The sequence below is a fragment of the Silene latifolia genome, chromosome X (genome assembly GCF_048544455.1).
Source record: "Silene latifolia isolate original U9 population chromosome X, ASM4854445v1, whole genome shotgun sequence".
NCBI classification, from domain to species: Eukaryota; Viridiplantae; Streptophyta; class Magnoliopsida; order Caryophyllales; family Caryophyllaceae; genus Silene; species Silene latifolia.
This window is the reverse complement of record NC_133537.1, coordinates 45624395-45690055: the sequence shown is the minus strand read 5'-3', so window position 1 is coordinate 45690055 and position 65661 is coordinate 45624395. Positions and strand designations below refer to the sequence as shown.

Sequence of the window (65661 nt, the reverse complement as noted above, 5' to 3'; positions counted from 1 at the left end):
GACGAAGCTCTTTCATATTGTTACGCTCATCTCTCCCCTGAGGAGTTGATTGGCGTTCCTAAGAATCGTCATAGTGACTGGATGACCGGAAAAGGTATTAGGGGCCAGGTTGAAAAAATTGTGACACGTGAAATGTTGCATTTAGCACACACGTATGTGCTAAACAACGAAGATGAGGTGCAACCTTATATTCAACAACACAAAGATGAGCTCAAATACGATCACCCAAACAAGACCGAGAAGTGGATTGCGAACGAGCATACGAAGACGTTTGCAGAGTGGTTTAGGAATATTGTCTTAGAGTGTACTGATCAAACTGGTGATGACATCTCTCCTAGGTTACTACGTCTTAGTTTAGGTCCAATTGTCAGGGTCACCTTTTACAACAGTTTTGCCATTAATGGATATACGTTTTACACCCGCGAGCAAGATGAGTTGAGCACAATACAAAATAGTGGTGTGAGTTCTGAATTTGAGGCAATGCACTTTGCTACTTCAAAAGATAAAAAGCCTATTTGGGGAAAATGCCTTTATTATGGTGTTATTCAAGAAATATTGGTACTAGATTACATTGATTTCACAATGCCTTTGTTTCGATGTAACTGGGTTGATAACAACATCCATTGTGTCCGAAAGGATAAGATGGGATTTACATTGGTCAATCTGGGTAAGGTTGGCAATAATAAGGATGATCCTTTCATAATGGCATCCCAAGCTAAACAAGTGTTCTATGTCACCGATCCTAAGGATAAGAAGTGGTCTGTTGTACTGTCTATAAGGAGTAGAAGGAGTAGTCCATCCGATAATGGTGATAATGATCAGGATGTCGTTTTTGAGGGAATGGATCAGTCTACCACTGTATCTTATTTTGACGATGTTGACACTGATCATGAGGACACTGAAAGCATCTATATGCGTGATGACCATGGTGAAGGTATTTGGGTTAACGAAGAAACTATGACATCCAAGAAACGTCCTCGATCCTGAGATAGTTCATCAGGACACAGTGATATGGACGACCAACATTTTGAGTCATTTTCAGACCAATAATTTGATGGTTTAATTTATTGGTAAATCAATAATGGTCATTGTTAAATAAAAATTCCCAAATTTGCATGGCATGGTAAATCCTGTAGCTTAGATATGCGGTATGCATGCATCTTTGGTGTTGTCTTATTTTCTTGATCTTATTATTAGATGTGGATCTTTGGTGTTGAAATTGTTGACTAATGTTGCGATATGGTGCTTCTGTTTATTACGATATGTATTGTTCTGAGTTTGGACCGTAATGGAATTACTGATAATTTTTTAAAAAAAAGGTTCAACAATAACAACGGTTATATTTAAATTACCCGTTGTTAATACTTTCAACAACAGGTGTAGTACCTCTACCCGTTGTCAATGATTTTTTTGACATATTTCATTTTGGCGCAAATTTGGTGAAAATATATTACAACGGGTATATTTTAACCGTTGTAATAAAGTTTTGACAACGGTTGACTTTTATTGACCCGTTGTTATTAACATATAACAACGGTTTTACTTTTAGAACCCGTTGTCAATAGTTTGTCTTAATAAAAAACTAATTTATAAACACATACAGCATACCATACACAAACACACACAACACCAGTTCAACCGTTGGTATCCTGAGTTTATTCTTCTCTCTTCCTCGCTTTTTACATTCTCGTCGCCGGCCGTCGCCCAGATTCCGTTGCCTTTCCTTATCATCCTGCTCGTTCTCTTTATCATCATCAACATCAGGTATGTTCAATTTAATTTTGTGTTTCGTCATTAGGGTTTTAAGATGATCATCTTTTTTCTTTTTCATGCAACTGTTTGTTTTTCGTCTTCTTTGTCATCTTTATCATCCCGCATCATCTATTTCACTCCTCTTATTAGGGTTTAGGATTTTAGAAGCTCAATCTGTTGTTTTAAATTTTCATTCCTATTAGGGTTTAGGGTTTTAGATAATACTCTGCATGTACGTACGTTGTTAAGTTGTTCATTTCCTGTATCATTCATATTTGGGTTTTAGGATTATCACGGGTGAAAAACGGAAAAGAAGTCAAAAGAACAAAAAGCCTGGGGATAATAAGCCTGGTGAGAGGGGTGCTACGAAGTGCCAGAGATGCCTTGCAGCTATAGCCGCTAAAGAACCGATGGAAATAACATGGAGTGAGAAGGGTTTCCCTACTGGTCCAAATGCGGGTTTTTTATCCAGTTGGATTGGTACTTGCACAAGACAGTTTGTGCCTATCCATTTAGATGATTTTAGAAATTTGAATCCAAAATTGGCGGAGTTATACTTGGCTCGTGTAAAGGAAGCCTTTATTATACCGGATAAAAGCCATGATAAGTATTTTATGCATAAGGCAGCGGATGTCCACAGGCAGTGGAGGTGTGACGTTGCTAGGGATTGGTTGTATGTGGACAAGGCAACGGGGGAGATGCATAAGAGCCCACCGGAGACAATAAGTGTCCCACCATCGATCGGGAACAATGGGATCTTTTCAAAGAGATGAGAACTACTGAGAAGTTTCGGGTTAAATATCCTCGCCTTTTAACGATTTACCTATCATTTTTTAATTAATGAGTCCTTTATATAATCTTTTTATTATCTCATCTACTTGCGCTTTTATATAATTATTTGAAGGCCGTTAGCAGAAGAAATCGTGCTAACATTTCATGCAAGAAGGGGAAATGGTATGGTTCTCGAGGCGATTCTGAGAAAGATAGAAGAGAACCTCGTAAGTAGCATGAATTATTCCCCTGTGAGACTTTATTTTTTTAATCACACTTGGACTTGCATTGATACACATTTACATGTATAAATGTTACCATGTTAATGTGTAGGTGGCAAAGGGAGTGACCAACTTGGATCGGCATGTAACTTATAAAGAAGGGCACACGCCTAAAGGATCCCGGTCGCGTGACAAATATGATGAGGAAGTGTTAGCCAACATAGTAAGCATTATTTTATTAAGACGAGTTCATTACTAACTTTATTATTTTAGTCACAAATATAATTTGAAGTTTATTTAATATATTATAGGACAACGTATTGAAAGAGGTAGAAGAAGGGAAATTCAATCCCAGTGGTCGTAATGACGTTCTTGCTAGAGCGATCGGCCGACCCGAACATCCAGGTCGTTTGAGGGGCGTCCCGTTACAGGTTGGAGTAACGAAATATAATGGGACAACTGCCCCGATAAAGAAGAAAAGGAAGACTAAGTCTGAGAAGGCTGACATGGTACCATTTATTCTATTATTTTCATTTAAGTTCAATTCACATGTTATTGTCGGGATAAAAATTGCTGACACATTACATTCTTGGCACGCAGCTTCAGTTAATGGCATCCGTACTACTAAACCTGAATGCTGGAGGCAAGCTTTCCGAAGAAGAAGTGAAGATGATGGAGGATGTCATTTCTAAAGGGGGTAATAATAAGGTACAATAGATTGGTCAAGAGGCCGCTACTACCTTGGCAATACATGAGAAGGAAGTATCGGTCAACGAGATTCAGAAAGATCAGGTACCTAATGCTTCTGAACAGGGTCGGCTATAAGGGTGTTCAACCCGTTCAACCGAACAGGGCCCCCAAATTTAGGGGCCCCATAATCTGAAATTCTGTCTATTGATAGTATGTATAGTATACAGCGCGAGATAATTTCACAAGTTCATGGTTGGCGCAGTGGTAGGATGCTTGGCTTCTATCTCAAAGATCCCGCGTTCGAGCCTCTGTATTAGCAGTTTTAAGTTTTATTTATTTTTTAACACAAATCTTCGAACCCCTGACCATTCACCATAAATGTGAGGATAGAACCATCTCACCAACATTCATTCTTGTATTTATTTTTGTGTATTAGTGTTATTATGTATGAAACCTAAGGATTTCTTGTCTTGTTAAAAAATTGCGTTTATAACCGGGTTTTAATAACTTTTTACAAGTTTATGTCATATTTAATGTAATAAAAATATTTTTAGGGGCCTACTTTTTAAACTTTGCACAGGGCCCCTAAAATGTCGGAGACGGCCCTGCTTCTGAAGTTGTAACAACTAAAGCCGATCAGGTACCTAATGCTTCTGAAGTTGTAACAACTAAAGCCGATCAGGTACCAAATTAATACTTCCTTATTTTTCTTTTTTCTTTTTGGGTAAGATCAGGGGGTGTGTTCACTGCCAGCTCTAATGCTATAACTTCTGACATGGTGCCATTGGTTAATTTTATTAGGTAAATAATGGGCCTGAAAAGGAGATGCAACTTGAGAAGACGGTGATGGAAAATAAAAGATACATCCCCTTCAAGTCGGTTCCCTGTTTTGATAAGGTATGCATGAAGTGTTTAATTAGTTAAATTTATATGAATTCTATTAAATTTTGGGATATAATAATGTATGTGTATTCTTCAGGGCCGTAAACAAGAGACCGATTATTCTTGTGACCCTAAATTCGAAAATCCATATGTGCGTGTTGGCCGGGTCTCGTAGAAATGCACACTAAATCGGCGTGAAACCGTAGTGGTTGTTCATGGCAAAAAACTTTTGCCGAATCATAGAAAAGTAAAGATAACTATAGTCTTTCCAGACCATGAAAACTTTCAACTGCCTGTCCCAGTTCGTGACGACATTACCATTCTGGGAGATGCGGTTGGAAGTTTCATCCATTGGCCTGATTCTCACATCTTCTTGGCTCGGCCGTCTCCGCCTCAGCCGAAAGCAGTTGGGGTTAGAAGAAATACCATTATATATATGTTAAATTTTTAATTGTTGAATGTTTTTATATGTTAAATTTATATGTTATTTTTTTTTATAGGGAACAAAAAAGCCGACTTTGGCGGATAAGCCTAAGTCCACAGACATGCCAACTACCTCGTCGAGACAACAACTTGATGAGGTATTTAATTAACTTCTCCATTTTTTTAAAAACCTCGCTCTCTTTATTTATATTTTGTCTGTATTTATAAAAAGCATGGTAATTTTGTGTAGGGGATAAAAAAGACTGATAAGCCTAAGTCCCCAGTCATACCTGCTACTACTACCTCATCATTGAAAGAGCAGGTTGACGAGGTATTTAATTAAGTACGCTTTTATTTTTATTACTCCAACTAGGATATGTTACCTTTGGATTTTTTATTATTTTAATTATCTACTACATGTGTAGGCTGGTGGTAGTAGCACAAAATCAAAGACTCATTCTTTCCCGGACCTGAAAGAAGTTAGGAGTTTAAACTCCACACAATATATTGGGAAGGATTACATGCAAAAAGTAAGAACGGTGACGATGAGGAAACTGCATGAGGAGGATGGCCATCGCATAGCCACCGAGCAATTGATAGTTATTCCGCTCGAGGAGGATATTCTAGGGGTTGAGTGCGAAGCACTTCTATCATGGGATATGCTAGACATTTGGGCTGGCCTAGACCAGATTGATGTCCAACACCTATTTGTTTGGATAAAGTAAGTTTCTTAATAAATAATTTCATATTCTAATATTCTGACTACTAGATAGTGTTTTAAATACCGGAATTAATACCGTAATAATGTAGGATATTAAAATTGAGAGTGATCCGCGAGAATAGGATTCCAGGTGATCAATACGGATTCCTGTGCCCCTTTGTTTTATCTTTATTTATTACGTAATTCTCGTTCGAAGATCGGGTTGATTATATTGCTCAGCAATTGGCGACAACCAAGAAGCTGGTTTTTGCCGCTTATAATGAAAAAGGGTAATAAACAAATTAATATTACGTTTTCCCCTACAATTGCATTTTCATAACTAATATATATATGTACTTGTTAATAATGATTATGTCTCTTGATGTAGGACTCATTGGGTGCTAGCAGCCATCATGCCGACAAGGAAGAAAGTTTTCTGGTTGGACTCTTTACATAATCAACCAAGCGAGACTTTTATGCACTTGATTAATAAGTAAGTTTATAATACTGATTTATTTATAATAACATTAAGTTTCAATTTTTATTTATAGCAAAAAGCTCATTTTTGCCCTAAAAAAATGAGTGTCTGCCTCCTTTTGTTTTTTTTAAAAATAAGGGCCTTTGGGAAGAGAAGAGCTAACGAGCAGGATCAACCCACGAAAGATTCTGATGATGGCCCTAATTTTATTACGATAACAGGGGTACGTGCTCAAATACAATACATTAAGTGCAAAAATCTGTGTTTAATACTAATACAATACCTAAAGTTCAAGATTCTGATGTGAGCCTTCTCTCGTCTATTTGTTTTTATGTAATAATAGGCCCCTCGCCAGCCAGATAGCATACAATGTGGATACTACGTTTGTCGGTTCATGTTGGAGATTATTAGGCGAAGATATATCATTATTCCAGAAAAGGTTAGTAATTTAATAATGTGTTTATTACTTTTTTTAAATTAGAGCTAATGTTGTCTTACTTGTTGCTATATATACCATGATGTTGCTATGCGAAATTGATGTTGTTACAATAATGTCTTCTCTTTGTTTTTTCCGCAAAGATGTAATCAACCCGTCACAACAGATTGAGAAGTACTCAAGTATAGATATAGACGAGGTAAGGGACATGTTGGGCAAATACGTCTTAGAAAATAGAAATGCATGATACTCGAGTTTAGATCACTTATTAGTAAATTTTTTGTTGAAGTTAGGGAATGATTAGTTCATGTAAATTCAACTCCTTGTAAGTATATATATATATGATGTTCTTTGCTTTGTTGTGGTTGAATTGAATCTATTGAGTTCGATGAACCCAGTGTGATTTATCTTTGTCTTTGGTATATGGTCTTTCTTGATATATGCGAGGTTTTTTTGAATGGCATGAAACAAATTTAATTTTTCAAAACATTAGGAGTTCGTAATAAAAACGGTTACTAAAAAAAACCGTTGTGAAGACCTTTCACAACGGTTAATAAAAAAAACACCGTTGTGAATGACTTTCACAAATACCGCGCATAATATTCAACAACAGGTTTTAAACGAAGAACCGTTGTTAAAAGTCTTCACAATTTTGGAGGTAAAGTTACAACAACGGGTTTTAAACTAAGAACCGTTGTTACTAACAATTTCAACAACGGGTATGTAGCATAAACCCGTTGTTAAAAGACTTCACAATTTTGGAGGGAAAGTTACAACAACGGTTATACATATGACAACCGTTGTTATATTATTCCCTCCAAATTTTTGAAACACTTTCCACAACGGAGAACATCCAACAACAACGGCTTTTAACCGTTGTAAATACCTTCTACAACAGCCGCTTTAACAACGTCCGCTTTTTGTTTTTACAACGGTTTTTACCCGTTGTTATAGCCTGCATCTGTAGTAGTGTAAATAAACTCTTTTTTTGGCAGTTTGTGTTGTCCGAAATTTTGGAGGCTTTTATGGTTATTTTCTGAGTTGGAAGCTCCTAAAATAATATAAATTAGTCTTATTAATTAATATTATAGATAGGTTTCCTACTATAACTGAAAAATTTAGATTGAAATTATGGAAGGAAGAATAACAACTTCTTAGAAGTTGTAATTCACGGTTTTGGCAACGAATTAGGAGTAGTATTTGATTGATATTTTTAACTGGATAAGGCTTAGTAGGTAGGCTTGAGTTTCTATTTTGGATAGGTGTTGGTTCGAGCTCGAGCTTCGAGGCCCAGGGTAGGTCGATCCGACCGTAAGTGAGCAAAGGTCGAGGCTCGGGCTTGATTTGGATAGTTGTGTCGATGGGAGGTATAAGGTGGGCTAAAAATGGTAGGTTGGGTTGCGAGCAAGGATATTTGAATACTAGACTCTCTGTAGATGAAAATGGGTTAGAAATCTTTCTTGAAAATCGGATCAAAATGAGCTCAAAACGAGCTCCAAATCGAGCTGCTTCGAGCTAGAGATCGTAACGAAACTCGAGTTTTTATAATCGAGATTTAAAATGCAATTTAAAATGATTTTTCAAATCAAAATAAACTAAATGACGAAAAATAATATTTATTTGATTTTCAATAAAAACAAATAAATATGGGTAAATAAATTCAAATTAAGGTAAAATAAAATGAATTCATTTAAAATGTGAAAACTAATTTAAATTTCATTTAAATTAATTAAATTCCCTGTCGATAACGCCCATTCTACAACGAAAATGAGCACGGAATAATGACTAAGTCGAACAGTTGTGTACATGTTGTCCTATCATTATCGAGTGTTGATCGGGATTTCTATAGATGCCAATATCGACAGATACGGGTATCTACAGGTAGCCTATGAGCCGGATACTCCGTCTACACTTTGTGTTGGTCTTACACTTGTGAGTCGTGTCAATATGAGTTGATTGACTTGGTTATTCTATCTTCTTGATTGCATATTTATTAATGCATTATGCCTATCGCATCATGATTATCAATTATATCCCCTTGTTCTTTATTGTTCAAATATATTGTATGATCAATATATTTAATTAAGTGCTTGTTTACTTGTATTCCGACATATTATGGATGGGAGAACCTTGAATTACTCCCTACGGACTGTGGCGTTCATGTTTACATGAATGACAGGTGGTGAAGATGCTTACGTGGGGAAGACGTGTGGGCTAGAGAGAATTAAACCCTTGGACCTTAGTTTGCTAGTTTAGAAACCCCTTATCTGTTTATTTGTGGGATATCTTTTTCCCGCTTTCTAGACTTGGATTGTAATAACCAAAGTTTGCCTATTGTTGTATTTGTTTCATTTCATTAGTGGCTCCCGCTTGTTAATATTTAACTATTAATAAAAGTTTTTAAAATATCATAAATTTCCACTTTAATTTATTAGTTATATTTTTCGCGTTATCGCGGGGTGTCACAACCACTATCACTATCTTTCTGCTACGTTTTACATTTAAGAAGTCATAAATCACATTCACCTCCATGAAACACCAATTTACTCCAGATAATATATATGGATCTTCGTCTCCCTTATCGAAGACAATTTATTTCTCCTTCAACAAAGATCAAAAGTTAACTTGTGCACTTTAGAGAGAGAAACTTCCCCAAAAAAAAAAAAGAAAAAACCCTAAAACAACCTTTTTTTGCTTCGCCGCCGCCTCCCTTCCTCCCACCACCACTCCCTGATCTACATCTCGGTAGCCGGAGATTCGGCCGTTTAGTGGCCAATCTCCGGCGGCTCAGATCTCGTCACCAAAAGTTTCAATTTTCGTCCGTTTAAACCCATCCTTTGTTTGGGATTCCGGTCCATCCTTCATCGTTGCTTGGTTTTTGTTGTCAATTTGTCCTTTGTTTTGATGTCCGTCTCTCCAGAAACCTATATGTTGGTCTCGATCGATCGTTACATGCCTTGCATGCGGTTGAAGGTGTTCCCCATATTCCCCCCACCTTCTCTGGTAAGTTGCACAATGAAAACTTGATTTTCTTTTAAAAAAATTTCAAAACTTTTATGGACGATAGTTGGGGTCCGACATGGTTTTCCCCCTCCCCCTCGCCCCTTCCCCCACCTGTCGTGTCATTGACTATGGTGCATGAATGGCTTTCTAATCGGTTTTCATTGTGTTTCTTCCCTGCATGCATTTCCGAATTTCGGTGATCGTGTATCAGTATGGGTCAGTGAGTTTTATCAAATTTTTGTTGTCTTGTGTTGTTGGTTTATTTAGGTGTAATCAGTTTGGTGTTAAGGATGGAAAATCGGATTCCTCAGTGTCTGTTTTGTGGTTTTAATGGTATGATTTTTGGTATTTTTGGTGGTTGAGATTTGCTTGAGATTGTTTGCTTGGGAGTTGGTTATGGCGATGGTTGGGTAGGTTGTGGTGATTTTCACCTCTCAATGCTGCTTGTTTTCACTTTCTCATCCTTGTTACTCTTGTTTTCAACCTATAATGGGAGACTTTGTTTTAGTTATTTAGTATGTTCTCTTTGTTTAAAAATAAATTCCAGTCGCGGATTAAACCCATGTTGGTGGTTAAGGGTGTCCTGTCCTTTAATCTTTGGTATGTTGCTTCAATTGGGGTACCGATTTTGGTTTATCTGCGTTATGGTCAAGGTGATTGTAGTTTTGGGTTGTGTTGGGTTTTTCCTAGATTGGATCTCTAGGATTCTTTTGATTAAGGGATTGGATGATGGGTGCTTCTCTTTCGTGCATATCATCTGGTTGGCCTTCTTGATGTGTCAGTCCATTGATTACCTTGTTCAATCTACAAGATGTAGGGGATCTTTCTCCATCGGAGGCAGTCTTTGTCGACTTGTTTTCCACAAAAAATTTCTAGGTTTTTTAAGCGTAAGTGCATCTGGTTCTCGTTGCTTGGGAGTTCAATTGTTTCGATATTCTCTGGAAGTTACTATCCTTGTTGATGCCGCGGATGATTCTCGTGCCCAGTCTACTGTTCTCTACCAACACGTCGCTGAAATCCGAAGAAGTGATCTCCTTTGTAGTAGTTTATATCCAAGTATTTGTAACTCGTTTTATGTTGTAGTTTATAGGTATGGTATAGTAAGTCATACCACTAGAATGTAAAACTATTATCTTTCCACTTGTCAAAAAAAAAAAAAAAAAAAACAAAGATCAAAAGTTTAAGAAGCAATCTTCCCTCTTATCTCTCTCCCTTTCCCTTCCTAGTCTTTTTCTCATCCCCTCCCCTACCTCCATTCCAAATACTCAAACAAAGTGTTTGGGTACTATGTTTGTAAAGTGAATAAGTTTGAATAATAAATATATAAACGAACTTTGCTATTTATTTCATTTTGCATATATAAATCTTAGTACCTCCATCTCATTTTTATTATCACTTTTTTCTTCAAATTTTATTATCTCATAATTATTATCTCCTTTCTAGATCTAGTAAGGAAAAACTTTAGTCAACCAACTCGTCGCAATCAACCGCATTCCTACTCGAAACATCCTTTACCCCAATACTTAATACGTTCGATTCACACATACAATGGTCTAAAATGCAAAGCTTTCATCTCTCTCTTGAAAAGTCCATCTAACTAACAGAAAACTATTTGCTACTTTCTGAACTTCATCATTTTCACATCCCGTAAAGATTAAGTTGAACATGACAAAAAAATGCAGAAACTTAGGTTTTGTTTGATAACGACAGATTGAACATTTTTTTTTTAGCATTTCGAGAGTTTTTACACTATTTAAATAACAAATGTGCTATTTTGAGTGTTCATCATCGACATATTGAAATAGTAGATTGTGGTGTAATTTCCTGTTTTACATTATGACCTTTAATTAGTATATTATAAGAAAATAAAAATTGAGTTTTTTTTATTTCTGAGAAAATTAAAGATCAAACTTTATCTTTATCATATATATAATTAATATTCTTCACTTAAAATATATAAATTTAAGCAAGTTCAAATAAGTTAGCTAAAAGTTATAAATCACAAATTGTACGAAGTAGTATAATCATTTTTTTTATTAATATGAAATAAATGTCATAAACTTCATAAGAATATTAATGCGGTAAAGAACTATAGAAGATTTGGCAAGTATGTGACCTCCTTTTAGGTTTAAATTTTTTTATTTATTTTTATATTTTTGCCTAAAGGTGGTTAAAGCATCGTATTATGCATGACGAATATGTCTTACCCTTCCCCCAATTCGTATCTCTCTCTAAATTATAGTGATGATGTGCTCAATTTACACACAAAAGAAAAAATATATAGCATTAACAATAATTAGTTTGATCCATATAATTGAATAGTACCATTTTTTATGCATGTAAATTTGTCAGAAAAAAAGCTTGAGAGAGACGGTCTTCACTATGTTAGGGAAAGACTACTCTTACCGTTTTATTTGGTTTTTATGACTACAATGTCCATAACTCGTGATATCATCGCATACAATTTATACCGTATGTGTGAATTTATCCCACCACTATATTAATTCTGTCTTAAGCCGAATTGGTTAAGTACTCAGTCTGACTCAATTATCAAATCATGAGATAAAATCTGATATGTGCCTGACCATTAACTCAATTACCCAAATCATTTGACCTTAACAATTAAACCAAATTAATTCTTTCTTCTGTACATAAGTGTAATTTTGGAGACATGCATAATTGTGACTTAATTCATACACGCATGATTAGATAAGAGATGTGTATGTTAATTTCTTTCCAATTAATTACTCAACCCACGTAAACATGCATGTGAATCAAAAACACAAGTCAATGATATTCAAGCTTTAAGCGGTGCGCAAAAAAAAAACACCCGAAATCGAAGACTCCCACAAGGCACAATCCCATAGGCCATATCAATTAACATAGCGTACCGTAGCACGAAACACCCAAACTGATTATCAAATCAGATCTAATTAATTTAATATAAAGGTGGCTTTGATACCACTTGTTAGATTTAATCCGACTAAAGGCCATAACTTCATACTAAATTACTCAGTAATATTAGATACGGAAGCGTACTTGATTACATGACGAAAGGTTGAGATGAACCGCCTGAAGGGACGGTCTTCGGGATTAGGTCTTCTAGTAGACACACATACCACATGGATCTCTCTACTGACGGGAATGGATCTCTCTACTGACGGGATACGGGGAGATTAGGTTATTGTGTGCTACCAGGGGCCATAACTCCTCAGGTGACTTATATATAACCTCTTAATCTAATGCGTCCCTCATGCATTAGCAAACCTAATGGATATATACACTTAAATAATAGACTGACCCATGCTTTTTAAGATGTAAATAGTCCCGTATTTAATACACCGTAGTGGATCACTTTATATTTGGGCTTAACTTAATAGATAGCACATAATACAATTAATACCGAATTAATAATTTGTCCACATATATTATTGTATTAGGCCCATATTTCTTACAATCTCCCACTTGGGCCAAATACATTCATATATGTGTGACACCTGATAATTGTATTTACAATATAACCTTATGAGATCAAAGCTATCAAACATCCAACCGTCTTAAGCAATTAGGTTCATCAATCATACCAACATAGGATCAAAGCGGCCTTTGCTCCAGTTTGTCGTCGTAGCAGGATCCTCAATGGTCACATATGTCAGTATAACCAACGACATGAATCGAACATGGGAGTGCTGTAACATCTCCATCTACCAAGGAGCCTTAACAAGACCTTCCCTAGCAGATAAGGGCGTTACAATATCGGTTGCCCAAGGACAGTAATAATCAAATGTCGATAAAAGAACGGTTATATTAAATTACAAGTGATTTAAACAAAACAAAGGTACAACTCGTGACTACTACCAACTATGTAAAACTATCTTTGCCATGACTCGTGGTAGACTCGCCCCTCTAAGCACCCAGCTATGATCCATACATCAACCTGTTAAGACTGACTGCTCACCATAGTGGATCACAGCAGACACAACACAAGAAGACAACACAACAATACCACACAAGATCAGTAACTGAGGTAACAAGTACAAAAGCAGACACAACGAACACAGTAATACACATACGCCACCTCCTCCAACCAACCACACCTCGCTGACTACCCGAAGGTCCAGTCCTGCCAGTGGGGACCGCAGCCGTTCCCACCTAAGCCCCGCTCATCTAATCCGAGCGATAACCCATGTTCCTTAATGTGCACATCCCCTCTGTGGCGGGTTCCACAGAGGGCGAATCAAGGGCGTGAAGTCACTCCCGCAAGTGACTCCACTCAGCCGAGGACGCACCTCGCGAACCGCGGACAAATAATCACAATCAATCACGGTTAGCAACAACTAATCCACACCACCAATAACGACGCTAAACCAACTATAAAACAACAATAGACACTCTAAACCACCAATAGTACTGAGTAGAAAAACCTACCTTTAGCAAACCGCAACGATTCCGCGCACGACCATAAGACAACAAGCAGCCACCATAACCACCTATTACAACCAGGACAACCATCTATTACAACTACCATAACCATAACTGAAATCAAGGGAGACGATGATGATGATGACAACATATATATGCAAAGCAACCCGGCGTCAAGACCGCTACCCGACTCAAGCATCCTTTCCCTAGGGTGTAACCACTCTCAAAGGCCTCAAGGAGATGAACCATGGTGAAGGAGGAGTGAAATGAAGGCATCTAAGTTTAGGAATAAAGATGGAGAAATGATTTGGGTTTCACAATTTTACGATTTATAATTCCCCGCTGAACTCACGTTACTCGATCGAGTAACCCACTTACGCGATCGAGTGGCGTCCACTCGATCGAGTGACTAAGCTACTCGATCGAGTATCCTCCGCTAGATCGAGTATCACGAACTCTAACGCTCACAATGTCACAATGTTTAACTCACAAGGTTTCTGAAGGTCTAGATAGGTGTCTCAGGTCACTCAACGTCGGTCAACGGGACTCTAAAAGGACGGGTATTACAAGTGCAGCATGAAAATAGCATTCAAATATGATCCTTATATGAATATTTTCAACTGGTCCACCTTAGTGAGATCAACCAAAATTACACAGAGTGAAACCGTAAACCGAAAACCTTACTTCTGCAGAACTTAATAACTGTATTATTTAATGTGTCAAACATGACAAACTCCCACTTAAACTGAATTTCCTTAAAACCGAAACACCCATTTGAGCAATTAGCTCAAGAAAGATCGTGGGTGGTAATTCCTTAGTAAGCGGGTCCGCAAAATGGAGTTTGTATCAACATGTATAATTGACACCTTTTCACTTTGAAGTGTTTCTTAAACAGTATATCACTTGTAATGTTATTAGAAACTATAATAACTGTCACATTTGTCACAAAATACTTAAGTGGTCTTTCAATATCATACTGAATTTGCAGCCCATGACAAATGTTAATAACCAACTAGGAGTCGAAATGCCAAATGATCTCAACCTCAATCGACCTCCTATAAATAATGTTTTGAATATAAATGACAAACAATATATTTGGCTGCCTTAGTGGATCCAAGAGCCTAATCTGTATTACCTTAATATCTGTCATACTGTAGAATGTACGCAATATCTTCGTCCCCGAAGTTCAACTCATCCTCTCCCTCGACTCAAGGCTAGAACTAGGCTCGAAAGATAAAGTGCTAGACACTAAAATAGAGACAAACCCCAAATAAGTAAAGATCTAGGAAGTTGGTCGTGTGACTCCAACATATTCCTTCCTAAATATCTATGACATTGACATTGCATTCTTGCCAATTACCACATCATGAGTATTTGATACAAATTTGTGGATTTCGTGATGATATTTGGCATTATCGTGTGACGACTAGCAAGAATAAGTTCAGAAATTTGCATGAATAGAACTAGGGTAGTTGCCATTTCATCCATGAACCTATGAATGTTGTAATGTACTCATTTTAGTTTTGTATTTATAAATGTACCTCGATAATTATTATGATGTACACTAACTCTAAATAAGAATATAATTCAAGTTTTTGTATAAAACGCAAGGAGTTTCTCTATTATGCAATTAAAACAAGCGTTGTGCCCTTACATACCACGATTGAGTTTATGGTGAGACCATACAAATCAAGGTAATTATATTCAAACTAAAAATAAATGTCATATATACCAGACTCAAGTTGGTGACCCCAATCATTTCTTAATTCTTGATTGAAAATCGCATTTAGAAACTAGTTTTGACTAGACTTACAAACCATTTGATTGGGAATCTTCTGGTGTGTGCGAATCTTGTATTCAAAAAAAGTTAATTCATGACTTTTTCTGGAAAAGGATTATGAATAGAGCAAGATATTCGCCCTATTTACACTCTAAGTGTATGGTCGAATACAATTTCAATCACAAAAGATTATTACTTCTTCATCTCTTTTACCAACGAATTAGGTAGATACTTGATATCCACTTAATGAGGTAAGAAGAGAAATTCTTTGAATAAGTTCAATGAATGTTTAAAAAGTATCAAAACCTACAGATTATAAACCAAAGTTATAGTACTTTGTTAAAATGGGGAACAATAAAGTGATGACTTTTATCTACACCAAAAACAGTGTGATATGGTATCGCACGTTCACTTTCATTACGATATGATTGAATCTTTACATTGTAGTTGGAGGTAGTTTCTGTTATAAAATTTGTCTGACATTTAAAATTTCCACTAATATAAAACATGGTTAAAGCAATTATCTACTTTTCATATGAGATATGGTTTGGCATGGTACCTAGATTGTAGCTTGTTTCGATAGTAAACATGTGCTCTCTCTTCCTACATGATCACGAGAACAAAGGGTTTGTGGCTCGTGATGTTGTCTATTAAAGAGAAGAGGATTATTTCTTAAAGACAGAGTGGGAGAAAATGTTCAAGAGCCACAAACTGAGAATAAGACGTAGGAAGATGTTCCTTCTTGGTCAAAATCAGTAATTATTGATTCGAAACCTAAGTGGACAGGACTCATGTTATTTTTGAAAGTAACAAACCTGTAACTTATAAAGATGCTTTATCTAGTTTCAACTCCGTAAAAGTTCGAACTGAACATAAACATTAAGATGTTTTCATAACTTGGTTGATTGGTGGTAAGAGGTTTACACGAATCGCAACGCTTTTATAAATTCGGATTTAATAATATTATTTGACTGTTGGATTTTAAAATCATCTTGCATGAGTTTTGTAGATCGCAACTATCCTAAGGTAGGATACAAACTTAAGAAGAAATCTTAAGTGAAAGGCAAGGAGTTGAATGGTATATATCAGTCATGTAATAAACTTTTTTCGATTTGTCGAGTAGTTTTGTTTATACATGAAGTTTAGTGGGAGTAGGGTGGTATTACTAGTCTTATATGTAAGGGACATATTGATCATTATGAATGATGGAAGACTTAGGAGAAGAATAATACATCTCTAAGGTATCCAGACCTATAAAGATAGCTCTAAAAGGATATTAGCGTAAATGAATATTCTTATGTTGATAAGAGTCTAGACAAGTTCAAGGTGTTGAACATGTAGAAATTTAATCCACTTGCTTCTCCTGCGGGATTAATTCATTACGCTAAGATGTATCATCATTCTTAAACTTCGTGTACTTGGAGTATGACGAGAAGTTATAAATCGAATCCATAAGAGAAGTTTCTATATAGCCATATAGTTCATTGGTTATTACTCATGAAGCACTAAAGAGATGAAGCTAAAGTGATTAGCAATGATATGAATTTATGTGCAAGGTGTTACACGGTAACCATATTCTAATCACACAAAGATGGTTAGAGAACCATCTTGGCTATATTATTTAAGGAGGATATCTGCTAGAAATTCCCTAGGCAGTAGAACAATGAGATATACACAACGGAAATTGAGTACACTTGGAATAATGGGATATGCAAGAAGGAAGGGATCATATAAGGATTCGGTTTTCTGAATTGGAGGAACTATGGTAGTTCGTTCCAATAACCGAAGGTCCTATCCCTACACACTGTGAGGACAGTGGGAGTTATTCAAAGGAAAGAGAGCCTATGTCTAGATTGGATCTAGACACGTACTCAAAGAAGTTCTTATAATACAAGATTATACACAAGAATGGGAAATAGTATATAATAAGGTTAGGGAAAGTGCAATGTGTTGCTAAAACTTGCTAACCAAGGCCTTTTCATAGGCTAAGCATGATAAGTTATGCCATTTCAATTGAGTTGAGATGTATATACAATATTAAGTATGGATTATAGATTATGTAGTAATTGATATGGTAACAATTTTACATATGTGATAATGCATTCATCGTTTGAGTTTTATTAAAAACTCTTTAATCACTTTGTTATATCCAAATAGGTTGTAAGGTTAACGTTGAACCCTATTAAAGTGAACTGGATTAACATAGTATTGGCCAATAATTGCTTATATAAGGTGACGACTCGAAGTGACTAGAGTGTGATGCGATTGATGGCAAGTTCAAGGGCCATAAAGTCATAAGAGATGACTAGATGATCACATAAGCAGACTGTATGGGACACTGTGTCGGGAAGTGACCGCTTATAGAGTTCTGGTAATTCATATACAACCTGGTCATGGTAAGAGCTACTATATTATTCTTATGAGTCGATTCTTTGACTAAAGACTGATCGCCCAAGTTGGCACAGTTTCTGATTGGCTTTTATTTATGCTCTACGACTGTCGTAACTGAAGTCAAATGGGTATCTTTTGGGTCATGATGAACTGTGGCTATACGAAGGGAATAGTGCGATAGGAATTGTCCATCCCCTTGTAAGGGTTATCTAAAATCTCAGGGCCAGTCGATGAGTAGTGAACTGAAAATGCGTGGCCACGCTCGGAAGGTATCTACGGTAGATAATTCCGGTCAAATAGTTACTCTCCAGATCGAGGAAACCACTCAAGATATGATCAAATGCAAGTATGACATGCAAGATACCTTGCATTGAGTGAGAGATGATGTAATACGACAAGAGAATTGGTGACGCACACTTGTCTCGGACAAGTGGGAGATTGTTGGAGTAAGTGTCCTCAATAATAGTACGATCACATGATTAAATCTCATAATAAGAATACGTAAGGGATGATTAAATTATATAGTCAACTGATCAACATTAATCAGTAATGATTGGCTAACTGGAGTTTGACATTACTGTCGTTTGACGGTGATGGTAAGTTGATCCCTTAAGGTCACACCTATAGGACAATTCCCTTAACTGATAAGTTAATTAATTGTATGTCGATACAGATTAATTAATCCCTAAATAGAACAAATTTTATCAATGAGTGAGAGTTATATATCTTATTGTAATTTGATTAAATAAGATTCAATTTAGTAATTAATATGTTATATTACTAAAATTGATTAATGTTTATGAAACATTTGAGATAAGAGTAATTAGTTAATCATAATTGCAAAATGTTATAGATTATATTATCTAGACTTAATGTGACCCATTTTATATACATGTAATTGTGAATTACTTGTTAATTTGTTAAATGTAATTTATTTAATATATAATGATATTTAATTAGTTAAATATGCATTTATATTACTAATGACATGTTACATGTCACATGTCACAACATATTATAAATGAAAAATTACAAAGTTAAAATGGAGTCCATTTTATATGGGAAAATCGGTTTTATGGTATTAAAGGGGTTTTGTGGTTGTTGTTTTTAATGTAAAATAAACACCATGATTACCTATGCCTACTAGGACCTACCCTAATTGTTTTGGGTAAGACAGCAAGCATTTGCATGCCCCCTTTTGTGATGATGAAACCGGCACCTCCCATATAGATGTGGGATAGTTCTCATTTTTATTATGCTCTCTTCTTTTGCTTATCTCTCATATTTCCCTCTTCCCTCTCACATAAAAATTAGTTTTATGAAGGAAATTTGTTCAAAAATCTAAGAAATAAATATATATTACTATAGTAGTAATAATATTAGTATTAGATTTAATATTTATGGTTAACTAATTTTATTACCTAGTTACTAATATGATTAGTGTTATGGGAATGTCTTTGGTGCATCACTAAGGAGGCATTCTACACTTGAATGTTTGAAGGTTTTTGGAGGATCATCCTAAAACATTATTAGCTCAAGAACAAGTGAAGGTGGGAGACCTTAGTTGTGCCCAAAAAATTCGAACCATATACAATGTAAGAAATGTGATTTTCTTCTTTATTTTGTTCATTTAATCTTGCATGCAACTAGATCCACATAAATATAAATTATGGGTAATTTATAAAATGATTAGATAAATTTAATAGAGGTATATGAACCCAACAATTGGCATCAAGTGCTTTGGTGTTGCATGCATATCATTTTATGATTTTTTATGAGTTATTTGATAACAAAATAAAAACTAAAATTTGTGATTTATAAGGATAAAGCCACGAATTTTTTTGCATGTAATATATTCTGGTTTTAAAATATTTTTAGGTCATATTGATGATTTATGGATGATTATTGCTTATTTTAATGATTTTTAGTTAAATAATTACACTTTATTGAGTAATATGAACTTTTGTTTACTAAAAATAGTTAAACTTCACCTCTGGCCATGAAATTTTAGTATGACCTCACATGCATATTTTTCATATTATATGTAAAATTTCGAATCATTGTGATTAGTTTTGCATGTTTTATGATTTTTATGTGATAAAAATGCAATAAATGGAGGTTAAATGACTAAAAATAGTTAAACTTCGAAATAGGCCATGAAATTTTAATATGATGTCACATGCATATTTTACAGATTATATTTAAAATTTGAGATAAATGTGATTTATTATGCATGATTTATAATTTTAATGGTTAAAGTGATATAAATAGTGACTATTTTTAGCAAAAATAGCTAAAGTAAAATTTTTGGCATGAAATTTTTTCCTAATATTGTATATATGATATGGAATTCAGATCTAAAGTTGCATAATTAATTTTCATTGATTTGATATGTTTATTGATTTTTATGTGCTAAAGTCGAAAAAGTGCAACTTTATTAGTCATAAAAATTAATTCGAAATTTTTGGTTAAAATTTTGCCATTTCCAGGTTCTGAAAATTATTTAAGAATGCTAAAAATTTTGATTTTGATATTTCATAATTTTTATGTTTAATTTCGAATTAAATGATAAAAGTTATGTTTTAGACGATTTATTAATGAAGTAAATTATAAATATTTTGTGGGAAAATTTTATTGAGCTTTTAGAATCTTGATAATATTCCAGTATATACAAAAATATGATTTCGAATTTTTTCAAATTTTCATGATTTATTGGGAATTATTTCATAATTGTTATGATTAAAAGAAGTTTAAATAAGCAATAATATAAAACCAAGTTGAATTATTGTCAAATATTTAGTGAAAACTAATTTTTGAGTCCTAAGAAGGTTAGTATAATTAACTTGGGCTTAAATTTGATTTAAGTATTGATTTGTCATTTTAATAAGTCATTATCACGCATTTCCATAGAACCGGATTATATACGATATAAGGTTTAAGTAGGGCGATTTGGCACATTAATTTGGCATGTTAATCACATATAATAATGCTGCATTTTTATTGATGAATGTCATATTTTATTTATGTAATTTTGAATTATGTAATTTATCTTAGTATGGCCTTAGTTTTAATCGGTATTACCCGTAATGTAAGGGACTACCGATTCGGTTGTAATTTTAATGTGATCTCGTATCACTTTTATTTTTACTAGATTTTATTTTACAAATGTATAATTAAAATTGCAATGTATTTTATTATTATTTGTAATTCCGGAGTTCCTTCAAGACGGTGCCAATCTGAAAGGCGTTCCGATCAAGACGGAGTCCTTGGGAAGCGTGCCACTTGAAGTTCAAGGGACCAATGGAGTTGGTTTCCGAATTTTTAAATAGAATATTAGATTTTCTATTTTAGGAAGGCCATACTAGGAAATTTATTTATTGCTTTGCATTTTTCTTTTATATGTTGCATGCATTGCCAAATCGCCATAAACAACACATGCATATCATATCGAGTATTCGACCGTGTCAATTATAATTATCGTTAGTTCGAAAATTTAGTTCACTTAAATTTTATAGATAATAAATTGACTCGACCTTTCACGTTATTAAGATTGAGACATAGCCTTACCAAATAGTAGGAACCCATGAATCCTAATTTATTAGGGGTACAATATGGTATTGAAATATTATACTGGGGTGCTTTCTTTTAATGTTGGGTAAGTGGGGTAATAAAATGTCATTACATTTCGATTGTCCCAATAGGTTCGGGCTAAAGATGAACTTAATGTAATTTTATCGATCAAGAGTTCTAAGTGTAGAATCGGTTAAACGAGTTAACCCACCAAATTGTATTAGTAAAGGTTGTAGAGGGACCGTTGTCCCACAATCGAGCTAGTGTGGATTTGGATCTCGGAATCATTTATATAATTGGGTGGAGGTCATTATATAAATGTTAAAACATGCTAAAATGTTTTCATATATAACGATGAATGTTTGTTTTTCCCACTATTTCGTTGTTTTAATGTTGTTCTATTTCATTACTCCTCATCATATACGATATCATTTCGATTATAACACGAGTCTCCACTAACCCACTATTGCTATTGACAAATAGAATCGTTTTTTAAATCCTCAAAAGAACCATATCATAGGTTGTGGACTAGCTCCATAGGAATCGTTCTATTCCATAGAACTCGATAGGAATCGTCCTATACAAATATAAGATTAACATCTTAAATTCCTTACATACCTATATATAATTTCTTATGAAGAAGTATGATTAGAAGTGATGATTAGTCAAAATATGTTTTGATACTATCTTCTATGCATCCACGGTTCAAAAGTCTTATTGCTCAACCTAAACACTTGTCATCAAGCACTTAAGTTGTTAACAACATGACAATGTTAAATTGGTAAATTAATTTGTTATAAATTTTGATTAACCAAATACCACAATAGAGTTAATCCTTGTGACGGATTAACTAGGAATTTAAATGAAGATAAGTCTTCATCAAGTAGAAATTCTTGAAGTCAGTGGGAGCAATAAGAAGTAAAGTACCTATCTTAATTGTTAAGGATAGAACTAGGCTCGAAAGAGAAAGTGTTACACTAAAATAGAGACAAACCCCAAATAAGTAAATATCTAGGAAGTTAGTCGTGTGACTCCAACATATTCCTTCCTGAATATCTATGACATTGACATTGCATTCTTGCCAATTACCACATCATGAGTATTTGATACAAATTTGTGGATTTCGTGATGATATTTGGCATTATCGTGTGATGACTAGCAAGAATAAGTTCAGATATTTGCATGAATAGAACTAGGGCAATTGCCATTTCATCCATGAACATATGAATGTTGTAATGTACTCATTTTAGTTTTATATTTAGAAATGTACCTGAATAATTGTTATGATGTACACTAACTCTAAATAAAAATATAATTCAAGTTTTTGTATAAAACGCAAGGGGTTTCTCTATTATGCAATTAAAACAAGCGGTGTGCCCTTACATACCACGATTGAGTTTATGGTGAGACCATACAAATCAAGGTAATTATATTCAAACTAAAAATAAATGTCATATATACCAGACTCAAGTTGGTGACCCCAATCATTTCTCAATTCTTGATTGAAAATCGCATTTAGAAACTAGTTTTGACTAGACTCACAAACCATTTGATTGGGAATCCTCTGGTGTGTGCGAATCTTGTATTCAAAGCAAATTAATTCATGACTTTTTCTGGAAAAGGATTATGAATAGAGCAAGATATTCGCCCTAATTACACTCTAAAGTGTATGGTCGAATACAATTTCAATCAGAGAAGATTATTACTTCTTCATCTCTTTTACCAACGAATTAGGTAGATACTTGATATCCACTTAATGAGGTAAGAAGAGAAATTCTTTGAATAAGTTCAATAAATGTTTAAAAAGTATCAAAACCTACAGATTATAAACCAAAGTATTAGTACTTTGTTAAAATGGGGAACACTAAAGTGATGACTTTTATCTACGCCAAAAACAGTGTGATATGGTATCGCACGTTCACTTTCATTACGATATGATTGAATCTTTACATTGTAGTTGGAGGTAGTTTCTGTTATAAAATTTGTCTGGCATTTAAAATTTCCACTAATATAAAACATGGTTAGAGCAATCATCTACTTTTCATATGAGATATGATTAGGCATAGTACCTAGATTATAGCTTGTTTCGATAGTAAACATGTGCTCTCTCTTCCTACATGATCACGAGAACAAAGGGTTTATGGCTCGTGATGATGTCTATTAAAGAAAAGATGATTATTTCTTAAAGACAGAGTGAGAGAAAATGTTCAAGAGCCACAAACTGAGAATAAGACGTAGGAAGATGTTCCTTCTTGGCCGAAATCAGTAATTATTGATTCGAAACCTAAGTGGACAGGACTCATGTTATTTTTGAAAGTAACAAACCTGTAACTTATAAATATGCTTTATCTAGTTTCAACTTCGCAAAAGTTCGAACTGAAGATAAACATTAAGATGTTTTCATAACTTGGTTGATTGGTGGTAAGAGGTTTACACCAATTGCAACGTTTTGTTAAATTCGTATTTAATAATATTATTTGACTGTTGGATTTTAAAATCATCTTGCATGAGTTTTGTAAATCGCAACTATCCTAAGGTAGGATACGAACTTAAGAAGAAATCTTAAGTGAAAGTCAAGGAGTTGAATGGTATGTTTCAGTCATGTAATAAATTTTTCTCGATTTGTCGAGTAATTTTGTTTATACATGAAGTTTAGTGGGAGTAGGGTGGTATTACTAGTCTTATATGTAAGGGACATATTGATCAATATGAATGATGGAAGACTTAGAGAAGAATAATACATCTCTAAAGTATCCAGACCTATAAAGATAGTTCTAAGAGGATATTAGCGTTAAATGAATATTATTATGTTGATAAGAGTCTAGACAAATTAAAACGTGTTGAACATGTAGAAATTTAATCCACTTGCTTCCGCTGCAGGATTAATTCATTACGCTAAGATGTATCATCATTCTTAAACTTCGTATACTTGGAGTATGACGAGAAGTTATAAATCGAATCCTTGAGAGAAGTCTCTATATAGCCATATAGTTCATTGGTTAGTACTCATGAAGCGCTAAAGAGATGAAGCTAAAGTGATTAGCAATGATATGGATTTATGTGCAAGGTGTTACATGGTAACCATATTCTAATCACACAAAGATGGTTAGAGAACCATCTTGGCTATATTATTTAAGGAGGATATCTGCTAGAAACGCCCTAGGCAGTGGAACAATGAGATATACACAACGGAAATTGAGTACACTTGCAATAATGGGATATGCAAGAAGAAAGGGATCATATAAGGATTCGGTTTTATGAATTGGAGGAACTATGGTAATTCGTTCCAATAACCGAAGGTCCTATCCCTACACACTGTGAGGACAGTGGGAATTATTCAAAGGCAAGAGAGCCTATTTCCAGATTGGATCTAGACACGCACTCAAAGAAGTTCTTATAATACAAGATTATACACAAAAATGGGAAATAATATATAGTAAGGTTAGGGAAAGTGTAAAGTGTTGCTAAAACTTGCTAGCCAAGGCCTTTTCATAGGCTAAGCATGATAAGTCATGCCATTTCAATTGAGTTGAGATGTATAGTTATATACAATATTAAGTATGGATTATAGATTATGTAGTAATTGATATGGTATCAATTTTACATATGTGATAATGCATTCATCGTTTGAGTTTTATTAAAAAATGTTTTATCACTTTGTTATATGCAAATAGGTTGTAAGGACAACGTTGAACCCTATAAAAGTGAACTGGATTAATATAGTATTGGCCCCTAGTTGCTTATATGAGGTGACGTCTCGAAGTGACTAGAGTGTGATGCGATTGATGGCAATTTCAAGGGCCATAAAGTCTTAAGGGATGATTAGTCGATCACATAGGGAGACTGTATGGGAAACCATGTCAGGCAGCGACCGCTTATAGAGTTCTGGTAATTCATATACAGCTTGGTCGTGGTCAGAGCTACTATAATATTCTTAAGAGTCGATTCTTTGACTAAGGACTGTTCGCCCAAGTTGGTACAGTTTCTGATTGGCTTTGATTTATGCTCTACGACTGTCGTAACTGAAGTCAAATGGGTATCTTTTGGGTCATGATGATTTGTGTCTATACGAAGGGAATAATGCGATAGAAATTGTCCATCCCCTTGTCAGGTTTATCTAAAATCTGAGGGCCACTCGAGGAGTAGTGAACTGAAAATGCGTGCCCACGCTCGGAAGGTATCTATGGTAGAAAATTCCGGTCAAACAGTTACTCTCCAGATCGAGGAAACCACTCAAGATATGATCAAATGCAAGTACGACCTGCAAGACACCTTGCATTGAGTGGGAGATGATGTAATAGGACAAGAGAATTGGTGACGCACACTTGTCTCGGACAAGTGGGAGATTGTTGGAGTAAGTGTCCTCAACAATAGTGCGATCACATGATTAAATCTCATAATAAGAATACGCAAGGGATGATTCAATTATATAGTCAACTAATCAATATTATTCGGTAATGATTGGCTAATTGGAGTTTGACACTACTGTCGTTTGAGGGTGGTGGTCAGTTGATCCCTTAAGGTCACACCTATAGGACAAATCTCTTAACTGATAAGTTAATTAATTGTATGTCGATACAGATTAATTAATCCTTAAATAGAATAAATTTATCAATGAGTGAGAGTTATATATCTTACTGTAATTTGATTAAATAAGATTCAATTTAGTAATTAATATGTTATATTAATAAAATTGATTAATGTTTATGAAACATTTGAGATAAGAGTAATTAGTTAATCATAATTTCAAAATGTTGTAGATTATATTATCTAGACTTAATGTGACCCATTTTATATACATTTAATTGTGAATTACTTTTAATTTGTTAAATGTAATTTATTTAATATATAATTATATTTAATTAGTTAAATATGCATTTATATTACTAATGACATGTTACATGTCACATGTCACAACATATTACAAATGACAAATTACAAAGTTAAAATGGAGTCCATTTTATATGGGAAAACCGGTTTTATGGTATTAAAGGGGTTTTGTGGTTATTGTTTTTAAATGTAAAATAAACACCATGATTACCTAAACCTACTAGGACCTACCCTAATTGTTTTGGGTAAGACAAAAAGCATTTGCATGCCCCCTTTTGTGATGATGAAACCGGCACCTCCCATATAGATGTGGGATAGTTCTCATTTTTATTATGCTCTCTTCTTTTGCTTATATCTCATATTTCCTTCTTCTCTCTCACATAAAAATTAGTTTTATGAAGGAAATTTGTTCAAAAATCTAAGAAATAAATATATATTACTATAGTAATACTAATATTAGAATTAGATTTAATATTTAAGGTTAACTAATTTTATTACCTAGTTACTAATATGATTAGTGTTATGGGAATGTCTTGGGTGCATCACTAAGGAGGCATTCTACACTGGAATACTTGAAGGTTCTTGGATGATCATCCTAAAACATTATTAGCTTAAGAACAAGTGAAGGTGGAAGACCTTACTTGTGCCCCAAAAATTCAAACCATATACAATGTAAGAAATGTGATTTTCTTCTTTATTTTGTTCATTTAATCTTGCATGCAACTAGATCCACATAAATATAAATTATGGGTAATTTATAAAATGATTAGCTGAGTCTAATAGGGGTATATAAACCCAACATTTAATGTGTCACACCGAAGAGAAATTGTAGTTTCATAATTCTTCTTTATATCCATTGAACTTTAATGTAAGTTTACTTGAAAGAGATTCCAATCTAAACTATATAAAGTTATCAAAAATGATAGGTTCACCATCTATATAAAAGTATAATAGAGGAACCACTATACATTAGGTTGGACACGTGTCGCTCTCACGTTAAAAAATTTCCCGCTCAAGACTTAAAATCCTAAAATTATACTACGTATTTTACTTGAGCAATACGTATAGAAAAAATATCTTCTTAAAATATTTCTCTACCATGTTTATATTGCATTTCAAAACTTACCCAACTTACCATTGTATCTTTTATTTGGCGATATCTTTCCGTATAAAAATTTATTGCTCATCTCTACTCACATGGAGATTTAGGCAGTGTTGTACCCCAAACGCTTATTATTAAGCTTTTAATTTGTCAATTTATATAATCTTTTATTCTAACTGCTTACCCAACTTTCATCCAATTGCAGGGTAAACACTAACAGTTTTCAGATTATATGAATTAACGAATCTCATTTACAGGTAGCTTTCTAACTATTGACTAATTCGTAATTTCAGAGTTGCATTTTTTTCTTTTTATTTTGTTTATTCCCTACATTATTAACTTCAAATTTGCAGGGTAGCAATAAGCAATTCGAGATACAGTTTTCATATTATTTTTTGTATATTTTGGTGGCCCTTAGACTAAAATTTTACTGGCGTGATAATTTTAAATATTGCATGTACGACGCTTCTCCTTAAATTATGCTTGATGTTTTTAAAGATGGGAGCATGACAACATATTATTACGAAGTATTTTAAAATATGGGTTAAGGTAGTTAAATAAAATGGGAGGAGTGTCACTATGACTTTGAGAATCACAAATTATAAAATAACAAGGTATCATACTTTGAAATCGTCTCATTGTGAAAAAAATCACTAATATTGTTATTTATAAATGCTACAAGAGAACTAAAGTCGTCCTACAACTCTCACAAAATAATTAATTGTCAGTCAAATATTGTGGTTGGTTTGGTCATTTTTGTTCACTCTCAACAATTTTGTTGTTCTAGAAGTTATCAACCATTATACTTCGTATTTGTTGTAATTGAGATTTTACGGAGTAATCGGATTTTTCATAGTTGGTGAATCTATTATGTTCTATTTGTTGTAATTTCCAAGGTACTCTCCGTCTTGATTATTTGTTTAGTTTTGGCATACTAAGGAAAGAGAAAAGAGGATGGATCCAATTATTAGATGACTGATAAGTAGTATTTTGGTAGCATTTTACCACTCATTTATACCTTATTCCGACTCGATTTTGTGTGCCTAATTGATTAAAAACCTCATTTAATTACTAATTTATAATAATTAGTCGTATTAGTTGTATTTAATAATTAGTCGTATTTATATATAATATTAGTATTATTATTATTTCATTGCTTTTATGTGTAGGTGAGACGGAATATCAAGGAGGAACGAGGAGTGAGACGGGTCAATACGAGATCTTGTATTAAACAAATGTAGCAATGTCAAAGGTCGACAAATCCTCATTGACTTGCTTTCATCATCAACCACCAGCATCAATTCAGTTCGCACTCCTGCTGCTCCATCTTCTTCAATCATTCACCTCACCATTGTAACCCAGCCGCATCATCAACCCACAAACCCGACTTCAACCAAATTCCCACCATTAACACCGCCATTTATTTCACCGTCCTCGTCTATCCACGCACACCAGCAGCAACATCCCACCATACGCGACATCCCCTTGTTCGCACCTCCATCTCCTCTGGCCTCCTCTGCCTTCAACACCGACAACCCATATCAGCATGCCCGAATCCGCTCAACTCGGAATCGAGCAGCTGCACGTTCACACATCATCCACCATAGACTCGCCCATCTCCTTCGTTCACCAGTCCTCTAACAGTTCGATTCGATTCCGACATCGAAACCGTCAACAACCAGCAACAACTGGTCTCACCGCAGACAGCCACTATCAAACTCGACATCCGTCGAGCACCTTCCCTGTTCGCACCGCCCTTCCATTCTCGAGTGCAATTCAGCCGCCATCGGATTGCTACATCTCCTTCAATCGTCACAGCTCTATTAGTCTGATACTTCTATTTGTTTTGATTTGGCTGAAGATTTGAAGACCAATTTTAGAAGGCCAAATGACGAATCAGCCCTTGATATCCACTCATATTGTTTTGTTTAAGTGGGGGCAATTCGGTCTTTTAACGTTTTGCATTGTGAGAGTATAAAACACATTTTTGTAACCACAGTGGGGAGAACCCTTATTTTTTGAGCCGCACCAAATAGCGAAACAGTAGGAGTAGTTATGGATAGAAAAACCCATCTTATTTTCCTCTCAATTTTTCTTCTCTTACATTAATTTAGGATTTAATTTAGTCAATTAATTTATGCTCAAGATAATCATTTATTATTCACTTTGAAGATCTACTTTCACTTGCCCATTTAATTCAAGTTGGTATATCTCTCTTGTTCCCTCTTTTTTATTATGTTCTTATTTTTATTTATTGTCTTCATAGATCTAGTATTTAATTTAATTAAAGTTTCAATCTTTGTTAGTTTAATTCACATTTAATGTTAGTAAGTAGTTTAGTTAGTATTAATTTAACCATGTTAGAGTAGAATAATTAGTTAGGGGGAAGGGATTAGTGTATTAAATTGAGATTTCATTTAATGGGTAGTCATTATTATCATTAATCGTTAAGTAATTTGTGTTAATTTGTCACTTAATTGGTACTTTATTGTGTTATGTAACCCTAATGACGATTAGTGTTATTTGACCTTGTTATCGAGTCAATGTGGGAGACCCGGGACTTGATTAGGCGCATTTAGGATGAGACCGTTTCTTATTATTGTCACGAGAGTGAGTAATAGGGTGGCTGGGTACTTAGTGACTCGAGAGAGTATTAAGACCTCATTTTAGCACTTATACTTTGTCGATTAATGAATCTGTAAACCCCATTGAGAACTCTATTAGATACATGAACCCCCTTAATCCCCCTAACTCCCTTAATTAGTCATTTTATATCTACTTTCATTGTTTACTTGTTAGTTGGTCATTCATTTTTGTTTTACTTACTTTTAGAATATTTCCAACATCAAACTCATCGACCGACTAGACTAAAACGAAGACCGAGACTTATAATCAATTCTAACCTCACCATCTCTTGGGACCGACCTCCTTTCCCTACTACATTTCATTAGTTTGGTATTGAGCTTTTATAAATATTGTTTGATTGGTGGGACCGCGACATCCTGCTATCAAAATGGCGCCGTTGCCGGGGATGGTGCTTTGTTAGATATAAGTCTAAGTTTAGTTTTAGGATTAGTCACTTTTACTGTTTTTTGAAAAAAATTGAAAAACACAAAAAAAAAATGATATTTGATTATCCACAATTTCCGTATGAACCATTTCATGTTTTTTGGGAAAGACTTGAGCAACATGTCTACATGTTTAATTTGGATGTTCAAGAGTGGGAGTTTTTCCACATGATCTATAATGGCGTTATTGATGAAGTGAGAGTTGACATTGAGCAACATTGTAATGGGACGTTTACTTGCATGACTTATGATGAGAGGTGGGGGCTTCTTACTTACTTGGATAGAAACTCCGAGTCAAGAATGGTTAACCATGATGCCCCTCCTTATCACTTTTCCCCACTTCCTATGAATATGCATGGTGTAAATGATTTCTATTCCACTTGTGCGACATGTGGAGGAGTAGGACATACTTCTCAAGTTTGTACTTCATATGCCTACTCCCCTCTCCCGATGAATACATGTAATATGCAATCTTTTTCATCAAGTTGTGAACCATGTGGTGATTTTGGAGAAAATTATAATGTATGCTCCTCTTATGTTCCCCAAATCCACATTGATGATTATATGGTGAATGATGTTAATGATGTGCATGTCTTTGACTCTTCTTGTGAACCACCTCGCACCTTTTCAAGAGAACTTCCGCATCCCCCATTCCAACCCACACCCTACTTTCCAATTGATGATTCACCAAACTATGTTTGTGAGTTAGAGAGCGTGAAATTTGATGATGGTGATGTGAGGTTGAATGAACCAAGTAGTCTTCTTAGTGAGAACTTTGCGTACCTTGGTTTATGTGAATTTGAGGGTGTTTCTTTCGATGTGGACCATGAGGTGGTGAAGAGGGAGTTGCTTATGAGAGAGGATGTTACTAGAGTTGAGATTGGTTATGATGAGATTGTGGATACCTTGGATAGCCTTGATGAGGGAGGGGATATTTCTCTTGATGTTGATGAGCCCCTTTTTGAGAGATTTGAGGATACCTCTTGTGGTGAGGATGAACTCCTTGTAGCCACCCATGACCTAGACCTAATTTCTCTTACACCCTTATTAGAGGTTATGTTTGATGAGGAGGAGAGTATGACCACCGATTGTGAAGGGGATTGTGAGGTGAACCTACTTGGTGAACCCGTTTTTGAGAGATTTGAGGTACCTTTTTGCGGTGAGGATGTGTCCTTTATACCCACCGATGACCTTGACCTCATTTCTTATGCCCCCTTGCTTGAGGTTATGACTTTTGATGTGGAGTATGATGCTCCTTTACTTGATAAAGCTTGGATGGGTAAGTCGTTTGAAACCCCCCTCCTTGATATCTTTGATGATTGTGATATCTCCCCTCCCTTTTTCGAAAAACTTGTGTTTAAAATGGATGAGTGGAAGGGAGAAGCGGGGGACAAGGAGACTAATCATGTCTCTTATGTTGTTGATTGTCCCTTGCTTGTTGGTTTTGATCATTCTCCTCCAATGAAGGAGGAAATTTTTTATGTAATCGATTTTGAAAATGTCGAGGAGAATGATCACAACCTTGGTGATTGGAGGATGCTCAAAGATGTGAGCTTCATTGACTTGGACAAGGAGTTAAGTGACCTTGCCCATAGGTTGTGGGATCCCGGTTAGTTTTGGGACCAAGCTTAGATTTAGCGGTTTCCTTAAAACCGCGCTTCTTGGGAGGCAACCCAAGCTTTTTTTGCACATATTTATTTTTATTTTTATTTCTTTGAAAATATTTAAAAAATCCAAAAAAATGTTATTTGATTTTAATCCCCCTTCTTACACTTGGTCCATTGAGGACAATGTACATTTTAAGTGTGGGGAGAGGATTTATTCCTTAAAATCCAAAAAAATTGAAAATTTTCAAAAATTACAAAAACATGCTTTCATTTATTTGCCTTTCCTTATATAAACGAATAAGTGTGGGGAGGAAACTCCCCCAACATGTCTTGTATATATCGTTGTTTGTGTAATAAAATGTATAGGTACATTTGGAATATCGGAGGCGTATGCTAAGGAGTTAGAAGACGCTTGGTATAATCGCTCCTATCTCTTCTCCTTTCTCCCTCTCTTTTCTCTTATTTATAATTGAGGAGGTTGGGCTTTGTATGTTGAGGAGGATGTTCCAATTTTGGAACTTGGTGATGTGTGCCTATGTGTTGTTAGGATTAGTTGCATTAGTCTTTTTGGCATATAGTTGTGGGAAATAATCTGTATACTTCCCTCTAACATGAAGGATTATAACGACATAATAAAGATGATCTATGGTCATAAAATAAAATACATAAGCATAAGTAAAAAGATTTAGAATTAACCTCGGGTCCTTGCAAAATTGGCCTAAGAACAATATCAAAATTGATATTCACCTATTAGTTGCACCCAAGACGATCTAAGATATACCCTTTGATTATGCTAGAAATCAATCTAAAATTTTCTCAGAAAATTTTATTGTCTTTGTGGTTTTTGTGATGAGAAAGAGGAGGCTAGGTCAGAAAAAGAATTAGGTTAGAAATAATTCTCCACCTTTCTTTTTATATAGACCGAAATCCGAAATCAATTAGGAAAGATTTATATCTCCTAATTTCGGCTAACATTGACCGAAATAAGGAATAGAATTTCCTTATTTTTGGTCTTTCCAAAAATATATAAAGTGTGTTAAATTGTCATCTAGTGAGGATCGAACCCATGACCTCTTGGCTTGTGTACCCTCACTATTACCACTATGACACATTCAACTTGTTGATATTAAATACATCTGATTATATTTAACTACGAATTAACAGATTAATTCTTTCAAACAAACCTTATATATATATTTAATTAAATACAACTTATTATATTTAATTTACGAATTGACAGTTAATTCGTCTCAACTTAATATTATTTAATTTTCATTAAATAATTATCTCATCAACACATTGACTAACTTTTTAGTCATTTTGGGCATCAATGTAATTATATTTCTATAACCACATTTCTCAAATACGTCCTATAGGTGGGACCTTTAGGGACCAGTTGATCACCGCCATCTGTATGATAATAACGTCAAACTTTCTAGCAAGCCAACCGTTATTAGGTAAACGTTAATCAACTGATAAAATATACGAAGTATACCCTTGTGAACCTGTAAGAGATTTACAAATGTTATCACACGAATTTGTGGAGGACACCAGCTCCAACAATAGTTTGATAGTTGCACTTGCATTATAACATGTATATACTAGTTGCATCATTGCATATAGTTGTATTTAGGTAAAATGTTTTGAAAAGTGCCTAATTGGGAACTTTGACAAGAGCAATTAGGCCATTACAAATATTTTTTCAACTTAAGACTTTGCCTACTAGAATGGATGTAAAACACCCTAGATAGTGTCATACTAGTATCTTTCGACCCATGACCCAAAGCCTAGTCAAGGGTTTGCATGTGAGTCACCTATCCAACCCCGTGGTGCGATATGGACTTGGTTAACTTGTCTAGGTGACCTTGATTGACTTTTTGGTATGACAACCCAAAAATACTTTCTATCAATAAGTTTGAAGTGCTCATTTCAAAGATTTTGTTATGTGGAAACGTTTTATTGCCAAGGAAACCTCAAATGTTTTGAAATGTAGAAATGTTGAGAATTTTAGTCGTTTTGATGGAGGCGTACCACTTCGATGTGCTTTGGAGAGGGATCCATTGAATTGGGCCCCCACACAGTTGTGAATTCAACCGCCCAAAGACAGAGTGATTATCACCCCGAAAAGCTACTGTCTAGAGGTTAACCGACTGCCTAATAAGTGATTGGCGAAAGCAAAGGACATTAGCACGGAAGGGACAAACCCCATCTCTAATTTTGAAATGTGAAAGTCAAGTGCGGTCAAATTTTGAATGCTAGTCATATCCACCCTTGTTTACAATGATTTGAGCACTTTATTCCCAAAAAACTTTTTGTTAAGCCACTTTGTCGAGCTTGGGACGATCCATGACCTTTACTTTTGTAGAGAACTCGAGACTTGTCATGTCATATGCTACTAGCATCATGGGGATCATCATTCCACGCCATCCGATCGCTCTTGACGAAAGTATTTGGAAATTGAGGACGAAAGTAGTCTAGTTTAACACCATTTGGAGGTGATTTAGTGCCATCCTCTTAGCCTTAGTGATTTGTTGAACTAGTATTTGTGACGGAGTATATGCTCTTAAATTTGTTCCCATTTAGTTGACTCCGCCACTTGATGAGGAAGTGGCTATTACTTTTGTTGATGCATCTTGTTATTTGTTATGTGCTTCATGTCAAGATGTGTCTAATTTTCCGCAAGCCCCCACTTGCCTTGCATCGGAATGCATACCTCATTGTATTTCAATGTGAGTTGAAGGGACGGAGAAGGCCCGTTAATTGCCTCTCATCGGATATTATTAGTTTAGCTAGTTCTTTATATTATGGGTCATGATCTAGTTTAAATGAGCTTACTCGAGGACGAGTAAGGTTTAAGTGTGGGGAGATATGATAAGTAGTATTTTGGTAGCATTTTACCCCTCATTTATACCTTATTCCGACTCGATTTTGTGTGCCTAATTGATTAAAAAGCTCATTTAATTACTAATTTATAATAATTAGTCGTATTAGTTGTATTTAATAATTAGTCATATTTATATATAATATTAGTATTATTATTACTTCATTGCTTTTATGTGTAGGTGAGACGGAATATCAAGGAGGAACGAGGAGTGAGACGGGTCAATACGAGATCTTGTATTAAACAAATGTAGCAATGTCAAAGGTCGACAAATCCTCATTGACTTGCTTTCATCATCAACCACTAGCATCAATTCAGTTCGCACTCCTGCTGCTCCATCTTCTTCAATCATTCACCTCACCATTGTAACCCAGCCGCATCATCAACCCACAAACCCGACTTCAACCAAATTCCCACCATTAACACCGCCATTTATTTCAAAGTCCTCGTCTATCCACGCACACCAGCAGCAACATCCCACCATACACGACATCCCCTTGTTCGCACCTCCATCTCCTCTGGCCTCCTCTGCCTTCAACACCGACAACCCATATCAGCATGCCCGAATCCGCTCAACTCGGAATCGAGCAGCTGCACGTTCACACATCATCCACCATAGACTCGCCCATCTCCTTCGTTCACCAGTCCTCTAACAGTTCGATTTGATTCCGACATCGAAACCGTCAACAACCAGCAACAACTCGTCTCACCGCAGACAGCCACTATCAAACTCGACATCCGTCGAGCACCTTCCCTGTTCGCACCGCCCTTCCATTCTCGAGTGCAATTCAGCCGCCATCGGATTGCTACATCTCCTTCAATCGTCACAGCTCTATTAGTCTGATACTTATATTTGTTTTGATTTGGCTGAAGATTTGAAGACCAATTTTAGAAGGCCAAATGACGAATCAGCCCTTGATATCCACTCATATTGTTTTGTTTAAGTGGGGGCAATTCGGTCTTTTAACGTTTTGCATTGTGAGAGTATAAAACACATTTTTGTAACCACAGTGGGGAGAACCCTTATTTTTTGAGCCGCACCAAATAGCAAAACAGTAGGAGTAGTTATGGATAGAAAAACCCATCTTATTTTCCTCTCAATTTTTCTTCTCTTACATTAATTTAGGATTTAAATTAGTCAATTAATTTATGCTCAAGATAATCATTTATTATTCACTTTGAAGATCTACTTTCACTTGCCCATTTAATTCAAGTTGGTATATCTCTCTTGTTCCCTCTTTTTTATTATGTTCTTATTTTTATTTATTGTCTTCATAGATCTAGTATTTAATTTAATTAAAGTTTCAATCTTTGTTAGTTTAATTCACATTTAATGTTAGTAAGTAGTTTAGTTAGTATTAATTTAACCATGTTAGAGTAGAATAATTAGTTAGGGGGAAGGGATTAGTGTATTAAATTGGGATTTCATTTAATGGGTAGTCATTATTATCATTAATCGTTAAGTAATTTGTGTTAATTTGTCACTTAATTGGTACTTTATTGTGTTATGTAATCCTAATGACGATTAGTGTTATTTGACCTTGTTATCGAGTCAATGTGGGAGACCCGGGACTTGATTAGGCGCATTTAGGATGAGACCGTTTCTTATTATTGTCACGAGAGTGAGTAATATGGTGGTTGGGTACTTAGTGACTCGAGAGAGTATTAAGACCTCATTTCAGCACTTATACTTTGTCGATTAATGAATCTGTAAACCCCATTGAGAACTCTATTAGATACATGAACCCCTTTAATCCCCCTAACTCCCTTAATTAGTCATTTTATATCTACTTTCATTGTTTACTTGTTAGTTGGTCATTCATTTATGTTTTACTTACTTTTAGAATATTTCCAACATCAAACTCATCGACCGACTAGACTAAAACGAAGACCGAGACTTATAATCAATTCTAACCTCACCATCTCTTGAGACCGACCTCCTTACCCTAATACATTTCATTAGTTTGGTATTGAGCTTTTATAAATATTGTTTGATTGGTGGGACCGCGTCATCCTGCTATCAAAATGGCGTCGTTGCCGGGGATGGTGCTTTGTTAGATATAAGTCTAAGTTTAGTTTTAGGATTAGTCACTTTGACAGTTTTTTTATCCAATTATTAGATGACATAAATTGACCAAATTGGGTGTGGCGGATCGATCAAATTGCCAATTAGAGCCATTCTTAAAATAGAAAGCTATACTATTGACTGAGACTCCCCAAAATGTATTAGATAAACAAATAATCGGACGGAGGAAATAAAATGGTTACTTTATACAATGTCATACGGGCATAATTAACTACTTTGGAAAAGTGTTTGTACATATATCCTGATTTTTGTGCAATTTTTCATGGGTTTAAATCAATGAGTTAGCTAGGTAGCACCAAAACAGTGAAACATATACATATACAAACATATAACAAACATGATATCCCGGGAAATGTAAGTTTTGGGACACGTATGTTAAATTTTTTAAAAAAATATGTTTTATAGGGTTTGTAATCTTTGGCTATATTCTGTGGCGCATGGTGTTTGTTATATACTGATATAGTGATATGTGATATTATTGAAATTCAAAATTTTCTTATGAGGGTTTATTCATTTAATTTATTGATATGTGATATATAAAAATGAAAATGAATTTAGATATGCCGGTGCATTTTGTACGGGTACTAAGCTAGTTATTTGAATTAGGAAAACACAAAATTAATTATTTCTCAATAGACAAAAAACCAAATTTGTCCATACGAAAAATAACCCTTTCCACCTAAAGGCGGTACCGGAAGTATTTTCCACATACAAATAAAAGAATATGTGATTAATGATAACTAAATTAGTTGACTGTCTCAAACTCAGATGATGACTTGCCCCAAATAGATGAATCTTTCATCATCACATGGCTTGTCACATCTTAGTTATACTAGCATCAATATCCTTATGTGGGTGAAAAAAACAGATACACCCATCAAACATGATTGGATATCAAAAAACTTAACCTTACACAAACAGAATGAGAAACTTAACTTTACTGACACCTCAATCGTTAAAAAATGTTTCTAAATTTTCCTTATGTGTCAAAACTCTTAACAAACTAACACGTTTGCTAGGAGTATGTTTAAGTTGAATTTGCAAAAAGCTTATGATACTATAGAGTGGAGATTTGTAGAGCAGATGTTGAGTGCTTTGAATTTCCCTGAGAAGTTTAAGGGTTTGATAATAAGCTGTGTAACAACTACTTCTTTTACCTTGAACTTAAATGGTATACAGTTTGGGTATTTCAGTGGGAAACAGGCTCTGAGACAAGGTGACCCTATGTCACCTCTTCTCTTTACAATTTGCATGGAATATTTGACAAGAATACTGGATTATACTACTCAAAAATGGTATTTAAGATATCATCCTCTCTGTGCTGGTTTGAAATTGAACCATCTGCTGTTTGCAGATGACCTAATGCTGTTTTGCAAAGGAGATGTGAGATCTTTGATGATGTTGTTGAGGGCTATCTCTACATTTTCAGCTGTATCAGGTTTAAGAGTGAATGCAAGTAAATCTGAGGTTGTCTTTAATGGAGTTGATGCAGAAGTGAGAGCAGATATCATTCAAGTCTCGGGTTTTAAAGAAGGGTAGCTTCCTCTTAGATATTTGGGGATCCCAATACAGCCTGGTATATTAACTAGGCAGGACTGCAATATTTTGCTTGACAAGATTACTGCTAAGATTAGAGGAATTGGAGCTAGGAAGTTTAGTTATGCAGGACGACTTACTTTAATAACTTCTATCTTAAATACTTTACATAATTATTGGGCTTCCATATTCCTGATTCCAAAATGCATTATTACAAGGATTGAGGCTATCAGTAGAAACTACCTATGGGATGGAGGGACTGAGTATCAAAGAGCTCCTCTGGTAGCCTGGCATACAGTTTGCTGTGCCAAGGAAGAAGGGGGTTTGGGAATTAAAGAAGCCATGGTGTGGAATATAGCAACAGTTGGTAAGCTTGTTAATTGGATTTATACTAAGGCAGATAGACTTTGGATGCTTTGGATAGATCATGTGTATCTGAAAGGAGGTTATTGGAGTTCTTATAGTCCTCCTTCTGATGTTAATTGGAATTGGAGGAATATTTGTAAGGTGAGGAGTAGGTTGGATGTTGGGTTCAGAATAGTGTTTGGAATCATGATCCAAAAGGCTATTCCGTTAGATCTTGATACTGTTGGTTACAGGGTACACACCCCTCCCCTGTACAAAGGTATAATGATGTTTGGGACAGTTGGTGTGTCCCTAAACATGCTTTTATAGGTTGGCTTGTCAAAAGGGAAGCACTAAATACTCGATTGAAACTGCATCATACTGGAGTTTGCAATTCTGATAGATGTGTGCTATGTGAAGGTAGACAGGAAACTCATATACATTTGTTTCAGGAGTGTCCCTACAGTATCAGGGTGATAGGGTGCATTGAGCATTGGTTGCAGATGCAGCTGCCTACTGATGGCTTGCAATGTACTGTCTTGCAGAGAAGAATTGGACAAGTGGCTTTGGTTGCCTGCTGGTATCATATATGGCAGGAACGAAATAGGTGCAGATTAGAGTTGAATCTCAAGACACCAGAAAGCATTGGGGCAGACATTCAGCAGCTGGTGAAAGTTCGTTTAAGAGGTTGCATTCAGGTCCCAGTTCGTCTGATAGACAAGGTTTGGTTACAAAAGATTGGTTTAATTGTCTAATAGAGTTCATTTTGTAACTAGAAGTAGTGTATGAAGTTGATAAACTTACGCTAAAGTGTTGTATGGTCTTTTTTTATTGATATATTAAAGCCCACATTACACCTAAAAAAAAATAACACAAAAACGTCTAGCCTTATGTTTGTTGTTATTTCTTTGAGTTAGACTTTTGCAGCTTCCTAATGAACTTCTTAATTAACTGAATTAACTAAAAAATGCCCTTAAATATTTCCTTAATATTGCCTTAGATAATCATTTAACAATGCATTTTGAATGCCCTACTCTATCCTCAAATCACGTGAGTCCACACGATACTTTCCTTATGAGTAGCAATTATACATTCTTAAACAATGTTAAGATTATCGCAACCCGAAATAAGTATTTATATTCTCTTACCATTCATTTAATAAATGGTCTCATCCGAATTGAGAATGTAACCGAATATAACAGATATAATGACCATAAATGTCAATCGAATGAACAAAACAATATCCTTATATTTTGAATAAATTCAAATAATTAAAGTGTCTTTGCAAAATTAATATTTAGTTATTAAACATAAATATTAACTAGTTAAAGACATTACTTTATAGTAATTGTAATCAAATATTGATGATAAACTCACGTCGAACACTAGGCCTTTCTTTGGGCCAACTCAATATTCACATGAAAATCCGAATAATCGTCACATATTTATTACCCAACATGTAAATGCAATTCGGCCAAATAATGGCCTTCCTTTGAGCCGGCCATTATTCGCATGAACCACACACACTAAACCTTAAAATTGAATTTATTCATCTTAAAAGCTTTATGGGCATAGTTCTTATAAGTGTCATAAGTATAATGACACTCCCCTAACTTGATTTTGAGATTCAATATTGGCATCCCCATCATCACATGATACCTAGTACAACATCTAACCTCATCTTTGGACAATAATTAGACTTGTAAGTGCTACTCTTGGCATAGTAATCAAATATTAACAGTAAAATCATGTCAAATATCAAGCCTTCCTTTGGGCCGACTTGACACTCACATGAAAAACCGAAAAATTGTTACACTTTTATTACCACAAGTATGATTGAATTTCGGCCAAGAAATAGTCTTCCTTTGGGCTGACCATTACCCGCATAAAATCCACTCACACACAATTATCTTGATATTTTAAATTACTAGTTGTTGTATCGCACGCGGTGCGTGCGACACCCCAAGATATAGAAACCGATATAATTGATTTAAGATTTGAGAACTTAAATAGTGAATAATTATTTAAATTAACAAAAATACGAATAATTAAGATACCATTAATCCATAATTTTTACAAAGTTATAAAGAGGGTTTTCATAAAATTACCAACAATTCACATAATCCAGTTTACGTAGCTATAAAAGAGGCACGTTCTAGATATCGGTGATTACACGATAAGTAGCTCGAGCTAATTAAATTTCAAACGTGGTGTGATTACATGGCCTTAGTTGGTATGTTTCTTTCCAAGCTTAGACACGTCTTTAGATTATAGTCACACAATATCGCATCAGACTCGATTTTCTTAGGATTATAGTTTGCATAATTAACTTCAATGTTGTAGATGGTTTAAATATTATATAGCCTTCTCAGCCAAGCTAGGCTTTGCTTTGCCTCGATAAAATTCGGAGCTATATCACCAACCATATAGGTAGAACTTTGGAGACTGTTGTGGTGTTGAATAGATATCCATGCCGTGAAAGCTGTTGGGGTGTGTTTCGACACTTCCGATAGAACTACACTTAAAGGGCAGTGCAGCGGCAATCACCTCTAAAGTTTGTTGAAAGTCCAGAGGAACATAGTGCCGATAACTGATTTTAGGAACATCAAATTCTTCTACTAAGGGTATTTTTGAGAGGCCCTGCCGATCCAACTCTGTCCGCTTTAGACGCCATATGTTTGGGGTTCAAATTTCAGATCCTATTCGACAAAAGATATATCAGAAGCATACGATGTGTAACTACTGATATAATGTGTAACTACTGTTATGCTAGACTGTTGGCATATGATGACTGGATAAAGAGAAACTTCAAAATTAGAATATTAACTGACCAAATCTAAAGATTCAAACTTGATTAAAAAAACACCAAATCCTACTCCAAATTAAGTTACATAATCCATTATCCATAAATGCAAAAAACTCAATGAATATTAACTTTATCAGCAGCCGAAATCATCGGATCTTCAAAAACCTTGAACTTTAGAAAAGCAAGTGGTTGAAGGGGGGCAAAGGCAGCTGCCCCTTAAATAGGCAATCGGGATATTAAATATAAAGCGACATTACTACTACACAATTCTGAAAACGACAATAACCCAGAAGAACATTTTTCCTTCAAAAAATTATCCTAAAATTGACTAAACATAATCGGAACAATTTAAAGAAATGTACAACCTCCGTCCCAATCATTTATTTACCTTTAATTAAAACACCCCTCACAAAGGATAAAATAAAAAATGTAAAATACAATAAAACTACACAAACCGTCTAAATTTTGAGGTGTGTCAAAAAGTCATCTTTACTGATGTTATCCCTATTACTCATCTATCTCATCTCTTTCCCGTTAAAATACTGACAGGTCTGACACAATCACACAATACAAGGGGAACTTTTTATGCTTACTACCAAATCTTAGGAGGACTGAAAGTTCTGTCAAGTTTAGGTAGTCTAGGTACCTCATTAACTTAGGCAGCCATCGTGACCTTGTGAGACGATAGAGCAGGTGTTAAGCAACCAAACATGGACCATGAACCCAGCAGCCCCAAATGACATCAAGCGCAAATCAGAGCAAGATGTGGACCACCTCACACATTCTATACTTTCTTTCAGATACTATCAGCTGAGCTCCCATATTCAGTTTAAACATGCATCACAAAGTAGAGTAAAACTTAGTTAACAATTCATAATTTTCTGCCAACTCAAATTCTGAAAATGCTACGAAAAGAAAATGAAATTGAGTATCGTCTATAATAATGAATATCAACCCAAATATCGTCTGCAAAAATATGCATTACTTTCTCCGTTTTTCATTATTAAAAGTCAACGGAAACAACTGAAAGCAAAGGGAGTCAAATTTACTTGACCAAAATACCGTAAGGCGTAAGTTAGAACACTATAAAAAGCAGATGCATTTGGAATTGCTTAACTTAATCAACCAAAGACATACCTTGAATTTAGACCCTATCCCTGGATCCTGTCAGGAGCCCATGGCGAAACCATAAACCTGGTCACCAAACAACTGTATGGTCTGCCAATAAATAGAAAGCATACTATGGTATTTGGATATATCTGTTATATCTATGTATGTTTCTGTCCCTGGAACCGACGCCGTCATCTCACGACCGCTGCCACGAGATCCTTCATTCTTCGGGAATCCACTCTGTTGACTGCGGTGATCGGTGCCACTGTGTTTACCGGAGGGTTTTGGTCTGATTTAAAATTAGAAACCATGTCATTAGCGTTCAGCTAGTTAAACTAGACTCAAATTGAAGTCTGTCATTATGTTTTATGATTGCATCCAAACGCAGTTGTACTAAGGAAATTACATTTTTGGCTAACCAAAATTAGAAACCATGCACCTATGTTGTTGTTTGCTTAGACCACATATTTATGGCTAATCAAATCTAAACCCAATTTGATTCCAGAAATTTATCCAAACACGAGTAAGAAATACTTTAAACCAGAAGTTAAATCAAATCAATAGACAGAAATCGAATGTAAACCATTGGAAATTATATGAATACCTGATTATGTTTCCCCCTTTTTTACCGAAAGATCCATCAAAACTGTTCTTGTTGTTGAAGGTTAAAGCCGGCAAAGAACTCTTCCATCTTCGGGGTTGTTGGATTTGCGCTTTACATACGACAGGCACATCACGCCTGAGCATGTACGCAATGTGTTAAGCCGGGAGTTGCAATGGCTTCCGAGTCTCTAATCAAGCTGCAAGGCATGCTTTCTCGAGTTCCCCTGCAACTAAATACGAGAAATTAGTTCATACTGATGCACATCCAAATACACTTGTTAACAATGATGTTAGTTTACAACCACACGGTATAATCCATAGAACATCACGACTTCAATGAAAAACATCAAAAGGCCACGTACATCAGAATCCCTTACGACTAACTCTGAAAATACGAATTTGGTCACCAACTTTTAAATATTCAATTTCAAAACAAAAAGAAATGGCATAGAGAATTATTACCTTTTCTTTCTTTATGAATATGGACATATGGTAACCATGAGCAAACTACAAGAGGGCTTATTTATCACATGTTCTTTTTAAAAAATTTAAAGGTTCAGGCTGTGTACATCCGAATCCTTCTCGTCTAACTCAGAAAATACGATTTTGTTCCCAACTTTAAAATGCATTTCAAAACCAAAAACAAATGGCATAGATCTTTATATCTTTTTTGTTTCTTTATTACTATTTCAATCGTAATCATCAGATGTTCTTTTACAAATACCTTAAACTGTCTTATTCTGATGATTGAATTTTGGTTTTAGATTTTATGGATTATGAACAACCTTTTCTTTGAAATTTTCTTCTAGGCATATTTATTAAGGCATAAATTAAAATTAATTTCGTTCATGCCTATTTCTTCAAAAAAAAAAAAAAAAAAAAAAAAAAAACTCGATATAATCAACGATCTTTTTACATTATACAGACAATATAAAATGATACCAGAGTACTGCAATCGATCCGCCTGCGATTTCCAGCTTGCTTATAAAGACCTCGTAGAAAGCTAGGATTAATGTTAACCGATTGCTCCTGAGGATTAAACAAAGACAATTCAGAGAATTGCTGAAATCATTATTCAAGTGTGAAGACCATGCTTTTGAACTTCCCACATAATAGTATTAATGTTTGTTGCGTACGATGCTCAGTGATGTGCTCCACACATTACACAACATCAACTTCTATTGTGCCTCAGACTACCCCAAAAAAAAGATACATCATACTACATAAATTCATTATACCTGCCTTGGTTCAATTGAATTTTGTAAAACCGTGCGAAAACACCCCCTTGCTTTTCTACTTGCCATGTTTGAACATCGAATTCTCCATAATTTGAACCTGCCATGTTTGAACATCTGTAAATTGACAAGCAAAAATAATTTGCAACTCAAAGAGTGCATCTTTTGAAACCTAAAATAAGCCAAACAAATTTATGCTAGAAGGAGTAGCTATCAAATTAAACAAAGACTGTAATTTCAAGACAGAACTTCTCAATAATAATCCGACTCAATTTAAAACATAAAAAACCCAATTCCTCTACTCCAGTTCACTTAAATATAAATGATTATCTACAATATAATAAGAACAAGAAAAATTACATGATCAAAAATTTCATTTGTTGGATGTGTAAAATACTAAAGCCAAATAGACCTAAACTACTCCAATCACCTTAAAATAACAAGTAACTCGTCAAGACGTCACACATGAGTACACAGCAACAATATGAGATAACATAATGATTACGAAAATCAATAGAGATTGAACAATTCCGTGTAGCACTTCCAATTCATTTCCCTGTTTCCCCATTGAGGCAGTATGCCGTCACCTAGCCATTACAAAAGGAATTTTCTACGACGATAACAAAAAAATGTCAAAGTCATCTTCCTCCCTCCCTCTCTCCCTCGTTATCTCCTTCTCTCTCTGCTTCTTCTTTTGATCTGATAATCCATACTATAAACTTAAAATGGAGAAAGTGACTTACACACCTTTGGCTACAATCCCGAAGACTAAAAAAGTAAAACATGTCCCATGGTGAGCATAAATTAGAATGAAATAATAGAACTAAACAGAAGCACCCAAAACGCGAAATAATAACAATTGGCGAAAACGGAAAACGTCAATAGACCTAACTGGGCTTACTTTTACGGAGTTATCCATAGACAAACTCATCAGAACAGGCGCATCCAAACCAGAGGAAATAATTCGCACTATCATATATTCTCACTAATTTGCATTTACATACTTATACAAAGAGTTTTCCATGATAATTTGGGCCGGGCTGATTTAAGATGTTAGAGCATGGGTACTAATATACCACCCTCTGTTTTACCTTCCACTAATTACTCTCCTTGCTACTCCAACTACATTAACCACTGCTATTAACCATCCTAAATATCATGGGCATTTAAGAGAAACACTTAGCTACGTAAGCGTTAATTCTGCTAAAAAACCCCCGGCCCAATGCTGGAAGAGTCACCTATGTGCGTTTCTATTTGTGGTTCTCCCTCTCCTATAACCAGATTGCTAATTTGGATCGCAAGTTTAAGAGGCAAATAGTTTGGCAATAACTTTATGAAGTTTATCAAATTCAACGAATCAACTTATAATAAATCAATTGCAGGAGAACTGGAGTTGTAAAACAAACAATTAAGAAACTTATATCAACTTTTACCTTCTTGTATGCCTTCTTCGTGGCTCCTTCAATCACATTGTGGCAGTAATTTTGCTCAAAGTCATCTCACCTTCATAATTGACATTTAACAAATCAATACGATTGTCGAGAAAGTACGGAGTATACAACCAGAAATCTAATAAAGATAGCAAACCATAGTTTCTAAAATAAGGACATTACAAAGGCAGTATGTCAATCCTCTACTTGTTTAGCTCACTTGCCGTCATCCTTATCAAAAATAGCATTTTCCCTGTAATTCTAGAATATAAAGTGCGCTTTCAAAATTTGAACAACTTAGAATTACTTCTCTCTTTAGAGTGCTTCCTTAAATCCCTATCTGCTCACTTAAATCACCCTTAGGGTTGTTCAAAGTTGTTTGCATTGCAAGAGAACCAGAATCATTATCTGACGCAGTTATCCAACTTTTTAGCGTTGAGGACTATCAACCAATGTACTGGACATCGGTAAATAGTAAGAAAGCAAATGATATGCATTACAAGTATTTACCATATCTGGCTATAGGGAAAATAGATATGGTAAATAGTAAGAAAGCAACTGATTTAAGCAACTGACAAAATCAGTTGCTAGGACACCCTATAGACGTATGATTTGTATTTCATAGGCTGATATAGACTTGTGATTTTGCCTAAAAATTTAATCGTTGATATGGCTCATTTAAAAAAATTACTTTAAATATATCAGTATATCACCATATATCACTTGAAAAGTAACGTATGCACCACAACACACATAAACAGAGCACCAAACTAAGTCGATCAAAATGGGGTTTGAGTTACTAATAACTCTGTAAGAGGGTGAACTATCTTCCTTAATGAAAATGGTTTGTGACTTAATATACTGGACATGGATCTATATCAACCTAATTTATCATTTTTCTTTTGTCAACAAAAAAATAATCTAACAAATGGTTATTTGGTCTTAAAATCAGGGAAATAATTTGAACAGTGTACACCCTTGTTCATGTGGCAAAGACACTATCTTGATGGTCTGCAAAGCTTGACTAAACAATTTTCAAATCAGGAACTTGCTAATAGGAAAAAGAAGAGATTGTTAATTGTTGAAAGGATTATCACTACTGTTAACCGTTGAGAGGATTATGAGTTGACACAACACGTTGAGTTCTATGATTAACAACAGTTCATATTACGAGTCGTACCAAGCCAAACCTGTAGAGGCCAATCTTGTAGTTTACGGGATACACCTAACAAAATCGACTTAACCCAAACTTGGCCTGCCTCACCCATTTGATGGTCAAATTAGGATTAGAGGAAAAACTCTTAAATCATACAACTGTGATTTCACCATGAAAATCAATGAGGCAATAACCTTTATCTTAAATACAACATCTAATCAAATTAAATGACGACAATATAAACAGGATGAAGAGAGTACGAAATGAAAGTATCCATGAAACAAAGAGAACGGAAAAAGGGCGAGTACCTTCAATATAATTTAGTTAGCAAAACTTGGTAGTTTACAGTTACGACATGTACAATATAGAAATTTGGTAGTCAAAAATAGACAAATGAAGAGGAGTCAGCAATGGCGGTAGTTTACCAGTAACGCCCACCCCAAAGAGAGAACCTAATTCACTATCATTGGACTTCCGAACGCCCCGGTTTTCGAAACCTTCACCTTCGATAACATAAGCATATTCAGCATCAACCTCCGCTTCAACTTACTCCTCCTTGCTTGTACTCAACTTACGACCCCTAAAAATCCATCGAATTAATCAAATTAGGACTCAAAAAAACCCTAAAAACAGAGAATAATGAACTGAGAGACAAACCCCTGGGAAAATTGATATCTTTGTTGAATTAATTGGGGGTTCGATTGATTTACGTGAGATCAAGCAAATTAGGGTTTGCGAAATTACTTGTTTGTATGCTCAAAATAACATACCCATAATGAATTGAGTCTACTCCAAAGGATTATTTAACGCAAAACAAACCTGGGATTGATCGCGATGAATCGCCATTGTTGATTAAAGAGGAAAGACGGAGATGTGGGTTTGGTTTAGGAAAGAGAAAAGGAAGGGGATGGGGACAGACCGACAGACTACAGAGAGAAGTTAACATAATAATGTGAGGAGAAGTCCCAACTCGTAAAGGAAGTCCAAAAAAAGGCCCAAGAGCTCTACACCAAATGCAGCCAAGGAATTCGTTTTGAGCTGAAACGATGTGCACAATTACTATTCATTTGAACAGTGTACACCCTTGTTCACTTTTATGTTAAGGTGTAAAGATTTAAGGGTAAATTGATAATTTATACCTAGTATAAGAGACTTTTCAAATTTTATACCTAGAATAATTTCTTTCAAAATTTAGACCAAATATCCTCATTTCTTTCATACTCAATACCAAATCTCACGAAATGACTATTTTACCCTTACTAATTACCCATCACCAACCTCTTGAGTTTTGCCCACCACACACAACCCATTTCTACCAACTCACTGACACACACATCCTCCCCCACATACACCCCCCTCACCACGACCACCATCACCACCACTCACCTCAATCCCCGCCGTCACCACCACCGGAGTCGGCTGCCGCCCAAGTGCCCTCCCGCCAGCGCCGCAACCCCAAATAATGTCCTTCTGAAAAGCCCTCTCGGTGTCTCCCCATATCTCATAGAACACTAAATCCTAACCACCATCTTCTACCCAATAAAACCTTCCCTTGCCACTAAATATCCCCCCTACACTAAAAAACAAAAAATCTTAAACAAAGGTAGTGGGACAATGCGTTTTTTTATGGTGGGTAATGATGTTAAATGTTTTGGATTGGTGTGTTTTTGGCAGTGTAATAGGTGAAGCATAGGTCCGGTCGAAGTGGGGTTGTGACGGTGGTGGGGCATGGGTAAGTTAGTGATTTTAGGTTTGTATATAATGTAGGTGGGTATTCCATTGTTGTGGGTTTCGATTGATAAGATTGTAAGTTTGTGATTGGTGTTTAATGAGGTGGCACTTATTGGTGTTTAATGGAGTAGCACTAGGAAGGTTCGCTGGTGGGATGCGGTGGGGTAGCCTGACACTCGTGGTGGTGTAGGCAGGAGGAGAAGCTGGGTTGTGGTGATGGTGATGGAGTTTATGTGGTGGATGGGAGAGGAGGATTAATGTTGGGAGGAAAGGGTGATATAGAAGTTAGTAAGGGCAAAATCGTCAATTTATATCTTTTTTTGAGATTTGGTATCAAGTTTGGATAAAACTAACATTTTTGGTATAAGTTTTGAAAAAAAATTAACTTAGGTATAAAATTTGAAAAAGTGTGTTATACTAGGTATAAATTATCAATTTACCCATTATTTAATCTACACAATAAAGGTCACTTTGGCGACTTAGTGTTTCAATCAAACAACCTAAAATATTAGACATCTCATAAAATTGAATAGCCAATATAAACGAATCTGAAAATAAATCCTTAATTGACAAGTGACTAAAACTTTAACAATAAGTAGTCTTTTAACCACTATATTACCTTATTTTCCCTTGTCAAATTACCAAACACATATTCGCTTCAATTAATTTTGTTCCTATAATTACCAAATTCTTGAAACAATAAATTATCTTTAACTGATAAGAATAACTTATCACATGGAACAAATTGAACCGACATGTATCATACGCATAACAATCACCAATATCTTAACTGCTAGTTTGAACTTAACTAACATGTAAGACAATTACAATTAGCAATATTAATTGTCATACCCTAAGGGTCTGTTTGGATACAATATTAGGAGGGAAGGGGAGGGGAGGGGGACTGAGGGGAGGGGGAGTGAGGGGAGGGAAGGGGAAGGTAAATGGATTGAGGTTGTTTGGATAACAAAAATGGTGGGAGGGAAATGGAAGAGGAGGAAGGAGAATGGATGGAGGATGCTGATGGTAAATGATGACTAATGACAATAATGCCCTTACTTTTCCATCTAAGTTAGAAGGGAGATGACAGCTCATGTGAATTCATTTGTGTATATTCACTTTGCAGTTTGCACCGTGTAACAACATCATTATTTTCTCATTATTCTTTTTTTTTTCCTTTTAAATTTTGAGCAGCTTTTTTTTTTCTTTTTTTTTTTTGAGGAAATGCAGCCTTATTTTCTCTACAATGTTCACCACGAATTTATCAGCTATAACAAATTATTGCGGATTTTCGGAAATTGATCATTGCTTCATCTAAATTACGTAAATTGTCCACCTCGTCAATCCTCTTGTAATAGCATCCCATTGATATTAATATGGGAGGAAAGACGGGCAAAAAGAGAGAACGAAAAGGGAGACGGAGAATCAAAAACTATAAAGAAGATAAGCATCGCTCTCCGAAACTCGGAAAAGCCACTGATTAGTTAAGTTGCTAACAACTTGAAATAAAATCTTAAGCATACGTGTTTAGATAACTAAAATCTTACGACATACAACGAGATTAAACAGTGAATCAAGTCTACGAACATCCGCAATACTTGGCATTACAAAACCATGATACTTGTTTGAATATAAGCAGCTACATTTTTCTGGTTGCTTCACTCATCGTCAATCATCATCTCGATTAAATACTCCTTTCGCTCCTCAGGTGGGCTCCCAAACAACTCTCTCACCCTCGCTTGCTTGGCACTTAAGAACCTATAAGCTTTCCTACGAGTAATCTGATCAAGCTCCATGCTTGATAACTCTTCAAATACCTCTTGACTTGTATAAACTCGAGGACGACCCTTCTCAATTACTTCATTTCCCTCTCGAAGAGCCCATGCAACATTGTCCAAACCTTGTTTGATGATTGAAATTTCTTCCCGCAAAACGTCTTGATTGCCTTTCTTTTTTCCCTTTCTTAGAATCAGTAGTCTTTAGAATCACCCGTCTTACCTTCCATCGTGCCCCAATCATTCGAGTCAATAATAGTTCTTTCATGTGAACATTCTTCTCCTTAGCTGTAGCGGATTCAACACCAGTAGCTCGATCTTTTGAAAAAAGCTTAGCCAACAAATCAAAGTGAGGAAAAGGGGTGTTCTTCCATTTCTTAGCTTCTGGTTTTTTCTGAAAACGATTCAAGATAGCAATCATCGGAACAATTAACGGTGACTATTAACCACAACCACAGTGACAAAAGAGAAGCAGGTAACCAGTTTGATTTATAAGTGAAAATAATGTCACCACTTTCAGTGACTATTAACAAGTGCAGCATTGACACTAGTGCAATGGTTATATCAGGTAAATCTCATTTCCATAGTAACAACTTACAAATATAATCTTCTCTGGTTAGTTCATCATTTTAGTCGTGTGCAATCTAAAGCAAGTTTGGTTTCAATTCAGAATGCAATTCAGAATCCTGAAATTGCAATTCAGAATCCTGAAATTGCAGAAGTGCAGACTGCAGAGTATTGCTGTACTTTTGTGAATAATGAGGCTCGTTCGGAATCGATTTCGGTCAAACATCAAAACTGATTTCACCAAAAACAAGTAATGCAATCTGCTCGAGAACTTAACACTACCTTTGTACTAGTTTGTAAAATCCACTCTCTATGAAATGAGCAGCAAGAAGTCAAAAGAAATAGATAGTTATTAAGTACATACCTCGAGTAGCGATTCCCAAACTTCATCTTCATTGTCAAACATTGCTGTCACTTCATTCCATCCCCAACCGCTAGCACCGAATAGATCAAACACATCATTAAAGTTTTTCTTTATCGTCTTAAGACGATTCTTTAGGTGAGCTTTGGTGAGAGGTTGATTCATTTTCTCTGAACATTCTTTAACAATGTTATCAAAATTTTGCCACTTGCTCCTCTACCGAAGATCGTCTTGTGTCTAATAAATATCTCCCATCTCTAAGAATTTTACAAAACCTTTCAAAAGCATGTGGGCTCATCCTAATTAGACCCTGACAAGTTCTAGTAACCTTAAGATCATCCATTAGCTCAAAACGTCTCCTTTCTCTTTTCATGTATGCATCCAAAGTGTTTTTTCTGATGAAAGTTTTAGGTTGATCACAAATGGTTCTCAAAGAAGTAAAATATGCAATATAAGCAGCTACATGAACAACAGCTTCACGACGTTTTTTTCCCCATATTAATTCTAAATTTTCATTCTCTTCATCCTCTCCATCAGCCACCTTATCGCTTTGTTCATCATCACCCATCAATAATTCATTTCTGACACTCTCCAAGTCTCTATCCATATCTTAAAAAGAAATAAATTAAATTAAGTTGATTTCAACACAAAAACAACATTCATAAAGACTCAGTTTATTATTTGCAAAGCTTGTGATTTTGTAAGAACTTGAATACGATTACCTATTTACCATCACATTACAAATGCAACACTACCAGCAACAATACTAAACATGAAGTTTTACACTACCAAAAAAATACCAAAGATACTACCGTCTTAAAATTCCAACATAATAATTAAATCCAACATAATAACCAAATTCAATACCAAAGAAAAATCGTCTTAAAATTCCAACATAATTATCAAATCCAACATAATATTCAAATTCAATACAACATATATAACCGTCTTAAAATTGCAAACATAGTAATCAACACGAAGTTTTACACTACCAAAGAACAATACCAAACATTCAATCGAACTATAGATGTAATTCAATCGAACTAAATATGTAATTCGATCGAATTACCATCGAAAAATCAATAGAACTCGAGTTCAAGTATTAAAAAATTTACGAGAAGAAGAGATAGAAGAGAGAAAACGAACCGATAATCATTTGTGATTGAATTAATTTGGAATTCGATTTGCAATCATAAATCCCCAATTCATAAACCTAGATCCCCAATTTGAAACCCTAGAAATTTTGTTAGAATAGGGAGTGAAGAAGTGTGGAGAATGTCGTTGATTGATATTTGTTGAGTGTGTAGATTTTTAGTAAGGGTAAAGTTGTCTTTTCATAATTAAATGAGAGTCCAAATAACATTTTCTTTCCAAATCTTGCCTCCCTTGGAAAGATTATGGATTATTCTATAGGGGAGAAAATAAGTCCTCCCATTTCCCTCCCCTTCCATTTCCCTCCTCCCATATATTGTATCCAAACGAAGGAAAATTAGTCCCTCCCTTTCCCTCCCCTCCCCTTCCCTCCAATTCTTTCAATCCAAACGGACCCTAAGTGAGCAAGCATTCATGAGTATATTACCCGAACAGTAATAATCAGCGGGCACACATTTATCTTTCTTTGAATTGTGATGTCTTTAATAACCCAACAACCCAAAATTAATTATCCATAAATCATAATTTATCATATGCATAATTCATAAAGCAGAAAACAAAAAAAATACTTTGCACATGAACCTTCAATGGTACGTTTATATACCAAGTTTCCAAATTATTCAAGCATATGATAAGGATACAAATCTCCAATCTTTATCGAACATATACATCAATGCATTTGCGCTGAGAACTTACGAATGTCATATGGGTTAATACGGAATGCAAACAATGTCCATAACTCGTGATATCATCGCATGCAATTTATACCGTATGTGTGAATTTATCCCACCACTATATTAATTCTGTCTTAGCCGAATTGGTTAAGTACTCAGTCTGACTCAATTATCAAATCATGAGATAAAATCTGATATGTGCCTGACCATTAACTCAATTACCCAAATCATTTGACCTTAACAATTAAACCAAATTAATTCTTTCTTCTGTACATAAGTGTGATTTCGGAGACATGCATAATTGTGGACTTAATTCATACACGCATGATTAGATGAGAGATGTGTATGTTAATTTCTTTCCAATTAATTACTCAACCCACATAAACATGCATGTGAATCAAAAACACAAGTCAATGATATTCAAGCTTTAAGCGGTGCGCAAAAAAAAAAAAACACCCGAAATCGAAAACTCCAACAATCCCATATCAATTAATATAGCGTGCCGTAGCACGAAACACCCAAACTGATTATCAAATCAGATCCAAATAATTTAATATAAAGGTGGCTTTGATACCACTTGTTAGATTTAATCCGACTAAAGGCCATAACTTCATACTAAATTACTCGGTAAATATTAGATGCGGAAGCGTACCTGATTACATGACGAAAGTTTGAGATGAACCGCCTGAAGGGACGGTCTTCTAGATTAGGTCTTCTAGTAGACACGCATACCACAAGGATCTCTCTTCTTAGTCTAATGCGCCCATCATGCATTATCAAACTTAATGGATATCTACACTTAAATAATAGCATGACCCATGCTTTTTAAGACGTAAATAAGCCCGTATTTAATACACCGTAGTGGATCACTTTATATTTGGGCTTAACTTAATAGATAGCACATAAATACAATTAATACCGAATTAATAATATGTCCACATATATTATTGTATTAGGCCCATATTTCTTACAATCTCCCACTTGGGCCAAATACATCCATATATGTGTGACACCTGATAATTGTATTTACAATATAACCTTATGAGCTCAAAAAGCTATCAAACATCCAACCGTCTTAAGCAATTCGGTTCATCAATCATACCAACATAGGATCAAAGCGGCCTTTGCTCCAGTTTGTCGTCGTAGCAGGATCTTCAATGGTCACATATGTCAGTATAACCAACGACATGAATCGAACATGGGAGTGTAGCATGAAAATAGCATTCAAATGTGATCCCTATATGCATATTTTCAACTGGTCCACCTTAGTGAGATCAACCAAAATTACACATAGTGAAACCGTAAACCGAAAACCTTATTTCTGCAGAACTTAATAACCGTATTCTTTAATGTGTCTAACATGACAAACTCCCACTTAAACTGAATTTCCTTAAAACCAAAACACCCATTTGAGCAATTAGCTCAAGAAAGATCGTGGTTGGTAATTCCTTAGTAAGTGGATCCGCAAAATGGAGTTTGTATCAACATGTATAATTGACACCTTTTCACTCTGAATTGTTTTTTAAACAGTACATCACTTGTAATGTTATTAGAAACTATAATAACCGTCACATTTGTCACAAAATACTTAAGTGGTCTTTCAATACCGTACTGAATTTGCAAACCGTGACAAATGTTAATAACCAACTAGGAGTCGAAATGCCAAATGATCTTAACCTGAATCGACCTCCTATAAATAATGTTTTGAATATAAATGACAAACAATATATTTGGCTGCCTTAGTGGATCCAGGATCCCAATTTGTATTACCTTAATATCTGTCATACTGTAGAATGTACGCAATATCTAAACACGTATAAACTAAATATATACCAAAATACTTAATACATGAAACATTTCCTGAAACACATAAATTAAGCATTACTGTATTTCTGAACAAATATTTCCTTTAGGGCATTTGAGACTAATTCATCTCCTTTACCGAAAGGGTATAAAACCGGAATATTTTCAGACTCCCACTCAAACCTGAATATCTACAATCATCTACCACATTCATCTACATCAAATAAGATGATAACATAATAGATTTAAGATTTCTTAGACGGAAAACCTTACCTAAAGCTTTATTAGATGAATTACCTCAATTTGCAGAAAATCTACTTTAAATCTATTGAATCAAAGTTCTAGTTACTGCACTGAATAGTTATTTCATCAATGTCACCATTGAAAAACAAACCTTTAACATTCATCCAATGCAACCCGAAAACCGAATATGCCCAAAAGTCCTTATAGTCAATATCGACACGATGATCCTGATTGTCACATTACCTTTTACATCCTTCGAAACAAATAAATATTTGAAACCAATATATTTCACAACTTTAGGTAATGGAACAATGTCCAAATATCATCGTCCATCAAATGACTTAATTTCTTTACGGCATCAAATCCACCTATATGAGTTAGGACCTTCAATGGTTTGCTAGATGGTGACTGGATAACCTTTTAACCTTCCATTATCTAACTCTTACTTCAACTTGTTAGTCTGTCATTACATTGTTATTCCCTTTTAACCTTTTAGAAAAATAATGTAATTATCTATAATTGCAGTAATCTGTGCAAGTAGATCTTTTAATGAATTGGTTCTTGAGATATTTGAGTTTGTTCTACCGAATTGATCTTATGATCCTGTATAGAGAGACTTAACAATTTCAATTACCTTTTCTCCCACTCAAACTCAATATTTTCAACGAATCCCATAATTTCCGTCTTAAATAACTTGATTGTGGGATCATTATCCTTTACCCTTAAACCTTAAGTACTATCCAACAAAATAGTCATTAACATTCCTTAAGTCTAGCTATTAATCTTATGGCTTTTAAAGCTCAACCTTAATTAGTTAGACATACTAGATATGTAAATAATTTACATTATCATTAAATAGTAGATGCTCTTACTGAACTTTATCTAAATATAACTGCAATCTTAAGAACTTATTACCAGAGTAATATGGAAAAGAGTATGACAAATCAAACTCTTTACCAAATCTTAGGATCTTGTTTGCATACATACTACACCATCCATATTAAGAATCCTAATATGGTGTAATATCAAATATAAGATTGAACATCTCTAACAATTCTTTAAAAATAACCTTGACGTTGTTATCCTTAATAGTCATTTGCCAAAATATTAACACTTAGATCAAAGATGACATAATTATTCCTCTACTGAGTAAAATAACTCGGTCAAATATCACTGAAAACGTCAAGAACTTAAACTTCTCACAAATGAAATTTAGATATCCATGCCTAAAATCCGTCCACAAATTAACATAATAATTTAAACCATTAATACTTATAAATAGAATGATTCACCTTTTCGTATATATGTTAATAATGAGACATTAAAAAAATAATTTTGATATCTAATCTCTCTTTAACCCTTAAATATGAATATCCAAAGTAAAGGGGTCAGCAATTTCATTTTGACACAAAACTTTAATTTCCTTTTTAATGTGTCACACCGAAGAGAAATTGTAGTTTCATAATTCTTCTTTATATCCATTGAACTTTAATACAAGTTTACTTGAAATAGATTCCAAGCTAAACTATATAAAGTTATCAAAAATGATAGGTTCACCATTTATATAAAAGTATAATAGAGGAACCACTATACATTAGGTTGGACACGTGTCGCTCTCACGTTAAAAATTTTCCCGCTCAAGACTTAAAATCCTAAAATTATACTACGTATTTTACTTGAGCAATACATATATGGACAATATCTTCTTAAAAGATTTCTCTACCATGTTTATATTACATTTCAAAACTTACCCAACTTACCATTGTATCTTTTATTTGGCAATATCTTTCCGTATAAAAATTTATTGCTAATCTCTACTCACATGGAGATTTAGGCAGTGTTGTACCCCAAACGCTTATTATTAAGCTTTTAATTTGTCAATTTATATAATCTTTTATTCTAACTGCCCACCCAACTTTCATCTAATTGCAGGGTAAACACTAACGGTTTCCAGATTATATGAATTAACGAATCTCATTTACAGGTAGCTTTCTAACTATTGACTAATTCGTAATTTCATAATTGCATTTTTTTCTTTTTATTTTGTTTATTCCCTACATTATTAACTTCAAATTTGCAGGGTAGCAATAAGCTATTCGAGATACAGTTTTCATATTATTTTTTGTATATTTTGGTGGAAAAATTGATGGGAATAATCCCACCTTTATGTTATCTTCCAAGAATGATCTCACTTTTCAATAATCCAAAAATAGTCCAATCTTTTGACCATTTTATCTTTAAACGATCTATTTTACTTGTTACCTGATTAAACGGTTTCTAGTTTCTTAACTTTTTATCCTTTCTAAATTTTTCATCTCCCACTTCCTTATTATACCTAAAAGAGTTGGCATATTAACATCTTAACCCACAAAGCCTCTCCAAACAAAATTCCATAAAGATCAAAGAAACAAAAAGATTCACCATTAAAGCCACAATCAAAATAATCAAAACGATTCAATAAAAGCACATACATATAGGCCACATACGGATCATACTCTTCCATTGTTAACAAGATGTACAAGTGACGATTAATGACTCCACTTCATCTTTTTGTCTTCTCTTTCAATTAAAATGATTGACACCAAGTAATTCATCAAACTCCCTGTAATACCCCGTAATTTAATAATAATTTATGAGAATATTTTATGTAATTCGAGTAATTAATTTAAAAGGTATTAAAAGGTATTTATAATAATAATTGCAATAAGACGGAATAATATAATAAAATAATGAATGAGTCGAGAATAGTTAATTGGGCCGTGTGGATGCTTTGGATTGTGTGCTCGGGTAACAACAATAATAATGATAATTATAGTATTATGTGTAATTGTATAATAATAATAATAATAATAATAATAATAATAATAATAATAATAATAATAATAATAATAATAATAATAATAATAATAATAATAATAATAATAATAATAATAATAATAATAATAATAATAATAATAATAATAATAATAATAATAATAATAATAATAATAATAATAATAATAATAATAATAATAATAATAATAATAATAATAATAATAATAATAATAATAATAATAATAATAATAATAATAATAATAATAATAATAATAATAATAATAATAATAATAATAATAATAATAATAATAATAATAATAATAATAATAATAATAATAATAATAATAATAATAATAATAATAATAATAATAATAATAATAATAATAATAATAATAATAATAATAATAATAATAATAATAATAATAATAATAATAATAATAATAATAATAATAATAATAATAATAATAATAATAATAAATAATAATAATAATAATAATAATAATAATAATAATAATAATAATAATAATAATAATAATAATAATAATAATAATAATAATAATAATAATAATAATAATAATAATAATAATAATAATAATAATAATAATAATAATAATAATAATAATAATAATAATAATAATAATAATAATAATAATAATAATAATAATAATAATAATAATAATAATAATAATAATAATAATAATAATAATAATAATAATAATAATAATAATAATAATAATAATAATAATAATAATAATAATAATAATAATAATAATAATAATAATAATAATAATAATAATAATAATAATAATAATAATAATAATAATAATAATAATAATAATAATAATAATAATAATAATAATAATAATAATAATAATAATAATAATAATAATAATAATAATAATAATAATAATAATAATAATAATAATAATAATAATAATAATAATAATAATAATAATAATAATAATAATAATAATAATAATAATAATAATAATAATAATAATAATAATAATAATAATAATAATAATAATAATAATAATAATAATAATAATAATAATAATAATAATAATAATAATAGGAGAGCGATCAATCCATCATCGTTCTTATTGCGACGCCGGATGGCCACCTCACGTCGTCGCCGGCCAACCTTCACCGCCGGCCTCCTCACGACGCCGTCGTCATTGACTGACCTGCGGTCTTAGGGCATTTCAGTTAGGGCATTTCAGCGATAAGGCATTTCTGCGATAGGGTTTTTCAGCAATAGGGCATTTCGTGTTTGTCTTTTTGCCGGCCAACTTTACTCTTCTGGGTTGTGGGTCGTCTATTCCGTTCATCTGAAACGGCGTGGTGCCGGTGGCCTGGTGTTTGCCGGCCGTTGCCTGGGGTTTTGTTGATCGGAGTTTTGCGGGTTTTCGGTAAGCGAGTTTCTGCCTTTCTTTGCAACTCTTGTGCTGTCGTTGCCTTTGCCGGAGAGGACCTCAACGATAGTTGAGTTTTCTTTATAGGTGCGAGTTTCTGGCTTTCTTTGGCTTGTTTTTACTTTTCTTTTGTTTTCCGCTGCTGTTTCTGGCTCGTTGTGCAGTAGCTGCATTTTTGGTGGCAGTTGCTGCGTTTTTGGGTGGCAGTTGCGGCCTGTGTGTGGTGGCTGCCCTTGCTACTGCTATTGGCTATTGGGTTTTGTTTCTTTTGCTGGTGGTTGCTCTGGAGTGGTGCTGGCCGGTTATGGAAGCTTAGTAACGATAGTTTTTTTTTGCCGTTTTTGAGCTGTTGTTTTTTGCCTGCCACTGTTGGGTTGTCGCTGGTTGTGGGTGCTGCCCCTGCCTCGGTCTTTTGTGGTGGCTGCTCGTTCAGGGCTTGGTGCGGGTTGCTGCTCTTTGCTTACATCCTAGTGCTTTGGCTTCATGCCTGAACTTGTGCGGTTTCACTGCCCTTTTTCGTGTTTTCATGCATGTCCGGATGGTTTTGGTAAGGGCCTTACTAAGGCCGCATGGCAAAAGCATTTTCAGGTCCGGCATTGTCATGATGGTGCTTTGGGACTTACGCGTCAAACTCTTTATGATAGTTTGACTGTTTATTCCAATGCCGAGAGTACTTTGAGACGGATGGGGCTCTGGTTGTGTGGGGTGTGTTTTATGACCCGTACCACTCGTGCTAGATTTCGACATGTCGGGGTGATATTGTGCCGGCTCCGGAGCGTGTTGATTGCCTCTACAGTTTTCATATTTTTGGTATTTCGAGACCTTTGGCTCCCTCTACTTCGGTTTCTTCTGATGATGGTGTTGAGCTTGTTCAGTGGTCTATATCTTCCCTTGATCGTTTATTGTCTTTGGGCCTCCCCACCGTAAAATCTATTCCTCCTAAGTGTCGTCTTGGATTTGCTCGGGCTTTGAAAGGAGCTCTGGATGATGTGACTGATTCCCCTAGTGATCTCTCCCGCTGGATTCGGTTGCTTGTTTTACCGCTGTGTCCGCTTAAGACTTTCGCTCCTCGGAGTAATGTTGAGTGTAGGACGGCTATTCGGCGCCAGCGTCAGCAGGAGAGTATTGTCAGGGCTATCCTTGCTTGGGGGGTTCCTTGAGGGGGTTTGCAGCTGTTGCAGGAGTGTTTTGATGAGGGTCCTTCTTTGTTTAATGTGGAGGAGGATCTGGATTTGGGTGCTTTCTGATGGTCACTATTCTGCTGCTGTTCGGGTGCTTTCTTCCTCTGGGGTCGCCCCCTACTCCGATGCCACTCTTGTGGCCCTGCGTGAGAAGCATCCTGTCGCCCCACCTCCTTCTTTGTCTCCTTTGTCTGGGGATCATCATCCTCTGGTTGCCTCTGAGTCAGTGGTTTTGGATATGATTCGGAGTTTCCCTCGTGGTACTTCTTGTGGGAGGGATGGTTTTCCTGCCCAGCACTTTATGGATTGTTTGAGTGGCGCTGCTGTGGCTATTTCTGATGAGTTGATCACTTCTATTACTAGGGTGGTTAATATTTTTCTTGAGGGTCGGTGCCCTCTTGCTTTGGGAGAGTACATTGCCAGCTCCCATCTCACGCCGCTTGTGAAGCCGGGTGGTGGGGTCCGTCCTATTGCTGTTGGCACAGTCTGCAGACGGCTTGTCTATAAGGTTGGTGCTTTTATGGTGGGTCCCTCTTTGTCGTCTTATTTTGCTGGTTTACAGTTTGGGGTGGGTATGTCCGGTGGAGGAGAGGCTATCTTACATGCCTTAAACCGGCTCATTGAGGCTCGGGGTGCTGAGGTGGGGCTTTCCATGTTACTGGTTGATTTCCAAAATGCTTTCAACCTTGTTGATCGTACGACCATGCTTCAGGAAGTCCGCTGACGTTGCCCGATTCTCTCCCGTTGGGTGGAGTTTTGTTATTCCAGCCCTGCCCGTCTTTTTTATGGGGAGCATTGCTTGTGGTCTTGTCAGGGAGTCCAGCAGGGTGATCCTTTGGGTCCGTTGCTTTTCGCTTTGGTTTTGCATCCCTTAGTATGCAAAATCCGGGACACTTTTGACCTCACTATGCAGGCATGGTACTTGGATGATGGCACCATTGTGGGGGATACTTTGGAGGTGGGGAAGGTCTTGGATTTGATTATGGCGGATGGCCCCCGTTTTGGACTACACCTTAATGTCTCCAAGACGGTGATCTTTTGGCCTGTTGAGGATCCTCAGAGTCGGCTCCCTGGGGTTTTCCCCCCCTCCATTGCTCGGCCCGTGAGGGGTGTTACAGTTTTGGGTGGACCTGTCAGTACTTGCCCTGGTTTTGGCAGTGAGATTGTGGCGAGGAGAGTAACTAAGACCATTGAGCAAATGGACTTGGTTGCGAGGATTGAGGACCCGCAATGTGAGTTGCTTCTTGTTCGAGCTTGTACTGATATTTCTAAGCTCTATTTCTCCCTTCGTACTTGCTCCCCTAGTGTTTTTGGGTCCGTCCATCTTCCTTTTGATGCTGCTCTTCGTTCCAGCTTGGAACGTATCGTCACCGCGTCTAGCCCGGGTTTTGGGGATTGGCAGTGGCGCCTTGCTACTTTCCCTTTTCATCTTGGTGGTCTTGGTGTCTATGCGGCGGGGGATGTTTTACATTATGCTTTTATTGCGTCCCGTTTGCAGTCTGCTGTTTTGTAGGCTAAGCTCATCGAACCCTCTGGTATTGTAGCTGCTGGCCCTGCTTTTGATGATGCCGCGCGGGGTTTTACTGCGACTACATGCTCTGGTATCTTAGGCAACCCTAGTGAAATTGCTGCCCCCAAACTTATGAAGAAATTGGCAGACATTTATTTCGCGACGGTTCTTTCGCCTCGAGTCTGTTTACTCTTTGACACCTCGCCGCCTTGCTTTGTGGCGCTCGGCGGGGTTCCCACTCCTCCTCGATTGGTTGCGTGCGGTTCCTATCTCGGGGTTGGGCCAGACTATGAACGGGAGGACGTACCGTAGTGTGCTTGGGTATCGTCTGGGTGTTCCGTTATTCATGGTCTCTAGGCCCTGTCCAGCTTGCTCTCGGGTTTTTGCTGATGATGTTTTTGGGGACCACGTTGTTTCTTGTACTGGTACTATGGGCGTTAAACATCGGCATAACCTCGTCCGTGATACTCTTTTCGACATCTGCTATAGATCTGGTATTTCTGAAGGAAAGGAGGTTGATGTTGGTTTGGTTGACAGGCATGGGGGTTCTATTCGTCCTGCGGATTTGCTGCTTTATTCTTGGGACATGGGGCGTGATGTGTGCATTGACTTGACCGGGTCTTCTCCTTTGACTCGGTCGGGATGACGAATTTTGTGCCTGGCCGGGTTGTTCTTGATCTTTCTCGGCGTAAGTGTGCTAAGTACGGGGATTTGTGCGCGCGTATGGTTATGGTTTCCTTCCATTCTCTTTCTCATCACTTGGGAGTTGGGTTCGGATCTTGTTGCCTTGCTCAAGCGGATCCGAAAATTCTAGGTATCTCAGGATGCGAGGGCTCGGGTGGCCGCTTACATTTTTACTAGACTTAGCTTTGCTGTTGCTAAGGGTGTGGGAGCCCAACTTGTTTCTCGGCTCCCCACCAATTTCATGTAAACTTTTGTTTTTCAATTAATGAGAGCTGCGCGCATCCCATAATAAAAATAAAAATACTAATACTAATAATAATAATAATAATAATAATAATAATAATAATAATAATAATAATAATAATAATAATAATAATAATAATAATAATAATAATAATAATAATAATAATAATAATAATAATAATAATAATAATAATAATAATAATAATAATAATAATAATAATAATAATAATAATAATAATAATAATAATAATAATAATAATAATAATAATAATAATAATAATAATAATAATAATAATAATAATAATAATAATAATAATAATAATAATAATAATAATAATAATAATAATAATAATAATAATAATAATAATAATAATAATAATAATAATAATAATAATAATAATAATAATAATAATAATAATAATAATAATAATAATAATAATAATAATAATAATAATAATAATAATAATAATAATAATAATAATAATAATAATAATAATAATAATAATAATAATAATAATAATAATAATAATAATAATAATAATAATAATAATAATAATAATAATAATAATAATAATAATAATAATAATAATAATAATAATAATAATAATAATAATAATAATAATAATAATAATAATAATAATAATAATAATAATAATAATAATAATAATAATAATAATAATAATAATAATAATAATAATAATAATAATAATAATAATAATAATAATAATAATAATAATAATAATAATAATAATAATAATAATAATAATAATAATAATAATAATAATAATAATAATAATAATAATAATAATAATAATAATAATAATAATAATAATAATAATAATAATAATAATAATAATAATAATAATAATAATAATAATAATAATAATAATAATAATAATAATAATAATAATAATAATAATAATAATAATAATAATAATAATAATAATAATAATAATAATAATAATAATAATAATAATAATAATAATAATAATAATAATAATAATAATAATAATAATAATAATAATAATAATAATAATAATAATAATAATAATAATAATAATAATAATAATAATAATAATAATAATAATAATAATAATAATAATAATAATAATAATAATAATAATAATAATAATAATAATAATAATAATAATAATAATAATAATAATAATAATAATAATAATAATAATAATATAGTAAATTACATATTTCCTAATTAAATTCTTATAGCCTTAACCTACCTATATAAATAGATGGGAACATACAACTTTAAACCTTATTCACTCATAAAATTTATAATCTCACAATAAAGAGAGAGAGGGAGATTTAGAGGGAGAAAAGGGAGAACTCAGCTTTAAGTTATCGTCTCAAGGTAATTCTTTAAGACCGTCTCATGTATATACTTTGCTTTGCTATAACTCGTTAAATAGACAACCGTTGAACGACCCGAGACCATGCCATTGACCGTGGGACACCAGGGTGTGACCGGACCTAGGTTTGACCACCGTTGACCGTCGGGAAGGAGGGTGTTGGAGGTGTTTTACGTGGGTTGTTTGTTGTGTTTGTACCCCGGATTTCAATTGTTTAAACACCATGTTGTGACTGTTTTAAGACCGGACCTGGGGTGGAGTTGGACCATGGCGGTGAGTCGACCATGTTGGGTGGTCATGGGTGGTAAAGGTGGCGGTTTGTGGTGGTGGTGGCTGGAATCACGCGAAAATAGGGGAACGGTGCCTGTGTTGTTGCTGCCGGTGTGGGGTTGTTGCTGGGCTGTTGTTGATGGGTCGGGTTTCTGCTGGTGGTGTGTGGCATGTCAAGGGCGTGATGGGTGGCTGTTGGAGGTGGTTACTGGTTAGGGTAGCGGTATGGCTGGTTTTACGCAAAGGGTTATTGGGTGTTGTGGTATAAAACCGTTTAGTGATGACCTGACTAGACCACGACTTGGGCTAGGGTTGTGTGTTGATTTTTGTTGCATGAGTCAGTAGCTGTTGTGGTGGTGTCATAGTGAGCGGTGGTGGTGCGAGTAGGTGGTAGTATGTAGTGGTTAGAGCTTCAAAGGTAGGGGTTGTATATGTCGGGTTTTCGGTAATTTGTATAGGTTGTGGTTGTTGTGGCTAGGGCGTGTATTTGGAGGCTGTTTAGGACGGTTCAGATGGTGGTTAAGGGTCGTCAGGATTGGCCGTGTTGCGGGCTTGAG

General features: G+C 34.8%; 2 long non-coding RNA genes across 2 annotated transcripts; one reads left to right on the top strand and one right to left on the bottom strand.

Annotated features, from left to right (window-relative positions):
• The first annotated feature begins 28620 nt into the window (after positions 1-28620).
• LOC141623281 (uncharacterized) lies at positions 28621-39813 on the top strand. The gene is made up of 3 exons (XR_012533281.1): positions 28621-29656; positions 35189-36224; positions 38448-39813. It is a non-coding gene; the product is annotated as an uncharacterized LOC141623281 (long non-coding RNA).
• A 10732-nt stretch (positions 39814-50545) lies between these two features.
• LOC141621380 (uncharacterized) lies at positions 50546-54326 on the bottom strand. Its single transcript, XR_012532273.1, has 3 exons — positions 54227-54326; positions 51752-52357; positions 50546-51214 (listed from the first exon to the last, which is right to left on the bottom strand). It is a non-coding gene; the product is annotated as an uncharacterized LOC141621380 (long non-coding RNA).
• Between the last annotated feature and the right edge of the window lie 11335 nt (positions 54327-65661).